The sequence below is a fragment of the Thunnus maccoyii genome, chromosome 2 (assembly GCF_910596095.1).
Source record: "Thunnus maccoyii chromosome 2, fThuMac1.1, whole genome shotgun sequence".
Lineage (NCBI taxonomy): Eukaryota > Metazoa > Chordata > Actinopteri > Scombriformes > Scombridae > Thunnus > Thunnus maccoyii.
Window position 1 is genome coordinate 34206770 of NC_056534.1, and position 72089 is coordinate 34278858.

At 38.8% G+C, this 72089-nt stretch overlaps 2 protein-coding genes across 2 annotated transcripts in view; one reads left to right on the forward strand and one right to left on the reverse strand.

The window, feature by feature from the left end:
* Positions 1 to 3071, reverse strand: part of LOC121905241 (homeodomain-interacting protein kinase 4-like) — a 4634-nt gene extending 1563 nt beyond the window's left edge. The window contains exons 1-6 of the mRNA XM_042423356.1: positions 3038 to 3071; positions 1473 to 1646; positions 1109 to 1291; positions 718 to 896; positions 409 to 532; positions 108 to 215 (exon numbers count right to left, since the gene is read on the reverse strand). Of these exons, the coding sequence (XP_042279290.1) occupies positions 108 to 215; positions 409 to 532; positions 718 to 896; positions 1109 to 1291; positions 1473 to 1637 (759 nt within the window). The 5' untranslated portion in view covers positions 1638 to 1646; positions 3038 to 3071. The remainder of the gene's footprint in view (positions 1 to 107; positions 216 to 408; positions 533 to 717; positions 897 to 1108; positions 1292 to 1472; positions 1647 to 3037) is intronic.
* A 21487-nt stretch (positions 3072 to 24558) lies between these two features.
* cxcl12b (chemokine (C-X-C motif) ligand 12b (stromal cell-derived factor 1)) lies at positions 24559 to 37389 on the forward strand. The gene is made up of 4 exons (XM_042435168.1): positions 24559 to 24705; positions 27145 to 27262; positions 32490 to 32573; positions 34279 to 37389. Exons 1-4 carry the CDS (start codon positions 24639 to 24641, stop codon positions 34316 to 34318), a joined length of 309 nt encoding a protein of 102 aa, XP_042291102.1. The 5' UTR covers positions 24559 to 24638; the 3' UTR covers positions 34319 to 37389.
* The last annotated feature ends 34700 nt before the right edge of the window (positions 37390 to 72089 follow it).

Below are 72089 nucleotides of genomic sequence, written 5' to 3' on the forward strand. Positions count from 1 at the left end.
GTATTTCTCAATAAATTCAACTGATGAACTGAAGGAAAATATTGGAAGGTATTATTTTTATATGTTAAGGATAAAATATTTGAAAAGCCAAATAAGGGGTTTTGTACCGTGAGCCTCCATCCTTGGGAATCCGACTGGAAGTATTCCCTTGACTTCCTCCCTTCCTTGATAATGCGATCTGACGGCGGACCCAGGATGTCAATGATGTACCGTAGCTGGAAACAAAACACAATATCACATCAACTTTCTTTTTTTTTGAGACTCTGGTACAGTTGAAATAATAATGATAAACTAGCTGGTTTATAAGGATGCAAACTGACGATGGCTCCTTAAGAAAGATTACAGCACTACTTCATCTGTTAGCAATGAAAAGTAAAAAGTCCAGTCCAGTTATAGTAAATTAGTTACCGTCTCATGGTCACTCCTTCCTGGAAACAGCGTCGAGCCTACAACCATTTCTGCCATCACACAGCCGAGCGACCACATGTCAATGGCCTCAGAAAATGGCATACCTAACATAATCTCTGGAGCTCTGAATGTGGAATAAAAGCATCGAAAAAAATTAGGAACATTGTCATATTTTAACGATTAAAGCACAATGTAGCACATAATGTAATAATAGCATTAATACAAAGTTATCACAGCAGATAATCACCCAACAGCTCATACAGGTATGGACAGGTAACACACACATGCACATACAGAGCTAGACCTCACCTGTAGAAACTGCCATGGTCGATCATGCTCCTCTTGGCTTTGTGGCTGGGAATAGCCATGTCAAAACCAATCAGCTTCACCCGGATTGGTCTGACACGATCCACCAGCATGATGTTATTGATGTGAACATCGGTGTGGATCAATCCGATGTTCTTTAGGGCATCAAATGCTACGGCCATCTGCAAAATAATAAATGACAAGATGTGAGCCTATTATTTCAAAAGGTTTTTACAACATAAAATTCTGAACCCAAAATTATTTATTTATTATTTAATTATTAAGTGCTTTCAATCCTAAAAATGGAGACAAATCCAATAAAAAACAACATAACTACAATGGAGGATTGACCACAGACTGAGTGTTCACTTGTGTTGTCCAGCTAATGGCGTACCTGTTGGATGATTCTTCTGACGTCTTGGAGACGCATGGCCGTCTTTGTTTCTGCGAGGAACCCCCCCAGGGTGATGTCTAAGTGCTCGAAGACAAGACATCGGTCCCCCGAAAATCCATCGTAGAACTTGACAATATTGCATTTGTCAAGCTTTTTTTCCATTAAGATTTTTAGGGTGCATGCCTGCAGATACAAAACGAGTTTGGCATTGTTAGTCGAACTCATACAAAAATGTAAATGACACATCGATCTTGAAGCAATTAAACAACTGCAGCTCATTAATAATGCTGTTACCAGAGTTTTATTAAGACTAAATATCTTCTCTGGCAAAATCTGTAAAAATCAAAATCAACTAGAGTCCTACCTCATTGTCCAGAGCCCACCACTTTTCTTTGATGGCAACGATCTCTTCAGTTCCTCTGTGGACACATTTGAACACGTGTCCAAAGCTGCCCTCTCCGACTATTTTCAAGATTTTGTACTTCTTGAAGTGGGTTTCGCTGTAATTCGATGAACTTGGTGTCTCCATGGCAAAAAGCTGAAATTGATATGGAGGGAAAGTAAAAGAACAGATTAATTTAATTCCCTGTAAAGAAATCATTTTGTAAATTAATGAATTACATGTGTGTTTGAGGTCTCATCAGCTACGCACCAGTTGCTTTGTTGTGTCTGAATAACTTATTTTGATACAATTTTTGTATTTTTTTTTTTTGTATAACATAGACAATATTTATGATAATGTCTATCTGGTGGATCCTCACATTACTTAATCCTTTTTTACAGAGCAACTTTGGGTCAAATTCTAGTTTGATCATTTTCTAGTTTTATCATTCTATTTCAGTTGTGCTTAAATTGTTTGTATTCCTAATTAGCTATGCATTTAATCAAATTACCACAAACCAAGTTGGGGCAAGGTGGTTATCCTGTATGGTAGCACTAGTTGACATTTGGGGGTCTGGCCAAAACATAATTATCAGTGATCCCTAACCTACCAGGGACTTGACAATATCAAGTAAATGTGACAAATTATGAGACATTTTAAATGTTATATCTGAACTTCGTCTGGAATAACATAATAAGAAAAAGCAGGTGATTACTTTTAGAGACTTCATATTGCACATTAACCCCCCCTCCACTTCTGGCTGTAAGTCATAACTGGATCTCAAACAAATTGCTACATTAAAAAGAATGAAGAAGTGACTTACTCGTAATCCTGTTTGACTTTATGGTTCTCTTCCTTGGATTTAATGATAATGTAGTTTACTCAGAGAGCACGATTCCTTGTATGTACTTCCCTGTATGTACTTGGCAATACAACTGGTTCTGAATAAATGATTCCACATACAGATTCCACCTAGATGCTCTTGTGTGACATCAGATCTAGAACTCCTTTATGTCATAAGAATATGTGATGTATCATAGGATTCTGACTGATGACATCATTATATATCACTGGTGGCTGGTGACTCAAAAAATTGGGGAGGACAGGAGGAAAATCAACATGCAATCTTACAACAAATCGCATCAGACTACATCACTGTCCCCCACCCGATGAATTTGGAGGGGTGGGGGGCAATTTTATATGCCAATAAAACAATTTGCTTTCAAAAACAAAAAATCCCTGAGTAGTGAAAAGGCTGCTTCTTTAAATACATTTAGCATTTACATATTATTTCTAAACAAAAATGTGCTCATTTTAGCTGTGGAGTGGTTCAGAATGTGTCATTTTACCAATTCCAAATGAATGAGTGAGCCCAGACATCTCAATGTAACTTCAACAAGCAAACTACCCACAACACATTATATGATCTCTGCTGCATTCTTGTTAAGGAGATAAAAAACACAAAAAAGCCACACAGAGACATTTAACCATCAGAGATGAAATTAGCGACCAAAGAAAAAGACAGAGAGAAGTTGTGTTTGACTCACGTTATCTGATGTCTTCTTCTTTCTATCATGGAGATGAAGTATTAATGTCATAACGTCCATTTATGGCTGTTGGTCATCTTGTTTGTTAGCTAACAGAACTTTATGGCTGCTGGTTAACCAGTCTGATATCATTAGCAACAATGACAAACAAGCTAACTCTCCTGTTTGTTTCTCCGGTTGCTTCGCTCTCCAGCCTCCCCAGCGGCGTCCTGCTGCTGTTACGCTGCACAGTCCAAATCATTTCTCCCGTTAGCTTAACATCAGTCCTTAATAATCCTTCCATGGATGTATTAAGACTCCTTCAGGCTGTTACAACAAGCTAACTGTTGTATTGGCTAACACAACGAGCTATCTACTGCTGCTACTCTGCCTTACAGTGGAGAGAATTGAAGATGAAATCTGGAAACTATCATTGGACCAACTCGATGTCAATAATGTATTCTGGTTGTTGATTGGTAAGGGAGGACAGCCTCCCTTGGAGCGTCATTTTACGTGTCTTGGCCAATCATAGATTAGCATGAAAAAAAATGAAGTACATTACATTGATGTAAGAGATCCCTTCCTGAGGAGGACAGCAGACACCCGTCCTCCTCTGCCCCCCACTCTCCCCCACTGCTCCCCACCACCATTTCGCACACACTGCTCTTTCTCCTCCTGCCCTGTAGGTGTCGCTGTTGAAGCATTTTAACCAGAATGTCCATAATGGATTTTTTCCAAAGAAGAGAGAAAAAATATTTTATATATAATACAGAGATTTGGTAATGGTTTATCTCAACCAAATATTCTTTTTTATATTTTGATCTTCCTCTTGCCTCTCAAAAAATAGAGGAGGAGTAACCTCCTCTGCCTCTATGGACCAGCCTCCACTGTTATATATTAATTAATTTGCATCCATAGTACCCCACAATCAAAACATACAACACTACAACAACAAACAGTACAAAGCAAAAAAAAAAAACCCCAAAAAACAAAACAAAAACAAACAAAAAAACCACACAGAACACAATATACAAAATACAAAACTACACACAACAGCACATCACATACACCCACAATATCAATTAAAAATTAATAATGTACACTAAACTCAGTGTTCACACAGCTGATTCGTCTTTAGTAGATTTTTCAATTTAGCCTTGAATGTATTGATAGAACTACAGGTCTTCATATCATCAGGTAGGACGTTCCACTGAGTTGTGGCTTTCACAGAGAAAGCTGACTGCCCAAATGCAGTGTGACAAAATGGTACAATCTTGTATAGAGGATATTCTGGAGGATCTAACAGAACTTGACACTGAGCGAGTGTACACAAAGTCACATAGTGAAGGATGGGCCAAACCACTTAAAATTTTATAAACTAAGCACAAATTTGAGAAATTGCTCAGTGAATTGTATTTCTCCAGTACCCTACAGTGATGGAAATGCATTGGCTCTTTGTCCAGAGTTTTTAGAGTTTGTTTGTCTGTAGCCTATAAGGATTCAAGAGGTCTTATGGCTGTTTCTCCAGCCTGCCCCCAACATGTGATGCAATAAGACATATGGGAAAGAATCATAGCATGCATAAATATCTTGGCTGCGTCCATAGAGAGACAGTTTCTCATATGTCTAAAATTTGCTAAGTTGTACTTTATGGTTTTAACTGTTTTTTTTTAACATGTTTCTTAAAGTTCAAATTTGGATCTAGTGTCACACCAAGATATTTAAAATCAGTAACTATGTCAATTTTTTCACCTTTGTTGAAAATATCAGCATTGGGAGGTTGTAACATAGTTTTAGAGAAAACATACATTTTGTCTTGTTTACATTTAGACTCAGACATGATTGATCAAGCCAATGTGTGATTCTTTCCAATGCAATTGTTGGCTACATAATGTGCACAGTGACACATTTATATAAAAACAAAATACACTGAAGCATTTCTGATTTATACTCCCACAGAAGTGATAAAAGAACAGTGAGGTTGGGCTGAGGCTGCAGTGCGTCAGTGCAGAAACAATGCTATGATCCTTGTACAGTGACCACATATGGCTAAGATGCCCAACTGATTATGTAAATGAAGTCATTTTCAATTGCTGATCACAACACCGCAAATCTCACACCACCAGATACAGCTGGTTTAGAGGAAAACACATTTTGGGGTGGATGTGGCTCAGGAGGTAGAGGGTGTTCTCTACTAATCAGAAGATTTGTCCACATGTTGAAGTGTCCTTGGACAAGATACTGAACCCCAAATGCTGCCAATGATTGTGCCAGCACCTTGCATGGTAGCTTGCAGCCACCGGTGTGTGAGTGTGCGTGTGAATATGAGTGTGGATGGGTGAATGAGCAGCAGAAACATTGTAAAGTGCTTTGGATAAAATATATTTGCAGCCATTTATGTTTTCATGTTTAGTGTGTATCTGTGGATCTGATCTAGTGTGGATCTGAGTCATCATCTTTCAATCCATCTATGTTTCCATGTGACTGGTAATGAATTACGGCAGCATATTGCTTGCATCGTAACAATAAAATAAATAAATAAATGAATAAATAAATGAATAAATTATTAAGAATAAATACGTAATTATGTCACCAAATGTGACTAGTTGAGTTTAAAGTTACACTGAGAATGAAAACGCTCTCAGTGAAATTCTTAAAGAAATGTATGTGTGCGTGCGTGTGTGTGTGTGTGTGTGTGTGTGTGTGTGTGGAGAGAGGGTCTCACTTAAACAGCAGTATTCATTCTTTGATGGTTGGAGGGACGTGTTCACAAAATAGAATCCTGTATTTGTTGCAGACAGAAACATCTTAAAGCAGACTTGCAACCTGAAATGAATTTAACCTTTCTGGGGCAGCATCACCTGCAGATGTGGTTCTTTTGAAATGACTTGGGGTATGTTTTCTGTGCAAGAGAGCAAGAAGCACAGCAGACACCTTTGTAGTACAGATAATTGCAGAGCCTGGCTTGCACCACCACCGTATAGTTATGATACTGGTTGCTGCATGATTTATCTGAGAAGGAAAAATAAAAACAAGATAGAGAAACTGAGGAAATGAGATGTTTTATGAAGAGCTGCAGACAACCAGCACAAAGAGCCAAACAGCTCATTAGTTAAATTTGTATGTACCTTTATTCTAACACTACACTAACTAGGCGGCAGTTGTGCTTTTTAACTTAATCACAGATTTCCTCTTGAGGATTGCCAAAGCCATGGAAACTTTTTTACCAATAAGCAGATCCAAGTTCAGTGCTGGCCACTATTTTAGGCACATTTTATCATCTGAGGAAAAGATCTGCACTCTGGGGCTTAACAGTCAAAAATCTAATGGAAACTTGGTACGAGGATCTGTTTATATAAGATGCTAAGCACAGGAACAAAGACGGGGCAAGGGAATGGTCCTTATGTCCTTTTGAACACTATTACGGAAATGATTCAGAGAGTTGGAAATACCTCTCCTATGAGCTGCTTGTGTTTTTCTGTTAATCTGCTGATATGTTGTTTGTCTTTTACAGGCAAACAGGGCTTGATTTATAGAAAGTACAGTTTCATTAAGGTTAAATTTTTCTTCCAAAAGTGGCACTGCATATCTTTTATTAGCATGCCAGCTACTAAATCCTAAATCTTCTAATAGATATACAGAATCTGCTGCAAAACCCTGTCACTCATAAAAAGAACACACACATTTTTGTGGAGTAAGGGCTGCAGACAATCAATAAAACGTGTGTGCGTGTGTGTGTGTGTGTGTGGACATTCAAGTCCACACAAGAAGTTTTATGCCTTGAGTCTCATAAATATGATGATACACAGTATTCCCCTGTAGGGAGTTCAGTGACACACACACACAACCAGATCTATTTGAGGCTTGTGTGTGTGTGCCCCAAATAGATCTGGTTGTGTGTGTGTGTGTGTGTGTGTGTGTGTGTGTGTGTGTGGCCATTTCATATTTAATATTATATTTATAAAAAACATTATGTAATCTAAACTGTTAGTAGGTTTCAGGCTATTAAGCCCTCTTCAAGGTCAAACAAGGACAAACATTTTATATAAATGACATAGAATTACAAAACATCATGATATGATTTAGATAATTAAACCTGGTTAAACAATGTTAAACCTGAGGGCTGCTATTCTTCAACCTCTAACAATTGCAACAAAGTACAAAGAATTTGGATGAATGAAATGGCCTCACAACAATTATCTTATTCCAGTCCCAACTGTTTATTTTACACACAGCTTCTAGTGGTAACTATTCTCAGTAGCACTAGCTGATGTAGTTGTAATGTTATACAAGAATGAATAATCACTTCAAAAGCAGATTATTTTAACCTACATTATCTTAAATCAAGGACTATTTTGCCCCTCAAGACTTAAAAGGGCCATTTTAGTACTAGACCTTACTGTGAAACCACCCCTTAGAGTAAACTTGCGCCTCTCATTTACCCTGTATGAGGAAATGAGAGAATAATCATAATAATGAAAGCATTATGTCATAATTATGAGAGTAATGCATCCTTGTATTTAAAAATAATTACACCCAAAGTCTGACTAAAACTTAAACTAAAGCAAAGTAGAACATGAACATGTGATTGTCTGTGAGGAAAAGCTCCGCTCTGTTTGTCTGTGTGTGTGTGTGTGTGTGTGTGGCATACAGTGGGAGTAGCTCTGGGAATTCATGCATGCTGCATAAACAGTGTAGTATTAAGTTTCATTTGCACAGCTTTTACTGCCTGTCGCTGGATAGAAAGATACAGAGAGAGATACTGAGATATACTGATACTGACTCCTGAGCAGACTAAGAGGCACACAAACACATGTGAAAGCAGACATATTTAAAATACACAAACTTCAAACACACACACACACCTGACCACCTCTTTAGGCATCTTTAATCTCAGCCGTCCTCCTGAGCTTTTCTTCTGTTCATTGTTTTTCTTTTCTTACTCATTTTCCATTGAGGGCACCTCTCCACCATCTGCTCTTCTATTCAGCAGGGTCGTCTGCCCCGGGACTGGCACTGAAGGACAGAGTGTGTGTGTGTGTGTGTGTGTCAGTGGACAATGACCCATCTGGACAACCCCCCCACACACACTTCAAACACAACTCACTGAGACCTTACACCGCGACCAGGCCATCGGCATCTTTCAAGACGGATGTTAGGTGCACAGAGGGGTGAGAGGGCGGGTTGGAATTTATGTGTGTGTGTTTGAGACTATGTTAAGTGTATATGTGTCTCTATATGAGCCTTGTCTGCTCACATCAGTAAATCTAGCCATCATTTTTCTATACACAAGAGGATCAGGTCCTTAAAAGCGCAGCACAGATGAGCAACTGATCAATATAAACGGTCCAAGACTAAGACTGTTAACATCTGTTCATCTCCCCAAAGTAATTCTAGCCTTTACTCTTATTGATTTCTAGAAGAAATCAATGAGAGCTAAACTTTCTAACAGTGGGGGTTGGTACAGATTAACATTGGAGATGATGATGCCAAGGCAGCTTTCCAATCATCAGTGATCTGCCACGGCCAGCATGCCAATCTAACATCATCACCCCAGTCAAGACCATAGGTTACACCTTACATCAGCTCAGGTCCTACTCACAATCATGTGGCACATGCATGCACATACATTCAGGTTATTATTCTATTATTCATGTATTCTTTAATGAGAGTGCATGGGACACCTTTAAAGCCCCTAATAGCCTGTTATCATAGTCTTTAAGTGTTGAGGCTGCAGTCTCCATCGATAATAAGTCTAAGAAGTCCTTCAGTCACATATGTTTATTATAGCAGTCTGGCTTACAGATTTTCCAGTTTATAAATATTGTCCTCTTTACAAAGGGAAGGGCTTGGGCAGCAATACGTCATGTGGTTCTTGCGTGTATATTTTCCACTCTATTTCCCAATATGCATACAACAGGACATAGAGGAATATGAACATTCATTATCACCTGTAAAACATCAATTACCTCAGTCCAGAATCTCTCTACCATTGGACAGGAAGTGCTTGAGTGTACCAATCCTACCACATCCGTGTCAGCACTATTCAGAAGCATTTGGGTCCATTTTTCTGACTTATGTGTTGTAATGTAAGCCCTGTGTTTGACCTTCATTTGGATAATTTTATATTTCACACAGTTGGACATAGATTTCTCATTCCCATTGTAATTTGGTGGGTATAGGAAGGAATAACTTATATATAGCTGAGACAGTTCATCACCCAGTAGCAGCATCCCTCAGTTTGCCATCAAGGACACTTTTAGATCCCAGTATGATTCCCTTGCATGTTCATTTTTTTAAAGACAGATCTCAGCTGTAAGTGTTGTAGAAATGCAGACTCATTCAGACTGCATTTTCAGCTCATGGAATGGTATAATATCTCCATCTTTTATAATCTGTCCAATCTGAGTGATATTTTGGTGTTGCCAAGTGCTCTTTACCAGTATTATACCACCTGCAGTTAACAGTGGATTATTCCATACTGGAAAAAGATGGTAGAGACACACTATAAATAAACAATCATTCGTGTATTGCCATTGCAATTTCACAAGAAAAATCAATATGCATATCATCTATTTTAGCATTATATTTGGGGTGGTACAATAATGACGTCATAGAGATTAATTCATTGCATTCAAATACAACCCTTTCCTCAAGCCACCTCCAACTACCTACCGCATATTGGTTCTTATCTCTGCATGCCCATAACAGTTGGAATCTTGCATTGTATGCTAAATAGTCAAGATGAACATCAGGAACACCCAGACCACCCTTGTTTCTGGGCATGGCAAACTTTTTACATTTTATTCTAGGCTTCTTGTTCTGCCATAGGAAACTTGAAAATAATTTGTCAGTTTCCTTAAACCATTGCTGGGGAAACTTAAATGGTATGGCTGATATAAGAAAGGAGAGTCTGGGCAGGAAGTTCATCTTCATCACCTCTGCTCTGTCCCACAGCGATATAGGCAGGACCGCCCATCTCCTTATATCCTCTCTAATTACTTTTAAAATGCTGGGGCCATTTGAATTGTACATCTGATATTTATTGCGAGGTACGTCATACCTTGAGGTTTCCAGACAAAGGGTGCAGAGCCTGCTTTCATCCTGCTTTGAAATCAGAGGAATTATAGCAGATCGCATAGTCATTGGGATTGATTGTGTAGAGATAATATCATTGTGGTGAGAAGTGGAGCCAATATGTCCTTGAAGCTTTTATAAAACACTGTGTGTAACCATCATCACCTGGTGTTTTCCTAGTTGATAGAACTTTAATTGCACACTTCCAAGAACACACGAAAAAGGTTAGATTTATTTGTTTGTTTCTGTTCACATACCATGGTCCAATTACAATCATATATCACCAGGATAGAATGTTTATTTTCCATTTGTTTTAGTTGGAGTGCTAGCATTTTTCCAGCCTTGTCTCCAGATTTGAAATCTTTCTTGAGCAAATATGTCTCCTCATGTAAGATTGCTTGGAGGTCGGATCTTATCAGTAATCGTGATTTCCCGAGTCTAAGGTTTTTTTTGCATCGAGCGTGTGTTGTGTTCCTAAAATCTTAAGTTCAGTCATTAGATTTCTTTTTTTGTCTAGTATTTTCTTCTTTTTGAAGTGGAATAGCTTATTATCCACCCTCTACACGTGGCTTATAAAGCTTCCCATACTATTTGGACAGATGGGCATGAGTTTTGATTATTGGCAATAAATTCAGACATTTTCTTTCTTGTTTTGGAGATAAATTCCTCATCTTTCAAAAGAGTTATTGAATCTCCATTGATTAGACTTATGTTGATTGACTAGAGGAGAGAAAATAACTGACAGAGATGCATGGTCAGATATAATAATACTATGAATCTGAGAATCTAACACATTCTCCATTAAAGCTTTTGATATGAGTAGATAGTCTATTTGTGAAGATGAATTATGAACCTTGAAATAAAAGGTATATTTGCGGGTGTGGGGATTAGATAGGCGCCAAATATCAGTCAACGCCGGTGAACGGTGTACAGTCAGGTCACTGACCATATTAAAGTCTCCTCCCATCGGGATGGGATCTCCAGCAAACTTTTATAAAAGTACATTCAGGGATGATAAAAATACAACTTGTCCAGAGTTGGGTGCATAAATGTAAACAAGGGTGTATTTTTTTATTTTTGTAAAAACCTGAAACTATTATATGTCTCCCAACATTGTCAGCTATTTGTTCTATTAATCTGAAAGAAATTCTCTTTACATTCAGGATGCTGACACCGCTAGCTGCTCCACTGCCTGAGGATGAGAACGCTTGTCCAACATATCTCTGCTTTAATTAAGGCATTTCAGCCTCTTTAAGGTTGCAGCATTGCCACATCACATGCTTATGATTTCAAATGTGAGATGATCTTATAGCGTTTGACTTCACTCAAAACCCCATTTATGTTCCTAGATATCAGGTTTATTGTGTTAGGACCTATATGTATTCAAACCAAATATATTTGTTAGTGTAGAGATGCCACAAGGCAAATACACACTGAACAAAAAAGAGGCTGATACCATATCTGTGTCTTGTCTGTGAGCAAACATGAATGGGGTGCAGTTATACACAGTATTCAGGGAGGTGGGTCATTCAGCTCTGAGCTTGTAGAGGCGCTGTGAGTGGTTCAATCAATCTGGTGCTTCTGGTGCTTAAACATTATTAAACCAAACCAGCCCACCGAGAAGAAACAAACAAACAATTGAACAGAACAATGACAATAATATATTAATTGCACCATTTTATTCACATACTGAAACTGCCGTCACATGACTGTTCCTTTTCATTAAACTTAAATTGTCTGGAAGTGTTCGGAGGCCTATTGCTAACAAAAATCAATAACTCACATCAGTCTGCCAGTGTGCTTCTGGAGTGCTTAGAAGTTTGTACTTCACTGGTAAGTCTTGGTGGATGTAAAATTTCTCTCTCTCTTCTTACTTGCCACTCTTAAGATGCTTTGCTGGTCGTCCCATCACAGCAGTTGAATGAGATAGGGTCGCAGTGGCTCTGGGGGGGTTGGGGCAGGTACGGAGGCTGCAATGTTGTCTCTCCACCTCTGGTATCGGGTCAATGGGACATACAGGACATACTGTAGAATCTCCACCATCACTTGTCTCCAGCAGGCCTTTCTCCAAGCCCATCAGCACTAAATTATTTCTTTTACTGTGGGATCCCTAAAGCATCATCTTGGTTTTCAAGTAATCCACGTCTTTGGTAAATTCTTTAGTAAGTTTCTATCAGTGCTGCTCTGGTCCTCCAGTTCCCCTATTTGTGTCTGAGCATTGCTCATCCTATTCAAGACCGACCAGGTGTCTTTTTCTGTCCTTTCATAGATTCATTAAGTTCGTCAAATCTAGACTCAAATGGGTTTTTAATACTACTGATCTGGGTCAAAAGCTGTTGCTGTGTCTTTTTTCATCTTGTCTCCTGATGGGCTGTTTCACCAGACATCTATGCAACAATATACCTTGCTAGCATATTTAAAAGCAGTTTATGGTGTTTATAGTGTTTGTTTATTACATTAGAAGCAGTATTTTAGAGCATTTAAACTCTGTAGTTGCGAGAGGCACTAATATGCCATTCCTCTCTTGTCATGTGATCCATCCAGAATCAGAATTTGTTAACATTTAACTCTAAGAAATGGAAAATGCAACTTTATATAAAGACTAAGCAGCCACATCATACTATTCAAAAACATTTTAATAAACAAAAAAAAACCCAAATTGACTGTATTTTATTTGAACACAAATGCTATACAAATATTTTGCTCTCAAATAATTCAAGGAGTTTCTTTTACATTGTAGACTTAGATTTTAGACTCTTTTTCAAAGCTTCTTAAGGATAAAGTGCATATTTCTGTTGAAAGTACAAAGAGATTAATAACACACTATCATGCTTTTATCTGCCTTATTAGCGTGGGAATTTTGACTGGTATGTCAGCTTAAAGATATGAAATGTTAAACCTTCAAAGGATGATAAATTGGCTCACTGAATAAATACTGATCTCTTAGTGAGCTGACGACATATTTGACAAAGTGACAAACTGCTAAACTCATGCCATGCATTATCATATGACAGCTGTTTATTTGATTTAGAGATACGCATGCAAATACTTTAGTGTATGTGTCCTCTGGGGAAGACGTAACATCATATCTATGTTGTCCACAAGACCGGCCGCTGTTACGCACCTTCCCCGGGGAATTAGAGGATTGTTTTTATTCAGCAAAGGGATCAAGAAGAAACCTTTGACCAACCTGTGCCACTGTTTCAGAGGAGAGTCATGTCATGTGGACTTTGATCTGTCATGCCACATTTAGTGTTAGGATTTATAACTTTCTTCCATCTGGGAACCATCTTACAGAGACTTCAGCGGGACGGGTAAAGCTCGCTTCTTTTTGTCCCTCCGTCTGGAGAGAAGAAGGAGGAGGAGGAGATGGAGGAGGAGAGGGAAAGTTCTGTCATGTTTTGACAGACGGGCCATAAATTGGTGATACTGAAAGGAGAGGACTCATAATACCAGTTAATGGGTCTCTAGTAAAAAGCTGAGAGGCCCAAAATGGTTTGAGTAGTGGCCGATTTTCAGCCTCAAAATTAAACTCGACTCGATGCCGAACATGAAAATGTTTATGATGTGATTGAGATTAACTGTAAGATTAAAAGGGGGATGTTTACACCGAAGCATATTACTTTCAAGAGTCAAAAGTCTTTATATTTATTACTGAAACCTTGTTTTAAGGTTCAAGACCTCTTAGCTATAATGGAACCAGTTTCATCACATTATTCTTTATTTCTTCTGTCTAAATATACACGGCCTCCGTTCAAAACATTTGTTGATTTATGGATTGGGTAATTCAGTGACATTGTATTGTATTATGTCTGTATTACATACAGTTAATCACAAAAGAGCCCATTATTAAACAGCACATCACATGAGAAGCGCTGCTTGCTTGAAATATGAAGAAACCTGCAAAATTCAGACAGAAATTCAGCAACATGTTTGTTTATTCCTCACTCCTCAAGAACTGGACATTTTGTGCGGTCTAATTTCACTCTCATGCAGCTCGCACATGTACCTATCCAAGCATTCAAAATTGTTTTCAGTTGATCAAGTATTACAGATGTTGTAGCGGAGAAAATGTGAAGTTTCACGTAACCTTTCCCTCGAACATCTTTTGTCCAGTGACTAGCTTTACAGCCACTACTTACACTAGCTTTCTCAAGGAATCAGTGTGCATGGGGTACTAGTCAAAGCAATAGTTGTTATTCAAAGAATGTCAAAAGTGTTTTCTTGCCATTCCAAAACTAAGAAGAGACGAGAGCAAAAGTGCAAGAAATGGATTAGACAGTGTTTGTCATGTTTGTTCAGTCTTTCTTCCCAGAGGGATTTCATCTCTTTTCTCATTCTTTACTCTAAATGGAAACTTCTCAAATACATCCACACATGTTCGAACCCAAATACTATCCGAAATATGCAAGTGGAATATGTAAACAACCCCTGGAACAACATTAGCATCAAAGGCTACGAAATAGATGGCCATTTGTGTTCATGTGCGAACAATCTGACATCATCGCTGGGAGGAAGTAGAGATAACTTTGCAAACGAAGTATTCAAAGTAGGCTGAAGTCCTGGGTTTTGACTTTCAGGGAGCATTTTTACATACGTTCTCCTCAAGTTTCTGAACTTTTGACCGTGTTTAACATAGACATCTGATATCATAACAGTTTAAAATATAATAGAAAATCAGAAAAACCATGATATGTCCCCTTTAAAGTAAATGTCCCCGTAGCAAGCATTTATTTTTAAAATACAAGACACACTTAAAATTTTAAAGTAAATTCAAGAAAAAATGGCTCTGTATTTCCAGAGAGATGTCGTGTCTTTACATCAAGGCACTGACCATTTCTAGAAAATATTTTACAGTTATATTTGGCAGGAAAAGGTTCTGCTCTTTGAGTTAAATAAAAAAAAATATTATCTTGAATGTTTTTATTTGAGATAATACCTTTTTTAATAGAAGTAGAAGTCCAGGATACTGATCATTATTGGGTCTCTGTGTATTACAGCCTTGCTCAGGCAGGAATCAAGAAAGACACACAAAGTACAAGACTTTTGATGATTCAGAGTATATTTTGGAAATAAAGTGTGTGATGGTGGTTTGATAATAATTGTGTGTGTGTGTGGACATATATACACATCTTCATACGTGAGCTAGTGTGTATGTTTTTTTTTTTTGAGGCATGTGTCATTCATGCTTCTGTACGTGTGTGTCTGCATGCGTGCGGATATGCAGTCTGGTTGGTCTGACTGTGTGCACTTTAATCTTCCTCTCTCTAGAATATGTTGCCAGGACGGCTGCTGAGTTCCTCTAGATCCTATCAGCTGCTAGGTTTTCTCTGATGACGGGGAGAACAGGCTCTAAATGCTCTGAAAACAAGCCTGCTGTGGTCTGTAGATGGATAGAATAAATGACTGGTAACATTAGAAGAGGCAAAGAAGGAAAAAATGTTAAAAGAGATGGAGGGGTAGAGAGAGTGAAGACAAGGAAAATAACCTAATTGGGGGAAGCGGAAAAACCGAGAAGTGAAACAGCTTGTGATGAAATGGGAAACAATGAGAAGAGTCCATTCAGGATGTTCAAAATGTCTTATATGATAATCTGCCTGGCATTCATGTAAGCTACAGATGTTTGACACAAATATATTCATAGTGGATCTTGAGGTGGTGCATGTGATATACAAATAAGTGAGGATGCCTTCATAAATAATGTCATGAATAGTTTTTACATATCAGTTAACTTCATACAAAGTGCAGTAAACAGAGGAAACCCAAATCTAATCAATATATGCCTTTAAATAAGCAGCAGTTCTCCTTGGTACACCTGCAAACAGTTTTTCGAGGTACTTTGCAGGCAGGTTGTTAGAAGCATCTTGGAGAACTTGCAGTTCTTCTTCTGTGGATTTCGGCGTATCAGTTGCTTCTGTCTCTTCATGTAATCCCAGACTGACTCGATAATGTTCAGATCAGGGCTCTGTGGGGGCCATATAATCTGTTATATGGATCAGATGCATCACATTGCTAAATTCAGGCCCTCTAATAAGTGTGCTGGTGGTCACTTTAGAAATGATTGTTCTGTTAATAAGATTGGAAGATTTATAGTAGGTTTTGATGATGGCTTTGTGGGTGTTGATTGACAGATCGCTTACCTGCTGCTCTCCACGGCTCCGGGACTCGCACTGAGTTGTTGAAATATTTCAGTAAGTTTAATGTTACTTGATTATGAGATCTGCCTTGTCAGCACAGTTTAGCTAAAGTAGCTAACATTAGGCCGAGTAAGCTAGTATTTGCTTCAGCCTTGAGGTAGCTGGGAGTGTTTCCAGAGCATGAAATGCAACACTCAGCACTCCTTATCTGGTAGATCCTGGCTCTAAACGGAAAAATGGCCGCCAAGCATAAACAGCAAAACTGGGCTTAAAACTGGAAATTATTTTCGCTGTAAAGTAATTGGTAAAGTAATGTGCAATGAGTGAGTGATTGATTACATGCAAACAGAATAAACGGTCCAGTCTCCTATACGGGGGGAAATATGTTAATGGTCGACTACTCTGCCATAAATGAGTACATCTAGTGCTGTTGTTCAGTGCTAAGTATAAGTAACATGATGTTTATATAACATGGTGAAAATTGGGATCGGGAGATTGATGATTGAAATTCATCTTTAACAAAAGAGTCAGAGATCGCTTTTGTTCATTTTCAGCCATGACGACGGCCTTACTAAAACTTCGTAACCAATCAGTGTAACATAGCACCGTAACCATATCAACGTTGTGTTTGGTGAGCGGGTTGGAATTAAACACTCCTACAGAAACAGGCTCTCTGTGTTTAACACAGGAATATGTTGGCTGTTGAAACACAAACACTCTGTCAACTATTGTAGCTTTAACAGTTTGCAAAGAGAAAGTGCTTTCTGCCTCCCACCTGCAGGAGTGTGAGTTCTGGCCAGATTGGGAGCAAAGAGGAGGACTCACACTGATACTGGCCGTCCAATCTGCAGAGATCATGACCTCAGCCCCGTCCCAGTGCACTGAGGATCTCATCCCTGCCTGGCCTCAGCTCTGGCCTCATTCCATAGCAGTGCTGTGCTTGTTTGTGTGTTGATCAAGAAGTGCTGAGAAGCCAGTGAAATTACGTCTATGTGTGTGGTGTTTAAAGAAAAGTAATGTGTGAGTGCGCCAAGGCCAACAGATTTGTTCCTGATGTGCCAGACATACATCCCATTAAGCCTTCAGAGCCCTTAAGTAATTTACATCACAAAGACAGCATCCAATCTCATTTGACTGTACAAGTTTTACAAGTGAATTGCTTCAGAACAGAAAAAAAACTGCAATTTGAGCAGAGTGAACTCTACGAAAGGCTGCTGTTCACAGCGTTGCTAGATCTGGAAGATGTGTGCAAGCCAATTCAACTTTAATTTGCTAAAGCTGAAAATCTCAGCAGAGGAATATGTTCTTTAAAACTCTGCCATGTAACCTGGTGTTTTCAATTTGTCTTGGCCTCCGTCAGCTTTGGCTTTTGAAAAACTCAGAAAAATTTAACTCGTCAATTCGAAACGGAGCCCTCAATCACTCGTCGCCATGGGACTGTTGGAAAAGGAGGGGCAAACAGCGGCTGCCATTAGTGTGTCTTTTCTATCAAGAATCTCAGAGGTGAAGTCATGCAAACTGTCACATCCAGATGAAGTCTGCATGTGCTGTCGGTGACACAAAATGAGAACACCCAAAACTTTGTATGGGTTATCATGAACACTCATTCATGTGCACACCAAAGAGGGAAACTAGGCTATTTTTTGAATGGCATTTGTAGGTCTGAAGATATACATTCGCATTGCAAACCGGTGACTAATTCTTTCATCTTCAATTATATAAGGCCCCCTATCCTTCTCTTGCATTCCTGTTAACTGGAACTGTTTCACAATTTTCTGGTTCTAATCCGATGGCAACTCTTCAATTGTTGAGTTTTGACTCTGCTGATTGTTTTGTTTCTGTTGATGCAGTCTTTGTCTAGGGTCAATATTTTCTCATACTGCTGGCCAAACATTTTCTATGAGTTCATGCTTTTTCCTCATCTGTTTCCTGAGCAGAAACCTCAGTCCTGCATCACAAATAATAACCTTTATTGTACTAAGTGAACATGATTAAGAAATATGAATGCGCCTGATTCCAAAATTGACTAGGGCATTTGATATTTCGCCCATATTGAAGGATTTGCGGATATTTGATTAACTTTTTGGGGGTATTGCTCCAATCCCTTATTAATTTCCCATCCTGTCTATAAAGAACAGACTTACACATAACAGACATACATACTCATTCACAGAAACAGACTCGTGTGGTTTGACCACACGCCTTCGGTCACTGAGCGTTCATGGTACATCCCATCCAATTAGAGTTTGAGTTGTGATGACTATCCCTTTATATGGCCTCCTGCTCTCAGCATTTGCCTGAGAAAAGGAGCTGAGAGCTGCCTAGCTTTAAAACACACACAGTCTCACACACTTGAATGTGCCACCAAAGGGCACCAGCACTCCAGAACGCCCTCTCTTTTCTCAGCATCCCATAATATATACAGTAAACACATGTTCTGCCCCATACAGGAGCTGAAGCCATGGCAACTGGGTCAGATACAAACCATGCTCTTGACAAATATATGAAAGACGAGACAGATTCAATGTGCTTGTCAAGCAGGAAACGAGGAGCGAGGAGGAGGAGAGCACAGGAGGGGCGGCCATTTTTTGCCTTTGTTTGGAAAAGCATCTATTGAGTGGCATTTGGTGTCATGCCAGATTCTCTCCTCCACAGATGGGCACAAAGTAAACTGGATTACTCATTGAGAGGCCTTTCTCCCATAACTGACAACCAAGGAGAGCTGAAATCTTCAAACACATTCAGGACATTTCTACCTAAAGACCAGACCTGTATTCAAATGCAAATGCCTTTATCGTGGCTCTCTGCTGGCATCCATAGCTTTCTGACTGTATGTGCTGTACATGTGAATGGGAAATACCGGATTAAAATGGTCAAGAGGCGGACTCAATGAGGAGCTCTCTTCATGTTTTGTTAAGTGAAGACCTCTTTGGTCTTTAACAGTTGTTTCTTTCAGGCTGCTACTAAACTAATGCCCTCTGTGTGCTCATATAATATGGTGATATCAATTGTATTCTACTCTATACTAACACTATTTAAATCATTTCATAGTGTCGGATGCAACATTTTTTGTCATGATGGCGTTTCTTCAAGGGGATATATTGTGCTTTTTGATTTTCTGTTCTTTTTGTACTGTTATAATGTTGGATGTTTTTGTTTAACATGGTTAAAGGTCCAAAACTTGAGGTGAAAGTATGTAAAATTGTTCCCTGCTAGTTAAACGCCCAGGCTTCAGTCTGCTCTGAACACTTTGTTTGCAGTGTTACCACTTCTTCCTCCTCGTGATGACATCAGATCATTTGTGGCCATCTGCTGGTAGCCTTTGTTGCTAAGGTTGTTCCATGTGTTGTTTCGAACATGTAATTTTTTAAAGGACTCTTGCACTCAATAGTTGTCAACAAAAATAATCGTACTTTCTTGTAGCTTCTAGTAGAGATTTGTCCACAGTGTCCTCTACTGAGCTGCAGCATTTCTGCTCCCTTGATAATCAACCAGATGATCTGCTGATTCTGGACTCTGGAGAGAATTATTGATTTATTGATGCTTAATGAACCTAAGTGTTTAATGAAAACGTTTTGTCTTCTACACAGCAGGATGCCCCATGTGGCTAAATCAAGGCATGTGTGTTATTGTGTGTGTGAGTGTGTGTGTGTTCCCCCTGAGCTGCTGAGACTCAGGGTAAAACGTGCTAACTGATAACAGGGACCCCCCCCAAAACAAATCACATATACACACCCATCCCCCTCTCTAACCCCCCCCTCTCCCCAACACACACACACACACCTTAAACCCCTAAACCTCCTGTTTATCCTGTTTACAGAACCCGGCTTCAAATTACACACAAACCCACACACACAGAAAAATTTTTTCACTCAATGAGAAATCTACATCCAGTCCGCTTATTACACTGTAAATCTTTCATATACTGTGAACTAGCTCAGCCACTTTATTACACTAACTAGACATATTGGGCGTAGTTTTTACTCAACACTTTCCCTTTTTATGATCTAGCAGCCGATACGTTTGGCACTCTTGAGAATCTTTCCACATGTTGATGAATGTGTGTTTACATGGCACATTTTGAGCCTCTTATACAGACCCGGCTGTAATTGTGAACTACTGTTTATCTAAGCCCAGTGGAGGGAAACCTTTCATCTGCCCTGCCACCATAAAATAAAACTCAGCACCAGACTCAAACTGCTGGACAAACACAATAAACTTTAGACCACAAAGCAATCTCCACACATAGATCCCAATAGGAAAGTCGGGATCCACTGTTGCATGGGAGATTATTCAAAAGATTAGTCCGTGTTTATTTGGGTTCATTTTTACATCTAAGTGCATGGTGGACATTAATAATGAGTTTGTGTGGGTTTTGTTTAAGTGCTATGACACACCTGCCGATGACAGATGATTATTGAAGTGGACAAAGTGCATTTATTTTATAACTCTTAAGCTCATATGGCAGATATTAATTATTCTATAGGATTTTCAGAAAGATTTTAACTTGTGTGTTCATTTTCTCTTTGTCTCAAGACTTTTTTAATATGCAAATACACAGACAGGAAAACAGAAAGAAAAAACAACATTCAGATGTTTTTCAGTTCTCATTAAAAACCCTGATTGTTCCTATTAAACCAAATCCTTATAGGTCCTGTTGTGATCAAAGTTCTGTTTTACAAGAGGCAATTGCATTTACAGTGAAATGAAAAACATTTATTATACCTTATAATCTTTATTTAGCTGATTACTTAACTCACATAGGATTGTGTTGCATGAGTAGATCCGATGCAGACCATCCAACCAGACCAAATACCCGTCTGCTCTCCATCATATCCGTCATCATGGCAACCATTTGTGCAAGCTTGTCTATCAGGACGGGTGCAGAACAAAGAGCTGGCAGCTCTGTTCCCTGTAACCCTATATAGGGACATGAAACACTGACCTCTGACCCCACGTGTGATACAAGTGGCAGTGTTGTCCCACAGGTTGGCGGTAAACGTGCCAAACGCATTCCCAGGCCTCCCCTCGCAGCTCCTGTGGCGTGTTAGCGCTGAAGCGGTTAAAACACTTGTGACATTTGTTTTTTTGTCTTGGTAAATACAACCCTTAGCGCTGTGATGATAAGATTGACAAGGTTTTAAGGTAGTTTGGGGGATTTGGGGTTTATCTGAGCTTACTTGTAAATGAAACATAATACAGACTTGTTTTGCCAGACGTCCCATCATAGAAACATTACATCCATGGAGAAAATCCAAACATTGCTCAAGGCGTGGAGCGCAAGGCTGAGCTTTAGCATGAAATCAGACCTATAAGACTTATAAACCAACATCTGTTTCCCAGCCCTGTCTTAAATGACAAGTAATGTGGTCCTTCTAAAGACGCATTCTCTACATAAATGATAATATTACCGTAATCTTCAGTTCACCCAATTTATGGGGAAAGAAAACACATACTCCAACTTAACTCTGGCCTTACCTAGCCATAGTTTTGTTTTTCTTTGTGGCGGGTTTTGATATTTCTGTTTTCCAGGTTTGTTTGTGGCATTCACAATATTGGAATATTACAAAAATCAGCAGCAGCATCTCTTTTTCAGAAACAATATGCCCAGTTTCTCTAGATAATCCAGAGGAAACACTGTCATCACTGTTAATAGGAGCTATTTCTTTGGTAGAAAGTAGTTCCAATGAAAACTGTTGACTTGTGGTCTGTAGATCATCTGAAGCAACTGGAATTATTTTTTCTGGAAAGACGTGTTGCTGTTGAATAGTTTAAAGTCATTTATCAATGCTGTGACATTTAATTCACCTCCATTGTATTGTGGTGAAGGCATAGAGGCTCAATTCTGAGATTAAATACAACTAACGAGAAGTTAGAAAATATGCTTTTCGTTATAATTTGTGTGATCAAAACAGCACAACCACACAAACAAAAACTGCTTGTGTTGCTTCTCGGCTTATTTACTTGGGTCATAAAACAATGAAAACTAATTGTTTGTGTGAAAAAAGTAAGTCAAACCCACCCAAGTGATTTGATATTTGTCTCTTGTTAGCTAAGTTTGATCTCCCCGCTGTTAATGGCAGTTATATTGGATAACTCTCTGGCTAACAGTAAACACCCTCTCAGGTTTACAGCTTACAGCAGGGCTCAGACCTGTGAATACTCTCTCAGCACGCCCCCGTGGCATGAGCCTGTAAACTGCAGGGGAGGGGTTCCAGTGTATGAATTGACAGCCAGTCTTTAGCAGTGTATGGGTTTATTACTGCTGCTGCTGGTGGTGGTGGAGGGGTTTGAATCCTCTCCAACAGCTCTGACAGAGAAGGCGTCAAGTTCTGGCATGAAAACCAGTTTCAATTTACCAGCTGCTCAGTTCAATGCAGCAGAACAGGGTGAAAGGAAACAAAACCACGCATAATTGCATGCACGTTCGCACACACACACACACACACACACATGTAGAGACATGTACACACATGCGAAAACTATACTAACTGCACAGCCACATCAACACACACACATCTGTGTCCCGTTACATTGTTGCTCACTGATTAAGACCTTTTCTTCCAGATGAAGTGTTTCAGAAACACATGAGGACTAATATCTGTCGAAAGGCTTTTATTTACCCTCCCACCTGTTCCAGCGTCCTCTCTGTTAGGACTGCATGTCTGTCTCACTTAGAGGAGATATCAAATAAAGGCAGATATTCACACACAATAAAATCATTAGTGGATAAATATGACAACACAGGTAGTGTTGCACACCTTATCAGCTACTCAATGGACAAAAGTCGAATCAGAACTCATTAGCTTGATTTATTACTCAAAACGCAATAAAAATATTCATCAGAATTTATTTTGTTAGATTATTTTCTTATGGATCGATAGAAAAATAATCTGTTAAGAGCAAGATTAAAACATTACAGACACATTACATGTATGTAAGAAGGGGAGAAAAGCACAAGCTACATTTTCTACGGAGACTCGACTTTAACAGAAAATTGATGGTTTTACCTGCAGTTCTTCCATAGGACCAGTCCTACTTTATCTATGTGAATCGAAATGTGCAAAGCAGGAACCACTTTATCGCTTGTCAAGGTGGCAAGAACAATCACAGATGAGCAGCTGTCCTCCTTGTCAGAGACTTTTAGTCATCAATGCATGAGGACATCAAACCCACACCATCTTATTATTTGAAGGAATTTGACATCCTCCCCTCCCCTGAAACAAATTCAACAAATGTACTGCAAACTGTTTTTCTTCTTCATCCTTTTGAATTTTGTTTTAAAATAAACCATTTGAAGCTTGAGGTTTACATTTCCATCTATGATTTCGGCAAATGCAGACCGTGCTTCCAAACCTCAACTTCTTCTTTTATCGTCTTTGGCCGACAGAAAAGTCCTGCAGAGTCACAGATGTGAGTTGTTTTACATTACATTACGTTACATTATATTACATTAGTATTGTTGTTCAATTGTTCTCGTGCTATTCAACAGAGCTTCCCCCTCCAAGCCTTTAAGTGTACAACTGTGACATTTAAAGAGTCCTTTATTAGCTTCGTCACAGAGCAGACAGTGAAAAACTGGTGGTAAGTCCAGAGGAGCTCAATAAAGACATGAACCAGGCGTCAGGGATGGGAGCAGGGCCAGATGACAGGGAGTCAACCGAGCAAACTGGGAAAAGGAAAGAGTCAGAAAGAGAGAGAGAGAGAGAGCACAGTCTGCGTCCTAGTAAACAATAACACAACACTCAGCTGAAATATACAACAATATTAGCCCAACAGCAGGGAGCTCTGGGTCTGAAAATAGTCTGTGAGTGATTGGTGGGAAGTGGTGGAAGCTGTATGTACTGTGTGTGTGCTTGCATGTGTGTGTGTGTGTGTGTGTGTGTGTGTGTGTGTGCGTGTGTGTGTGTGTGTGTGTGTGTGTGGCAGATGGCAAGAAGACAATAGAACTGGACGACAAAGAAGGAGAAATAGAGATTAAATAGACAAAAGGGAGCAAATTTGAGAGAGAAAAGGCTGAAAAATGGAGATAAATCAGTGAAAAGGGAAAGAGAGAGAATTCTCCTCAGACTTTCTCCTTGATTCCCAGCCAACACATTAACAATCGAGGAAGTCTCTACTGACTCGCCGCTGCTCCCTCCTTCTCCTCCCCTCCCTCCCTCCCTCCCCTCCTCTCACCTCCTCTCCTCTCTCCTCTCTCCTCTCATGCTGGGACCCCCCTCCCTCCTGAGAAAGTTAGGACTCCCTCCCTCCCTCCCTCCCTCCCTCTCTTCCTCACTCACTCTCTCTCTCTTCCATCTGAAGATTTAACACAGCGCAGAGCGGAGCTGGCGGTCACAGTTGTGCCCTGGACTGTAGCAGAGAGAGAGAGAGAGAGCAGCCCTCCTGCAGCCTGATTGCTCACCACCATGGATGTCAAACTTCTGGCACTGATGGCTCTGCTGGCCGTGGCCACACGCATACCAACCTCTGACGGTGAGTTCAGGAGTTTAAACTTTTTTAGTTGAGATAGTTTGTTGGTTTGATCATCTTTGAGGGTTTTGACAGGAGATGCTTTAAATGTAGGGAAGGGATTTTTATTGCTTTGATGGTCTGGATGCTGAGGATTCTGACGTTCGGCTTGTTTGTAATCTTGATTATGTTGGACCTTTTTTTTAAATTTCAGGATTCAGACTGTAATAGAAAGCAGCTGAATGTCTCAAATCCTTTTGGTTTCATGTTTTAACTTCTTTTTTGTTATCTGAAAGTGGAGTTTTGGTGTTGCTGACTGTTCTTTTTCAAGTTTTATTTATCTAAACTTTGATGGTTTGATGGTGGATGAGTTTGATTTGTTGCAGAGAGGAAAGGTACCTGACTCCAGCACTTCTATACCCTGCTTTGATTTTGTTTTGTTCAGACATGGAGAAATTATTAGCAAAAAGTAAACTTTTATTACAAAATGATTCATAAATTACTACTACTATGAAATAACAACTTTGCATCATTATTGAAACTTTGTAACATTGAAAGGATATTCTTTATAAAAGAAATCAGGCAAAAATTGTTGCGAGTAATGATTTTATTCAGTAAAATCCTTCATTCATCAGATGCAGTTTCCACAGTGACCCCACACTAGCCTCCCCGTATGTTACTTGGTAGGAGACACGCCAGGGTGTCGAGTCGCCTGCCTGCGTTATGCTAAACTTGTTGTTTCGACCCAAGTGAGACCCCTGATTGCATATTAAAGAGTTAGATCTAAATGTGTGTATTTGCCTTTTCTCTGTGCTTTCTTTTAATTAGTTTCTAATTAGGGATAAACAATGCGGTGGTGATAGCAGTGGATGCTCGCTTCTGGCCCTTGTGCTGCTTGCTGCATAATGATCCCTTTAGTTTGCATGAGAAAAGACCCTGAATGGGTGTGAATCATTAGGGTGATATTACTTGGATTTAGCCATTTGTGGCAGGACATTTGGTGTTACATTATAAACATGCATATAAATAGGAACGTGTTGAACCCCAGAATAAAGGTCTGTTAGTTACACTCGATGAACTTGATTTTGTTAATTGGTGTTTATCTGGGCAAGGAAATGGTTGATAGAAAAGAATGAGTTGTTGCAAAATATCTTCAAAATCAACATCTGCTCCCGACTCTTGATGATTTCTTGAAACACACTGCAGCCTCAACCCATTGTAAGTAATATATAAAGTGAGGCACTAAACCATTAAGACTATTTGGATGGATTCTTAATTCATTTTCAGTTTTATAAGCACAGTGGTTCCTTTCATCTTCTTTTCTGACATTTTTACAACCATAATTTCTTTGGAAAATCTACAAGCTGTATTTTTAAAAAAGGCAATAAGTATAATCAGTTTGTAATTTTGTGTGTTTAGAGTTATTAGCGTGCATCTGTGGTGCACTGGGACCCCACAAACCTCCACGGAGGCACAGGGGTGATTTGTAATCATTTTAAGAATGTACTTGATGTGATTTCCATAGAGGCTCTGGATGCTGTCTGAGTACTCCCTCATAAAAGAAGGGGAATATTGGAAATTGAATGTTGAGGACCCTTCTCCATTAGAGTGGTCAGGGTGAATGCTTTGGGAGTGAAAAGCTAAAATTCTGCATGTGTGTGTGTGTCTGTGTGTGTGTGTGTGTGTGTGTGTGTGTGTGAGTACAAGAGAGAAAGGCTAATCTCTTTTTAATGAACATGTTGTTCAGGGCAATAGCAGGTAAACTCATACGTTCCCATGCCTTGTAAAGACTTGTTACAGTAGATTAAACATGCTTTTAATTTGTCCACTGAGGGAAGTGATGCATATAATCACTACTGAGATGTCTGACTGTATTTGAATTAGGACTTTAATTGATGGTGATCTAAATATTTAAACCCTCATATGAACCACAATGATCCTTCTCAGTGAGAAATAAAACATTTTTACCATTTAGCAGCGACTGAACAGCATAACCATTAAATTAACTTATTTCCTTATTTTTTAGTTACAGTAAGTGATAATATATTTGTATTCAACAGGCTTTAATATATATATATAATGAGTTCTATATAGTATTTAACATGCTTAAATATGATCAAAACCTTTACACTGAGATCAGTTTTCTTCATCAGGTTAACAGTATTGTATTGTGAAGTCTGATTTCTGCTACATTTTGTCTGCTCACACATTATTTAAAGTGTGAAGATCTATATACTTTGTCTATTTTAAGCTTGGGTTAAAACCATAAAGTGAATCAAAATTGAAATGTGCCTTGTTCAATATATTTGTTTAGCAGAAACTATGCTGAGAACCTTGAGCAGCATCATCATGTCAATGCCTGAGCTGAACAGCTGAAATTACACTTTATGTCCACAATTTACATATTTCACATATTCTTTTACTTATGCCTGTTACACTCACACTGATCTTGTGTGTTTGCAGCCAAGCCCATCAGTCTGGTGGAGCGCTGCTGGTGTCGTTCCACCCTCAACACGGTTCCTCAGCGGTCCATCAAAGAGCTCAAGTTTCTCCACACACCCAACTGCCCCTTCCAAGTCATGTAAGTCAATGAGTCCAAAATTATGGTCGCAATTAACTTGAAGAAATGTGTTTTGCTGATGTCAATGTCGGATGATTATTTGAATGATGACTCACTTATATATGCATATAGATTTCCTCACATAGATTCATTTGCAGTGCTTCAGGAAGCAAACAGTGAAGTAAACAATTGTCATGAGTTTCACATCAGAGCTGCTTTTCAAAGTGAAGTCAAGCTTCTGGTATTTTGCAGTCAGTTTGGCCAATTTCCTAGCTATGCAAAAATATAATGCCGCAAAGACCATGGCCAATCTCCATAAACAAAAGGTTCATCCAGCTGGTCAGACTCACTAACAAATGAAATCTTTGTTTTAACTGGATGCTCACGCATAAGTATGAAATAGTGTGCTGGCTGGTCTGTGGCTGATCCTCATTGGGTGAAGTGCTCTGCTGGACATGAAGCCTCTTCGATTACGTGGCTGAATGCAGCAGCACTTGAAAACATCCTGAAGCCTTGTGTGTTGAAATCAGTTGTTGAGTTTTATTTAAACTACCAGAAGTAGCGGTAATGTAATATGATGACTGCAACGTGACGAGTGGGATCTATCTGATCCCATCATACGGTATTTGATATCTTTACCGTACGAGTGAGTGTGCTCTCTCACCCTGGACGTCTGTATGGTGACATGCAGAGAAAAAGTGAATGTGGGTGCAGGGAACCTTTATGAACATAATGAGTGGTGATGTACTAAATGATGACAATAACAGGAACACTGCAAGAACACTAAAGGAGTATTCACAGGAATAATTATCCACATGTATCCAATGGCAACTAAAATATTTCATATATTAGAACATTTATTTAGTAAAACACACTCACACATATGCACACATACATTGTATAATAAAGGATTTAAGGACAGAGATTGTCAATAATCAGCAGTTTTATCTGTCAATCAAACAACACCATAAAAATGCAGAGAAAATAGCAGTTATGCAAAAATCATATATTCAAATCCACTAAAATAATGTCCTAAAAAAAGACATATTTGCATCGTTAGCTGATTTGTAGTCTACCTGAGCCGCCCTTTTTTGAGCCTCTTTCTGTTAAAACGTAGATTATTGTGCTGATATCTTTTTCTGATCTAATCTATTATCGAATCTATTTAATTAATCGAATCGTCTTTATTAAACTGTTATTAATAGCGCCACAATTTTGATATCTGTCACGAGACATATTCTTGTCTATATGTTATAGGCCTAGTCCTTGATTTTTTTCCCTTTCATGTTTACTCATTCCCCTCACTTTCCCTCCTATTTGGCATAAAATATAAAATATCAACGCATGAATGAAAGCGATTGAGAGTAGATGTGTGAAGTATAGTGTGAATATCCCTCTATTCTTTCCTGAATGAGCGGCCTGAGTTTAAAACAACACGATATACTCAGAAAGAGGAAAGCGGTGACGGCCAGAGCTCAAGGGGGCCATTTATGTTTTACAAAGGAAGCAATAATTAAGGGTCAAAGTGATTACCTTTGTGTTTCTGCTGACCCCCCGTGTCCCTTATCCATTCTTTTTTTTTTTTAATTTCCCGCCTCATGCGCAGTAAATTGAGTATAATGTCACTGGTCTGGAACACATTAACTAAAAAGCCTCATTCATTTGTTTGCTATAGAAAACGGGATAGCAGAAGCCTCACAGCCAAAAGGCTAAAAGGCTGTGGGGCTTCTGCCAAGAAGGAGCGGGGGCTGGTGACTGTTGGAAGGGGTGACTGAATGGCAAAAGGTCAGAGAGGACACGCAGCGCTCCGGCCAGGCCACAAACTCCCCCTAACCTCCTTCCAGAAAACTGCCAGAGGAGTCAAGAAGTCATTTAGACGAGGAGGCCGCAGAGCCACAGGAGGGAAATGCACAGCGCTGCTCTGATATCTCTATTGAGGCAGATGAAAGGGAGCCAGTAACACTATACCGCCTTTGCCCCCCAATCCCCAACCCCCCAGTGTCCCACTGTGTGCCCCCATCCCACCCCCCCACCCGTCCCAGCATGCTGTTGGTATTAACTTGCTGTGAAGTAATTACTACCTGCTGGTTGTGGAACTCCGGCCCTCAAATTCCAGCCAAGTCAATTAGGGTTTAGGCTCTCAGTTGGTCGGCCAGACAAGCAGACAGATAAACAGGATGAAGGGAGACACATCAAAACAGCAGAGAGCTCCCGAGCGGATGAGCTGACCACCCCTAATAAAATAAAAGAGGAGGGGAAGAAGGCGACATCCCAAGAGGAAAAGCAAACACAGATCCAGTTACTTAGCTGTTTGGCCTGCTGACTCACATGTTAGTTTGAGGGATTTGAGGCTGATGCTTGGATTGATGCTCCTGAGCTACTCTTTTAAGTTCAGAGGCCATTTGCTCATTTGCTCGTGTGTGTGCGTATCTAAATGAGGTGAGGAATTGGGGAGGTGGCATATTAAAGGTTCAGAAAGCAGTTTGAGGTGGAGAGGAATGTGTTTAAATTTGCAGAGTTGTGTGATGGAGAGATGGAGGGAGGAGAAAGAGGAGCAGTGAGGCGCTACACCTCTAAGTTGTTAACTCTCATACATGACCTTTTGCCGCCGAGGTGTGAGATCCACATGTTTGGAGGGGGGGGGGGGGGGGGGGATGGCCCAGCGCCAAGAGGGTCTTAAGAAGGTTTAGCCCCCTCTGTTCAAGCTATATGTATCTATAGAAAAATAGCAAAGACAATAAACTTATTGGCCGAGATACCTTTGGCATCGTTTATTTCAGAATAATGGATAGCGTTGCTGTTGTTTCAGAACCACGGACAGTGCTGTTTATTGTGTGTAAGAGGTGCGAGTGCCACATGAAATGATAAAAAAAAAAAAATTTTAAAAGCTGCTGCTGATTTTGACAGAGAATCATTCATTTATTCAAAAAATATCCTTATGTGAGTGCTCTGATTGTGTATGTATTCTTTGATTTTGAAAAAGTAGCCTTATGTTGTTGTTATTTAGCCTTTCTGAGGCTATTGCATGTTTAAATCAATCTTTTTTTTTTTTTAATGAAAAAAACTGCCCCCTTGCAATTTTTAACGGCCTCCTCAGTCACTTCATCCTGCCGCCAGGCCTGTGCAAGATCCCGCTGGATGCTCCCCCCCCCCCACTCGCCCCACCGCATCTGAAACTTGACCAGCTGTGTCAGTACAAATCCTCTCCTAAATATTTGGCGCAGACACCACTCGCACTCTCCGTAAACCGCAACACAGTTCATCATTAACTGGAATCATTCTGACGTCCCAGCAGCTCCTGCTTCAGTCTTACAGAGCGTATAATACCCATCCTCACCAACAAACACAATCAATCGACTGCTGAGGCATAAAATCTCAATTTTCTCCAAGCATGGAGGAGAATTCATATTTTCACATGTTAAAATAAATAACACTCAACACACAAAATGGTAGTGTTTGTTTAGTTTTGAAAAAAGGAGAAAAAAAGGACAATTTCAAAATTCACACTCAGCAGGGGCAACAAAAAATAACATTTTCTTTCATGAATTTAACCTTTCTTTAACCAGGAATGTCTCACTGAGTTTAAATAAAACATTTTCAAGGGTAATAAAACTGAAATAACACTGAATTAAAGACAAAGAATATAAAAAACAGACAGACAGATTACACAAAATATGCCACAAATCAGAATTAAATAGAAATGCAATCATTAATAAAATTTCTAATGCACACATGTAAAAGATTTAATCCCAGAAACAACCTAAATATCCCATTAAAACAACCTACTGAGATAATAGTGATAGTGATTTAAACAGGCTTTCTTTTATAAATACATATTACAGATAAACTCTCTTACTCATAAAAACTTTAGCTGTTTTCCAGTGTCCTAAAAGAATTGTTACACCTTTTGATGTGTAAAATGAGTTTTATCCCATAATAATTAACCTAATTTAAGACAACATCAATGTTCACTCTTTAAAATGCCTTCCCCGGATACAAAGTCAACATCGAACTGTGAGTTGAGCTGTTTTGTGTGCAGCGTTTAGACAGCTTTACAAGGTACAGTAGAGTGTGATCCGTGTTGTGTGCCTTCCTTCCAGCTGTGCCTGAGTGGAAACAGAGAGCTGTGATTTTTCACCGCTGACTGGAGGGTGACAGCCTGTTATGTGCAGTAATCCTCTGTTTTTTTCAGCTTGGATGTGTTATAGGATGTGCTGAAGTTTTTAGAGCTTAGCTGAGGTGTTTCTGAGCTCAGCCTTCATAAACACTATCAAATATTATCCTGACATATTGTGGTCGTTTCAGCTGTGCCGTGCCATAAATGTAGGAGATATTTTTATTTTATGTTATAATTATAATAATTTTGGTGTCTTTTTATCTGAGATAATGCAGGTTAGTTAATGTTAAATTAAGCAGCCACAGTGAGATCTTTAACTCTTGGCATTAGGGTGACAGTTTGTTAGAAGCAGTAATCCTCTGGTTTTAACTGAGATGTGTTTTAAGATGTTCCGGAGGTTTTGGAGATTAACTTACTATTATTGAAATGTGCTTTCAAAAAAAAAAAGAGAAAAAAAAGGATGTTATTGTGATTTATTAGCTACAGATAAAATTAAAGACATATACAGTAGGTACATCATTCTTAATACAGCATTTTGAGAGCTCCTCCCAACGTAATCTTTATAGTGCTTTAGGGAATTATAAATGTTGCTTATGGCGTCTTTAAGTTTAAAGGAGCATACCAGTGGTTTTGCATGTCTATGTTTACCAATAGAACCAACTAAGGAACTTAAATGAGCATCTTTAAGGATCAGTGTTAATTAAAATGCCAGTTGAGGTTACTGAGAGGTCATGTTACAGTTTGGTTGACCACACAGCTAATAAAGTAGATAGCATCTCTAACTGTACACCACCACCGGATGCTCGGCTACAAAGGAAGCCCAGAGGTGAAAATGCTCTCTAGTGCATATCCTTGAACCTGATTTATTACATGTGAGTTTGGATTAGACTCAAATACTCTTTTTTGTATCCCTGCTCCTCTTGCCCCTGCTATTATTTATAGGTGAAAATAAAAAGCATTAATACAAAGTGGGGAGTGTAAAAAAAAAAAAAAAAGCCTGTGTTGCAAAATGGGATTATCCTGTTTTGACAGTACAACTCATCCTGTGATTACAAAGTCGAGACATTTTAGAAAAATTACAGAGAATGTGGCGTCTAATCCGTCAAATTCTGCTTTTTTTTTCTCCAACAGTGCCAAACTGAAGAGCAACAGGGAAGTTTGCATCAACCCAGAGACCAAGTGGCTGCAGCAGTACTTAAAGAACGCCATTAACAAGTAAGAAAAAAACTCTCCCTCTCTCTGAGCAGACACAAGCATTGCTGACAAGGACAGAAATGAAATACAGCATTCTTCTCAGCTGAGTTTAGAGCTTGCAAAGAAGAAATAAACCACGGTTAAATGTGGCCATTTCTCAGCGTCTTGCTGACAATTACTCTCTGATATCGTTGACTTGGTTGATGTAAGAAGCTGAGTTATCATCTGTGAAATTATTAGCATCAAGTAAGAATGGTGATAAATCTGCCACTGGTATCTCTGCTTCCTTCTTTCTCACAACCATATGTCTGAGACTTCAGCCGAGACTGCAAGAGAACCAAACGCATCATTGAGTTCATCATTTTTTACCCTCTCAGCTCACTCACAATAATTAATGCACCTAAACACAAACTGTGTTTTTAACATGACTTTTTTAAAGGCATTTTGCACATAATTATCATCACTAGTTGCACATAATGCACAGAGTTGTCGTGGTTTAAGAGCAGCACTGTGAGAGAAAAACGTTCATGATAAAAAAAACTGCAGCAGCTCCCTCAGTTTTTAATGAGCTATGCAGTTAAAATGTGCCCATTCCCCATTTAAAAAAAAATGTTCCCAGTATATCTGGCCGTGATTATCGCCAGGCTGCATGTCTGCTTCTTAAAACACCATAAACACTTAAAGTGCACAATGTGAATACAAACAATAAAGCAATTTATGAGGATTTACAAGATATTGTTAATTGCCTCAGTATGAATACATCATTTTAAGAAAATGCTGCAGTTCTGGTGTTGGAGTTATCACAGTTCATTAAAGCCAATTGTTGCCTCCTGAAACCTCAACCTCTAATATTCAGAATACTGGAAGTGTCTCAACACCTACTGTATATGAGAATCAAGTATTCAGCAGAACATTTCCAGTGTTTCGGTTGAGAAGCAACCTTATTTTGAAGCTTTTCCACCAGGCATTTTGAGTGTAAAAATGTGTGAATGCATGAAAACGATTACAACTGTAGTTACAAGGTTCAACATGGGAACATTAAGTGTGTTAATATAAATGTGCTTGCACTTTATAGATGCTCATGATAGGAGTCATGAATTGAGTGAGAATAACTTTTAAAACTACACTTGTTCACACAAACTCCTGTTAGAACGAAGAGAAATTGGCCAACAAAATAGTAAATGTTGTGACCCTACAAATGTACCCTGTATGTTGCTTGCAAGAATGTGTATGTGTATACGTCATCACAGAGGAAATCACAACCTAAATTATTTTCATTTTAAACCTTTGTTTATAATTTTTTTTAGCATGGCCCTTCTTTGTCCTTTTTTCATGTTCAGTTACAGTTGCACATAAATTACATTTATCTAATGATGTTCACCTTTACTCTTCCTAAAGGCTTCCCAATATATTTTCAACAGTATGCATCATAAAAATCTTTTAATTAAGCTCATTCAAAATCCTTGTTGTACTGACAAACAAAACAAATTTAATTTGAGTCCAGATAACAAGGTTTCCAAAAATCCAAAAAGTTAGTGGAAATACTGGAAATATAAGGATTCAAGTGGTTAACTAAATGTTCAGTTGTTAGCCAGACTAACTATCATCGACTGACATTTGTGGGTTAAATTTAGCTCTTCAAACTGCAAGACATCCATCCATGTTTGTTTATAATCCATCATTAAACTGGATTAATGAAATCTTCCCCCTATCAATCTCTCTCCAGGGTGAAGAAATCCAGAAGACGCAACAACAAGAAGAACTAAAATCAGGGGATGTACGTCGTCAGGCATCCTCAGGTTGAACCTGTATACCTCCCTACCACTGCTCTGGATGTATGTAAACACGCTGTATGTACCCGTCCACCTTTCTGGACCGCTTGTGGAACCAGCACTTCACCGCCAATCTGTGCCATCCCCAGCACCGCCGCCGGGCCCTCTGGACGGCCACGCAGTCAACCCTCCACGTTAGCACCAAGTGCAATTACACCTCGCCCCTGGGAATGATGGGACACATGTTGATGTCAAATATAAGAGTGTGAGTGCTGGGTGATTGACACAAGAGAGAGAAAGTGTATTTGAATGTGCTTCACATGAACTAACTGTGTGTCTGTTTAAAGTATTTTCTTACTTCACGCAGCTATAAAGGGACCATTTGAGCTTTCTGTCTCACACACAAGGCTTTGTGGGTAGTGCCACCTTCACTTCATGTCAGATTAACTATAAATATGAGCTGCTGACTAAGAAATATATTCTCATTAGTCTCCTGGGAGGAATTATGACTGGGACTTTGTTGGAAAGTCCTTTTGATATATAGGCCAGACATTGTCATTTATATAGGCCAAGTAAAATGTATCAGTTATTCTCATTCAGATGAGAATAACTGATACTGATACAAAAGATGTAAGTTTTCCAGACTCAAATGTAAAAGCCTCTTCTGATAGGAAGTGAACGTGGCATTACTCCAGGACGGAGGCGTCATGGGACAATTCTTGCATTGTCTTGAAGCTGACTGCACCATCAGGAACTAAACAGAAGCTCACACAAACTACTAAGAAACAAGCACTGATCTTATGGTGCTATATATTCAGTATAATGGGTTTATATTAATGGATTTCACTGTTTATTTTATGCAAGATCTAAGAAGGGTTGTTGTGACTCAGTGTCTTGAATTCTGTTTTTGCCAGTCAGAAAACAAGAGAATCATCAGTTTGCAAAACGATGCTGTTGTTGGATATAAAAAAACAAAATATAAAGCTGATGTTAAGTTAAGGCCATACTGTACTGAAAATGGAATGAAACACTTATCAATGCAGCTTTTTATTGACTGAACATATCAGTAAATAGAGACCAAATATTTATTCAGTAAGACACTCAACTTAAAGAAACCTGTGAACTTCAAAAAACATAACTTTGTAACATAATTCCTTGGATCGTTTGACTTGTTGGAAGTAGTTTTTTACAGCTTATCAAAGGGACTGGGTAAATATATATCAAAATAACAGAGCAATTAAACTGCAGTATTTTCATACCAACACCTGTCCTTGGTAGGAATGAAAAGCTAATAAATTGTGACAGAAAACAGCTGACTGACAAACGTCACAAAGGGAATGTTCAGTTCATGGTGGCAAAAAGAAAGTTTCATGATCCTTTTTTTATATATATATATATATATATATACAGTATATATATATATTTGAGCCACTTTATTATCAAATGTGTATTTTAAATGTAATTGTTTTATTTTTATATTGTGTATAATCTTACTAAATGCTTTTTTAATGCAACATAAAGTAGGTGGTAGCTACTAAATGAAGGCTATTCCATAAAGTGCAAGAAACAGTATTAAATTTTCATTTTTAAGGTTTCATGCAATATTTTACACATGTAATTTGTAATGATTTGTTTGCAAATGTGATGCAACACAGTATGCAATACATCCCTCCTCCAAAGATCAGTTTTTGTTTTTTTTTATAATTTTGCTAAAAAAAACAAAAAACAAAACAAATGAAATACTGTCCTCCTGTTTTCTTGTTCTCTCCATTGTATTTCCTTATCAGTCAATCTGTGAAGTACCATGCATGAACTGAATAAAATCTGCCCAACACATAGTGATTGAAAACAACATCTGTTGTCATTGAGTCGTTACAAGAGTCAGGAACCGTTCAGCTCAGCTCACAAGTCGTCCCTGTCAAACACATGATTTGCTTTTTTTAAAGTTTTACTGAGGTTGATGTATGATGTGTCAATAAAGCAACTGAGCCAAAACAGAACAAAACCTTTGAGTTCAGATTCAAGCGACCAACATGTGCTTTCAATTTGAACACTCCCAGCACCCCACGGGCTTTCTTTTCAATTTCACTCAACCGCCGCCAATGCCGCTAAATTAGGGCCTTTTTTCCCCTTAAAATTGTTATGGAAGTCCTGGTGGTCATTGTTAGGTTCTTTGTTTTGTTTTGTTTTACATGGTCTGTTTGCCGACTGCCTGGTTAATGGTGATAATCCTATCAATTCACAGCTGTAGTGCAATAATCCTGTAAGTGTAATTCATTTCCCATTAATGTAATACAAGTTAATGGCCATTAATTTTATATGATTATACTAATTTGTTTAAACACATTACTAAATATACTGAAAGTGTTCTGATATCTAATGATAAACTTCTAATTTTATCCATTATGAGAGTTCATTCAAAGCACCATCCACTCCTAAATTTGCTTATGAATTAATTGTTTATTAATTTGTTACTTCTGAGAGTTCAACCTTCTTGTTGTATCATGTGATAATTATGGCAATTACAGTAAAACATTATTACCATTTCCCATTAAATAAATTAATGGGATATGTATTTACTACACTGTTAAGAGCGTTTTTTTCATTAATGATTTATGTTAATATTTAGTTTTCTTAAACAGAATTAAAGTGCATTTATATTTAACCCTTGCAGCGCCACTCTATTGTTCCTGTAGAGAACATTTAGCATGATCAACTTGTGTCTGCCAAACACCTTTATCATCAGGCGTACATGCCACTGGACCTTTTACAGACAATGTTCGGAAAGTATGTTCCCGACTAAATATTCACAACAATTTGACATGTCAAAACACATTCAGGTTCATCACATTTACCAGCTACTAGTGTGTCGATAAATTAGTCAAAGTTGGGTGCATGTGTTCTACTTTGGACCCCGAGACAATGTGAAATAATTTTATGTCTTTTGAGGCAGCTTTTGACACATTTCCTTCGTATACCTGATATGGATTACTTTCACTGAATGTAAACCAAGAGGCAATATTTTACCTATGATACTCAAACTTTTTACAATAAAGTCCTATGAAATAAAATCACTTGTACATGTCTTTATTTATTATTATTGTTTATTTTAGAGGGGGAGATTTTTTATATCATAAATTATCTGTCAAACATGGAGTTTGTTTTTATTTATTTAAAGCTACATATGGTGATTTTTGACCAGAAAAATTCCAACACAAATTTACAGAAACAAAAACCAAACCAGTTTATCAAGTTGTTACCGCTAACCTATTAGCAAGCAAACGCCTAATTACATACTTATTTGAATTCATGTTTCTGCCCAATCAACTCAATTCCAACATTCACTCTCCTTTCAGCTTTGATTTGTTCCACAAACTCCTGAGGAAAATACCCAGGTCTTAGCCTGTTGGATGATATTCCACTTTCTTCACGAGTCACTTGTTTATTTTGGCTCTTGTTCATTTAGTGCTGGGTGGGTAGCGTACACAGTTAGTTAGTCTAAAAACAGATGGATACAGTTTTATGTGGGTGGTTGGTGAAAGCCACAAGACTCAACCGCACAGTCTATGTGGATGTTTGAAAAAAAAAAGTTAAAAAAAGGTACAAGATTCATAGCTGCTGAGTCAGGCAGTGGTTTTGACACTGTGAGAGGCCCTTTGACGTTACAAGGTTTAATGTTAACATCAAAATATCTGTTGATGCAGTTTTGCCTGGCAGAAGTCTCTAGACAGGTTGAGAAATTTCTCTCTTTCAAGAACTGTCATGAGGAGTTACTTACTCACTTTGATGGTAATAAAAACTGTCTGTGCCACACCTCTGACAGGTGGGATAAGTTCTACTACAGACCATGCAACCTCACTGTCCACAGGGTGAAATAAAACCAGACTTGCTTCTGGAGGTTCACCAAAATAAACCAGCTGAAACAAAAAGCATCACCAGGCCAAAACCTCACACAAACAGTTGTGCATTGCATTGGAACAACCACTTTGAGGCTCAATGAAAAATTCAACGAGGCTATCACTTAACATTTTCCACCTTAGAATTGAAACCTATTCAGAAAACCTCTTTCCAGTGTACGGGTAAAGAGGAAAGGCACATGTAATGCCCATTAACATCCCTGTCTGATATTTTAACACCTGAGGTTTCCAAAGTATTCATTTGTGCTGGTTCATTACTTGTGCTCAGCACCAGGGAGTCCATTTGGCTTTACAAAGCTGTCAACTCTAATAAAGTGGAACCATGTAGAGCGGATTAATTTCATGGTACAGCTCTCTCCTCTGACCTGTGTGTAGATACATACGAGGAACATGAGACATGGTTTGGATGTGGACCAAGAGGTTTAGAGGGTCAGAGTTGGATGTTTGGGCCTTTTGGGCACATTCAAAAATGATTATGGGATTTCTACACTGTGCTTACTCAGCTGAGACCCGTTCATGATGGAGGTGGCAGACACATGTACAGAATGTTTATTAATATGTGTTTTAACTGACACAATGCTGCTCTCATCCAGCTCAGCTGAGGAATTTGTAGTCTTTTACAACAGGAAAGAAAAACCAACCAAACACAGAGAGGCCTTGGGTCAGTGTGTGAAATGTTCTTAATAAAGTTAGATAAAACATAACAAGCCAGTTGTGTGTAATAAAATGTGTCCAGTGGGCCAATTAGAACTCCAATCAGGCATACACTGTCCAACTGAGTCTAGTAAAAGCACAGATTGATGAAGACACATATCAACAGAAAAAGCAAACCAGTAAATTTTGACCTAAATGGCACAGGACAACTGGACCTCACACACAGTTCAAGGAGACTGTGAAGGATATGAGATGGAGTGCACGGCACTCTGCACACTTATTACATAGTAGGTCATACACCCCCCTTGGAAGTTTTTAAGTTTTATTGTTTTACAACATTGAATCAAATTATATTTAATGTGAGACAGAAAAAGAGCCTTGAATGTGTCTATAAAGTGATCTAAATTAACTGCAAATACAAAATCTTCAGGATGAAAGTCATCACTGGTGCAGCTAATTGGTTTAAGAAGTCACGTAATTAGTTAAATAGAGATCACCGGTGTGTTGTCAAGGATGATCAAAAACATGTGTTTCTACTGTAATCATACAGTAGAAACACATGTTTTTGGAAGGCCCAACTTTTTCTGAGTAAATAATAACCTACACCATGAAGATTAAATCTATCACTATAGATCTCACCTTGACATTAAATGATCTTTCTCTGTTGATCAGTGTCAAAAAGGCCCTATTAAATCTACTTTGATTCAATGTTGTAAGACATTAAAACATAAATATTTTTTATAGGCACTGCGTAGCAGATGCATTGGTCTGAATGGTGAAGCAGAAACTCTTTAGGCTGCATTATCATCCAAGTTTTATAAAAGTCTTAAAGTTATCTTTAAAAAAAAGTTCAATGACTTTTATTGACTTAGACTTTTTAAGTCTAAAATATTTTCTATATATGATTGTAGCCATATAATGGTATTTATTGTATGTATTTATTAGTGTAGATTCTGTCTTACTTTCTCTTTGAGGATCAATAAAGTATCATATAAGGCTAATCATTCATTGTACCTTTGACATATCAGAACACAGTGCCATGATGAGGACAATAGACTTTTTAACATATGTAAATGAAATAAATAAGGAGTATGGATAAGTGGATTTAGAACAAAAAAAAAAGTATGCTCTAGCAAAAGGGGGAATCTGTAAATAAAGCATACTATTCTGTGTCTATTTGGGGATCTGTCTATTTGCTGCAAATTAATTCACCTCATTAGATTGGTTGTGTATCAGATCTGACTACATAAAGGAGTCTTCTGATAAACATATACAGGTGGTCTAGTTTGGCTGCCGGTGTAACATTTTAACACCAGAACACTGTGGCATCGCATTTAGTCAAAAACTGAACTTGTGTTAATCACTTAATAATCAATTAAACGGAAAAGCCTATGATTGACAAAATAGAAAATACAATTAAAAGATAGTTTATAGGGAGGCAGAAAAATGCCGCATTTCCTCAAATAAAAGATGGTAGTGAATTAAAAGTTGGGTCCAATAACAGCCGGTGGCATGGATGACAAATACAAATGAAGACCAGGCCAGGGAAAACCCAAGGGTGGATAAACTCCTGGAGCGTGTCATATAATGTGCATGCCAGTTAAGCATAAAAAGTAGTTACCTAGATGTAACTCCAGTGCTCCAGCCAACTGTCAAGAGAGGGGAGGGGGACGGAGGATTTAAATACGGGGATAACGGCGCATATTTTAATAATAATGACAGCAGTAACACTCGTGAGCATGGGTAACCAGGGTAACCAGGGTAACTTGGCTAAGCCAGTGAGCATACATCCATGAGCGTGTCTCTACAGCTAAGTGGTGCACTGCCAAAATGTTCCGGGTGAAACTCAAGCACTAAAATTATTGTTCCGCACATCAGAGTAAGTGGATTACCGGTAATACAGTAACAAAAATTTAACAGAGCAATCAGAAGCAGACCAAACAAGACTTCATGCTAAAATATGAGCAAACATACTCATCAAACAGAGGGAATTAGAATTAAAGGCCTCTCTTTACTATAAGCCTGCTTCCAATAAAGGACTGGTACCCTCTGCAGTTGAGCAGAGGGTGCCAACCACTATCAAGCCCTGGCCACTGTTTGAGAAAATACAGTATTACATTATAGATCCACATTCAAGGAATGTAAAAATGCAAGTGGGTGTGGTGACTTTAAACTTGAAACTCTACTGTTTGCTTATTCTGCTTTGGCACCTGCAGTGAATATGATGGTCATCTAATCACTGGAACTGTAAAGAGATATTTCCTGTGAATCTCCTCTCAGCTTGAATCAAGCAGTAATCACATGGAAACAGAACTGCTTTGCTCAGCACACAGCAGCCTTCAAATCAAATCACCTGAGACAGAAGACATAACCAGGTTGGACAACAAACTGCGCGGGTGATTTGGTCCTGGAGGTTGTGGGTAATCCGGTGTGATTTGAGGCTCTTGACTGTACATCTTTGAACAACTTAATACGCAGCCGGCTGAATGGAAGTTAATAGGAAACATGTTGGCTGCAAAACCACATGGGACAGTCTTGTATGTGTGTGTGCGTGTGTGTGCGCGTGTGTGTCGGTGGGATAGGTTAAGAATCTGAGAGCAATTCTTTCAGTTTCCTGAAGAAACTCACAGTATGAAAACAAAGCCAGAGGAAGAAGATACTAACATGATGTTTCCTGCTCAGGACATGTGGACATGAACCTGATGTGGAAAGAGAAAGTCAACATGAACACACACACACATGCACACACACAGACATGGCTTAGGAGGCAGAGTGTGTCACCAATTAGTTGGAGAGTTGGTGGTTCAATTCCTTGCGCACACTAATCACACGCTAATCCCTATTTGCTTCCCATGTCAACTCACCACATGTTCAGTGCAGTCCATTTACAAAACTTGAGAAAAACTAATATACAAAGCTGTGAGAACTGAACAGCCTCAAACACATGCAGGAATATGTTGTCAGCCATTTGGTATGGATGTAAAATTTATGCTTAGAAGGAAAATTGGAATAAGCAGTCACACACAAAAGCAAGCACATGCATATAAAGTTGTGACTTTCAAAATATAAATATAATATCTAATTTACAAGAGACAATTTTCAATTTTAATCCTAATTTTAAATAAAAATGTTGGTGTTCAGCTGTGGTCAAACTTAAATTTGGCACAATGTGTTCACACACATCAGCGCAGGCTGTTGTAGTTATGTTTTTTCCTGTTGATGTCACTTTTTTTGCTTATGAAAATACACAGAAACATATGTGACTGTAGCAGACAGCACAACTGGCTAACCTCACCTACGAGGTAATTAAATAGGTATTTATGTAGTGCTTTTATAGAAAAGCGCTTTATGAGTTTGGCCTGGTTATCAAGTGCTTGCCCAAAGAACAGGAATAGCTGAGGATAACACCAACAACCCTGAGATAAAGGGACAACCTGCTCTTCCTCCTGAGCCTCAGCTGCTGCAGCGTTGATCACTCAGTGATCTCTTCATTCACAGGCGCTCGAGCCCCTCAACGCCCTGACTGTGTGGTGACCCCTCCACACACATGCAAGCCATAGTAACCCCCCTTAGATAAGCACCTCCAGGCCCAAACACATGAACTATCAACAATCACCATCAACAAACACAGGGTCAAAAAGACAAACAAGGTTTGAGGTGCGTACAGCGATCACTCTTTTTTTGGGGGGGAGTGAAAGGCATTGTGGGGGAGAGAAATAAGGATGAAAGAGTTCACAGTTCCTGCCGCTACAGAAACCACATATCCCACAAGACATTTCTTCTCTATCAAACCGACAGGCATTATCGTAAACAGCTCCAGGGGGTTTTGGAATGTCCTCAGATCCATCATGGCCAAGTGTTCAATGTTTCCCTAACCTCACAGTGGAGAAAAGGGTCACGGTCATCGCTATTGGAAACAGGTTGATCACTGTTTCCATATAGGCAAATCCCATATGTTTGAATGAAAGACAAGCAAGAGCAGAGAGGGGGAAGAAGGAGAGAAAAAGATAAATATCAGCAATGAGTCCCAATTGTTCCATAGCTGATAATAGGATGTAATGCATCTTAGTTTATTAGCATATTCTGAAAAAAGTCTGAGCAAGAATGAGGCTGAGGAAGAGGAGAAACAAACGGATGTCATTATTCACGGCTCATTCTGGAAGACATCACGTACAAAAGGCACACAATGATCCCCGTTTAATGAGTCATTCCACTGTGCAGCAGGACGAAGCAGACTGTGTCTTTGTTGCCTGGTTATCAGACGCCTCTGTTGGCATGTAACAGACAAGCATCATTAACTTAGTGGAGAGTTGACTTCTCAACTATTTCCTTTTGTAAGGAAGTCATGTCCTGCAGGCAATTATCACTGAACCACTCTGATTCCACTGCAAAAAGGTATCATCTGCGAGGGTTTAATAGAGCTGTTGATGAATACAAAAGAATGATTCAAATTTCAAGCATGGTCAATTTTGGAACAAACATCTCCATTAAGCAAACAAGCAGACCCACATTTTCCTCACAAGACAACAAATAACAAAGTAGAACTTGTATCTATTATGTAACAAATAACAAGTAACAAATACTACATATTACCAGTGGAACATCACTCAGTACATTTCCACAAAAGTACAAATTTGATGTATTTGTACTTGACTTGAGCATTTACATTTCATGCTACTTTATATTTTTACTTTTACCTTTCAGAGGGAAATATTGTACTTTTTACTCAACTACAGTCATTTGATATCTGCAGTTACTATTTAATTCACAGATCAGGATTTTACGTACAAAACATATGACATGCTTCAAAAATACGATGCACTATTACAGTTTAAACTACCCAGCAGTGACTAAAATAGCTCAGATTAGTTCCACCATGACCAACTACTAAATGCTAACTAGAAATTAATGTATCAGTAATAATAATCCAAAAACAGGCCTTTAATATATCATAGTGTAACACTCACAGGAGCCATTTTCTGCATTATGAGTACATCTACATTTGATACTTCTATTCAATTCAAGTTTACTGTCATTATACTTGCGTACAACAAAATATAGTCTTGTCATTCCAAGATAGTACAACCAACAAAAAATGTAGTTTTTTTATTTTGCTAATGTTATTTACATACTTTCACTTTAGTGACTTGTTCAATGCAGGGCTTTAACTTTAAATTAAGTATTTTTATATCATATGAAATATGACTTACAATAAAAAATATGATCACCATAAATGCTGAACAGAGAAATTCCTTAATCTGCATTTCAAACATGTTTTTCTTGTTTTTGTTTATATTTATACATGACATGAGAACTTTTACCAGTTTTAGGGATTAAAGCCTGACTGATATTAGATCAAACCTCTTGAGACATTTTTTATAGTGTAATCATTTCAGAGCCAGGCCTTTGAAAGAGACATTTCTCTGCACTCTGATGAACCACAGAGAGCAGAGTTCAAGCAAATCCGCCAACGTTTCACAACATCATAATTTGCTCTCCTGATCCTGCTTTCTCTCAGCTTCCTAATTGTTTACCATTACTCTGCGTGTATCATTGTATTCACTGTCTGATGTGTCATGTGTTTGAATTTTTTAACACATCTGTAACACTTTCTGGTGACAGAGGAGACGGTGTGAATTTTCTCCTTGGTGCTTTAGGAAGCTCTCCATCACTGGAGTTTCTGTGGGAGAGCAGACAAAACAAATCCTTTTTACCAAAGAATTCAATCTTTCAGCAGGTTTGAGGAATGATGAGTTGTTTTTAAGAATTTAATTGCAGTGGTATTTTGAAACATTTGGCTTTCCCCTTTATATATTATTCTGCATTCAAAACAGTATTTGCACAAGAAACTGCATCGGAAACATGTAATGTTTTCGTTTTTACAGGTACAACAAAATCATCAGATATTGCTTTGTGTAATTTAGAAACATTTTGTAATCAGAAAGCTTTTAGTGGTTTGGTCTCAAGTGAGATCTGGTTTAAAGCCAATGTAAATGAATGATAATGTTACCAAATGTGTCAGTTCCTGTAAAACCAGCAATCTGAGCAAGGTAACGACAAGCTTTTCCCATCTGCACAGTTTGTAAGGCTTTGGCCCAGAGTAGAGAACAAACAAGCTCCCAACATTTTCTTTTTCAGTAGGGTTACTTGAGTAAGCCATCAGATTATATTGGACTGGACTTTCCTGGCTGACCCTTGAGAGGTTAAGTTTTTCTCATACCCAGTATGAAGTCCAGATCATGAACTTTCTCTACTTGGGAAAAGGGCAAAGTGAAATCCTCATATGTGTTTCATAAGTCTGTGTCTCCTATGGCCTCATTTCATAGGTGTGATGTTAAATACGGTGTATGGACACATGGGCGGGACACAAACACCAAAGAAAGTGACCAAACACATATAACTAAACTTCTAGTCTCATTTGGACATTGCAGACATGGGAGACACTGTACAGAAATTCTCATGGCTCGGACAGGAGACAGGGTCACTCAGTGTGTTAGCCAAGAATTCAGACAAATCTTCAACCACTTATTCCTATGTGAACTTGAACCATAATTATGTAAATATAAATGAATAAATCTTACATGGATTCCTTTGGCATTACAGCTGTCTTCTGACTTGTTCCAAGAGAGGTAGCAGTAGCATCAAGTTAAGAGATCCAGGCTTATTAACTGTAAGGTCACCAGTTCAAATCCCCAGATGGGCTGAGAAATGTGGATGGGAAACATACTGACACTTTTCCATTTCCTCAACAACAATACTCTTAACCCCCATCTATTACAACAGAGCTGGTCAGTAGCCAAAATGTGTGTTGTACAGGGCAGCTTCCAGGTGTGCATGTGCTGAAATGAATGACCTGCAGGGATCACAAGAACATTTCTGTGATTTCATTTCTGTTCCAGCTCTATATTTTTATTTCTAGACTCCACTAGAGTAGTTTTGCATGATTCACAGTTCAAAAAGCTCCTTCTTTATCTTGTACTAGCCCGTTATGCAGACCCTCAGTTCAGCCTCTGTCTGAACAGGCCGTTTTAGCTCCTGTCCCTTTAAGGCCCGCCTCCCAATGCATCCACTCTGTTCTGATTGGCCATTTTCAGGAAGTGTGTCGAGGGGCTGCCGTATCAGGGTCATGTTGCTGTTGCTGTTGCATGTTGCTTTTAAATTACTAAATAATTGGAGACTTTTATTGCGAGGAATTTACAGGAAATGAAACGTGTTCCTCACCGAATTAGCAGAGCTTCGTTAGCGGCGCTAAAAACCAGTCGAAACAAAATATAAAACAAAAAACATATGGAGATATTTGGAGCTCTTTGTTCAGCAGATCAGTTAGAAATAATGCAGGGAGAGGCAGTACAAACAGAAACAGCCACAGTGATGATGATGTTTGATGAAGAGCTGCAGATAAACAGCACACCTCCAACAAGTAAACTACTCATTATACTTTGCTGTGCTGTGTAATGGAAAAACACTCACAGTGTGCCAGCTTTACTCAAGTCATGGCTCAGCATGATTACGCCCAAAACAATGGAAAAACATCATAATGTTAGTGGACCGGAGCACTGAACAGATGAACATATGTAGAAATCCATCAGGAACCGACGTCGGCTTGGGCTGAAAGTGTCACTTCTACGTACGTTTACCTCATTATTTTGACACTTTGGCCAGTTTAATATGAACATTCACCATTGTAACATTATATATGATTGAAAAGAAAAGCATAAAAGGTCCCCTTTAAGAAGCCCTGCAAAATGAATCTTTATGTGCTGTTGCATCTTCTATGATGTATTTAACAAAATAATTATTAATCATAGTGCCATTACAAAACGCTAAGGAGAACCACACACTCTACATTTTACATTTTAAAGCTTTTATTTGGGTTTATTGCCCAATGCTGTCACTTATTTGAGCCAAAATTCCAAATTTGAGCAAAGGAGAACAAGGGCAACTAGTGAAGTGGGATTAATATGCAGCAACAACGCATGCAGCCAAGAGTGACAGGCTGAGACATCTGTCAATCAAAAAACACACCTCCAAACATACCCTTAATTAAGTCTGTTTTTTGATAAAACTATATCTCTTAAAACTCATACTATGGCACTCATTGGAGATAACATAAGCTGTTGAAAGCCAAAAGAAGGCAACACAAACTTTTTTTGACAAGAGGTGGAAATCATGAATCACTTTGTTAATTCAAATCATTTCATTTGGTCCAGATTTGTAGTCACTGACTCTGTAGTTTGTTCACTTTTTTTGCATCACCATTCAAATGCACTTCAGAACATAGTTACCCAGATATGATGGCACTTCAGCGGTCCGCTCCTGTTCCCAGATCTGGACCACAAGCAAGCCGTATATCACCCAAGAACAAACCAGATAAACCAGACTGACCCACATCCAGAATATACATACCTGAGAGCACCGCATCTTTACCAAAAAAGGTCCACATGTGATTTGGGATATTTGGGCCATATTTGCTATTTTACATGTGGGCCGTTTCATGTTCACATCTGTTTTGTCCAGGCCAGAAGGCGGCCAGCGGTGCCGCATCATTGCCTGAAGTGGCCCACTTCAGTATGGTATCTGGGTGATGAAGTATCACCATTCGTATGGCCTGATGTACAGCGTTAATTTTGACTGTCTTCAGTTCAGTAGTGCAGCAAACCCAGCAACATGACACTTCAAGATCAAACTATCTCAACTCATTGTCTGTGGATTTCATCTCACACCATATAAAAGACTAGTGTCAATACACTTGGCAATTGGTTCTCCATCTACAGGGTTAAATCTCTATCTAAATATTCTCTGGTTGTCTTTTGACTTTACAGCAACAATGCAGAGGCACCTCCTTACATGGCAGCCAACAAATGTTAGCTAAAAATAAGAAAAGGGCATTTCCCTCTTTTGGCTTCACCCCATGTCAAAGAGAAGAGACATTTTCTCATGACTGATGGCTTGACAGTTTTATATTATAGACATTAAACTGACAACAAGTGAAATACATGGACCACTGGCCTAGTTAGCCAGCCTTGATTGATAACATGGAAATACCTCCCATGAGAAAAATTTGTTCACCAACGGACCCATTCAAAATACATAGCCACCCACATACAGTATGTACATGAACATACAGTTGTAAACACACAGCAGCCTCATTTTACAGTGTAATTTTGGGGTGCAGAGTTTATCAATTTGCAGGTAGTGGACAAATAAGCCAAAGTGCTCACTACGGGAGGGAAAGTACAATAAAACGCTACAATGAACAGGAACTGAGCCGTGACTCCCTTCTGCAGCGAGATAGGTCACATGATTTGACAGCCAGAGAGGGATGTCACATAGGTCGAAGGTTGTGGAACTACCTTGGGTGGCATAGTTTAGCTTTCCCCTGCAGAATCCTCCCTTAGGGAGCCATGAGGAGACTTATAATAGATGTGAATACGGCAAACACATGCTGAGCTCCGAGTACCCCGCTGTGACTTACGTCTAAGCACTATTCCCCTGTTAAACATCACACTGCACTGGGAAAGAGCTGATGAGAGATTTTGATGATGAGTGTATACATTTTATGGCAGGCACATATAGTCATGGGAGACTTGCAGGACATCTCCATGTTAATGTTAGGTTTAGTAGAGCTTTATTTTACATTTTATATCAATTTCCTAGAAATCTTTTGTTTAATTTTCAGGTATGTAATGGTTAAATTTTAGGACATTTTACAGAAAGGGTGGTGCAATTTAGTACAAATTATAAGAAAAAATTAAAGAAGTGTTAAGTTGGTTTATATTTGGGTTCATATGTAATTGTTAATTAGCAAAAATCCTGAATAAATTAGATTCTTAACAGCCACTTTGATATTTTCTTAATGATATTGTCCTTGCTCCTAAGTGTCTGTAATACTGGATGGAGTTAAGTCACTGAGTCCATTTAACTCTTCAATTATTTATACAGTGCTTTCAACAATACATGCTTACAACAAAGTACTTTTTAGAGAACACAGGACATAAACAAAACAATTATCATACAATCTCTCAGATATTGAATAGACATGAGGGGAGGGAGTCTGCAGGCGGGGTGAGGTTGGTCTAAAGGGGATTTCAGGAGGCCACAGGAGGCCACTAAACCAAAATAAAGCCTGTTGCTTTCCCCAACCCGTCAGTGCTTGCTCTGTCTTCATTAGATTGCCTGATAGCCACTTAGCTTATAAACAGCTGGTATATCCATAACTCGAAGCAAGGGCCGTCACTGGGGCTAGACAGAGACAGTATTAGACATGGCCCACTGTCGCCATATATAAAGCACTTTGATAAATTTTAGGGAGGACCAGATTAGGTTGGGAACAGCAAATAGAGATGTAAATCTGAATGAAAAATTAGAATTCAGGGTCTCGACTGCCTTAGCTACTAAAACAGTGCATTCTTTGTTGGAGAAATAAGGTCTTTTGAAGTTGAGATATGCATCAGAGTCGTGTGTAAGTTTGCATGGTGAGCAAAGATAGGATCTGGAAGTGTGTGAGTCCAATAAGTAATCTGTCCTCTTACTAAAATGGGACTCGCTGTGGAGTATTGTCCTCAGCTGATTATAATCATAAATCTTTTACTTCTACTGAAACATTCGAGATATATAATATTGTTCATACTGTTTAAATGATTCCATCTGTTTGTGTTGCTGTGCTTGTCACAAGCATCAATTATCAAGTTGCCAGTGGTTGAGTATTACATCTGGGAAGCATCAGTTGCAAATCCAGAGGTATTGTATTGGTCAAAGAGCCGGTGCAGTGAGATGACCATCAAGGGATGAATAGATGTCCAAGTTGTCCTAATCTTCAGATTTACTTGGGGGAGCATATCAGCAGAACTTTTAATAAAATGTACATAACCTTTAATCGACAGGGTAAAGCTGTTGTATCAAGAGTTGTTAAACATCAATATGTACCTCAAATGTGACACCTCAGGTACATTAACTATATATGTATATAAAAAAAATCAGAACATGTTTGAGCCAGTTGAGCCTCTTTCTATATTGGCAATGTTATTATGTTGTTTTCCATGTTTGTATTCCATAAATCTTTGTTTGTCCTAGAAAACACTGCACTGATTCCTGTTTTGTGTCATAAAGCAATATACACAAAGCAAGAATTATTGTCATGATTTTTCAGGAAATATGTATTGGCACACAATTTAAAATGCAGGAAAACTGTTGCCAATCTTATTCAATGATGTCCTCCAAACATTTTCAAGATTATTGAGAAACCTAACCTTTATTAGATAGGAGAGTACAGAGGCACACAGGTAACGAGGGGTGAGAGAGGGGTGTGACATACAACACAGGTCCCTGGCTGGGACGTTGCAGTAATAGTGGTGTTATGCATTATCATTTGGCTAAAAGGAGCTTCTTCAAACATGTTTGAAAACAGATAAAAATACTCTGATATGTTTTTCAACTGCCCAGTTAAATATTCCTAACATTACATCTACTCCTTCTCCCTCTTTGAGCAATATCTGTCTCTCAAAATCTATTAATATGTAAATAATGTTAATTTCTAAAGTTTAACTGCTGGATGCGAGATGTTGTTCTACTTCACTGAAATGTTCATTCCCATTCTTCTGTACACTGGAGGCTTCAACTTTGCACATCACACTTGTGTTTGTTGTATTTTGACCACGTTTGGCCTCCAAACTAGCTGTGATGTCACAAAATCATGCTCATATGTTAAAACTCAGATCTAAGGTGAGCACAGAGACACTTTCTTCCTTCAGCAGATGAATGTGAAAACAGCCCTCTAGGTCAAACTCTGCACATACATCATTCTGCACAGTGAAGCTCAAATATCAAAGTGAAGAAATAATAATTCAAATGTCTTAATAAGTACCAGCAGTGATCAGTTACTGGTGTTAAAATGCTACCACTATTAAAATACCACTGAACAACTTTTTCTAGCAGCAGCTTGTTTTCACCAGCGCTGCTTCCCAGGCCAATTACACAGTGATTCATGTGTTCTGGTATCTCAATTCAAAGCAAGGGGTCTTCAGACACTGGGGAGGTTAGATGTGTCTGTGTATACATGTATGCATGCGTGTGTGTGTTAAGCATATTACTGCCAACATGACAGGGCGTTTAGCCATATGTTGGGCGTCTGCCCAGGCCTCAGTGTCTCCCTTGATGGGTCTGTCAACAGAGCATGACTATTCACGCCACATGTTTATCTGTTGGCTATGGAGGGAGTGATCCCCTCCGAAGAGTGAACCCAGTGTTAAAACGTCATTAGTCTTGATTAGCTATCTCTGTAAATATTCATTTTAAAATGAGTAAAACCAAATGCTGCCATCTGCTCTGGCAACTGTTGACCACAAAAGTGAATCAAAACCTTAAATACAGAGCAAACTACTCGCAGGCTGTCTATACAAGAGACACACTGTAGTATGAATGGAGGGCCAGTGGGGGAAATTTTCTCAGGCTAGAGAAATAAAGGCATCATTGGCTGGTTAGCATCATTGTGGTTCAGATATAAACAAGAGGAAATGGTTTGGAAATTCTAACAAATCACCAAAGAGACAAAAAGTAGAGAGGATGAGTAAAAGATTGGTTGGTTGGATGTTAGAGACCACTTTTAGTTGGGGGTCCGAGCAGTTTCCTGCCTTGCATAATGGTAAACTCCATCCTGGGAATACTTCTACCAATAAGTTATACATACAAAGTTAATTTTAGATGCACTTTAAACAAAGGACAAATCAAAGATAGAGGTCAAATACCAAGCAGAGATTAAAATGAAGAGAAACAATAAAGGTACAGCAAAGTACACAAGAACACATGAGATAAGTTGGTGTGCTTTTGGACCATTTTTACCCACGGTCGTGCCATGCTGCTGTGCCAAAGTAAGTATGCACTCCTGACACAGGCCTTTCAAATAAATAGTTCAGCAAGCCAATTCAAACCTCTTAACATGTTAACAAGACAAGATCAATTATTTTATTACATCAAGTACAACATGATAAATGTTTAAATAGATTCCTTTGCTTTCTGGTTGTTATTACATGTATATGTATGCTATGTCAAATATAAGTACTAGTAAGAGAGTTTGGGGATAATTGCTGAATAAACTTAAGCTTTGACATAATGAGTTTTCTCAGACAGATTCCAAGTAGTGAGTGGTTTGGAGAGCAGCAAATTAAATGTGCCCTCACTTTAAGTGTTGTGAAACCCAAAGCCAACATTTCTCTCATTTTAAAATCAAAATGTGTCTAATAACATTGATATTCACATTAAACTTTACCGTATACCTACACGTGGGAAACCTTGAGTGTTGAATCTGGGGCAGCGAAACTGTGCACTTAAATTGACTCTCAAATATCATGAGCACTACTTTAACTTTGCTCTTCATGATCTCAAAACACTAAGGTTCACAAAAGCAGCCTTCTAATACAGCATCCTTTGTTCCTGCTTCTCCTGGGAGTGCTGCACCCTGCTAGTTAATGCAAAACCACTTTATTCAAACAAAGGGCTCATATCCACTGACGGCAGATACATCATGTCAATCCACCCCGGACACTGACGGAAAGATCTAAAAACTAAAGAGGGTCAAATTAAATTAAAATGCATTTGCTGAGGATTGTTCAGGGGAACTGGGGTGGTTATGTTGACGGTATGTAACACATGCTCTGCAGAAATGTATATTTGTCTTCATGTATAATGAGAGACCATGTAAGTAATTCATCATGGTGCATTCCTGTTAGCTGTATTTGTGATTGTTTTTGATTGAACTGACTGATGTAAGGTCACCTGAGGATTGGTGCTGGAGGGTGTAAAGCCTCAGGGAAAAGTTCTGTTCACTGTCAGCCACAGTGAAGACAGCAAAGCGCTCAAAGGCCAAAAAATGGCCTGTGGTGGTACCCAACGTTAGTATACTGGTCAGCCAGTAAGATAAATAATAGGAAGTTTAAGTCTGGAGCACAGCTTTGATTTTGAACTTCTTTATATTACTTTTAACACTATATGCAGCTCACGCCATATTGAGGTGTTCAGTACATGTGCAGCACATGTGTGAATCTGAATTGAACTGACTATTCTGAATCATCATTATTACTGAACAATCAGTTTCTTTTAGCAGTGGAGCTCCCCACTGGTGACTAAGAGCGCTGTGGTCAGTTCAGCCATGATACACAGTCTTTTATTCTTTGTTAAAAGGTTATTAAAAGTCCACTAAAGCCACACAAAAGATATAATGTGATAACCGTTGAAAATAGTTTGATGCTGAGCTGTTAACCTTATAAACAGTACTTGTATAAGGCTAGTTTTATACTGAATGGAACAAAACAGCTTGAGTCAGAAACCAACTGAACTAAAGACAGAATCAAAGAGTGACTGTCATGGCGGTATAAACAGTGATGTTTTCACTTACTGATTAACATGATGAAGTGTGTTTGAATGCTATCACTTAGCTTGGAAAAAGTGACTAGGAAAATTTGAACTGATTCGAATGAAATTTGTATTTTCCACCACTGACGTCATAGAGAATCTGTGCTAGCATGGCTAATTTAAAATGGTTGTTGTTGTTGACCAAAAAAAATATCTTAACTCAAAGTCAACTTAATTTTTTCCAGAACTTCCAACTCTGTCTCATAGTCTTCATCCGCAGATGGCGATCGCTCAGTTGACCTAAGTATGGAAGTTTGGTCACATGATAACAAGTCGTCATAGGTCAGGGGAGAGGGTGATGTTTGGCATCAGATCTTAATCTTTCCGTGACCATCCACTTTAAAGAGATGATGCTGATTCTTTTTTTTGGCAAACAACCAAGGTCAAGAGTGAACTTTCATGGTCAATGGTTTATGTAGCTTACAAGAAAGTCTCCTCAATGAGTCAGCGTTAAAAAACTTGGCAAAAATTGACTTAAAATGACCAAGATCTTAAGAAATTAAATGCATTTTTTGAAGTAGAATGTAGACCTTTTCACTGCAGCAGAATCAATTATTTCTTGTTACTATAAAAACTGCTCACCTACTTAGAGAATGATGTTTGGAATCCATTACAAAGTGCAACAGAATCCACTATAATCCAATATTATTATTTATCTTTCCATCAAACACTAATTTTGATTATATATTCACTAGGTTTTCACCCTAGTGTATAACGATGGCTGTTGATTTTACCAATGAGGATTATCACAATGTGTGTATAGTCGATGAGGAATCACATTAAATGTCCTCTGAAGACCCAAGTCCCCCTTCAAAAAGATGACATATTAGTGCTCATGACTGCTGTGTGATCAACAGGGGATTGCTAATGTCATAGTAAAAACAAACCTCTTTATCATGACTGGAATCTATCACTAACACTTTGCCTCTGTTTGGACAAACTCACAGCCCGTGAACGTTGAAACTACGTAAGGCCTATGGAGTGTTTCCTTTCCTCATCAGGACCAGATGGCATCAGCCATTAGTTAAGAACTTGATCTCAGCTGGAAAATGTTGGATTTCATGGTCAAAGCCTTTGCCTTATGAGACTTAGCTACCTACAGTTGATGTCAATACAATACAGATGCTCTTTAACCCATGTCTAATAGTCACATATTGGGAAATAGTAAAGATATGCATGCCCTACAGTGCTTATTATAGTCTTATTAATGACCTTTGGAATAATTTTCACAGAAGCTACCTGACCCATAAAAAGAAGGTGGTATTAGGCGAGATGAAATGAGCCTAATGTGTGTTGAGGGTGCAAAAGAAAATATAAAGCATGCCTTGGTGGAGATGGAGGACAAAATAAGAGCCTTTCAGATGTTGATCAGCATAACATATGAGGCTAGTAGGGAGTTGTGTGGGTCTACGTAGCTTGGAGTCCAGGCGTCTGCTGCCAGCTGAGCAAATAACACCATAGGAGGAAAGCAGAGGGTCAGAACATAGAGTGAAGGTAGATAAAAGACATTTATATTGATTGTTTGCATTAGTAGAGATGGAAAGGTGGATGGAACACTGGGTGGGCATTATTCCTACTGTGTAGTGATCATACACACTACATGGCCAAAAGTATGTGGATGCCCAAACATTACAGCCATATGTGGATGTTAATCATCTCATTCCAAAACCATTAATAAGCTTCAACTCTTCTGGGAAGGCTTTCCACAATATTTTGGAAACTGGCCACAGGAATTATGCTCCCATTCAGCCACAAACGCATTAGTGAGGTCAGCCACTGATGTTTGGTGATAAGGCCTGGCCTCCGGTCTGCGTTACGGTTCATCCCAAAGGTGTTGAATGGGGTTGAGGTCACAGCAAACTAGGAAAACATTTTTTTATGGACTTGGCTTTGTATACAAAGGCATCGTCATGCTAAAACAGGAAAGGGTCTTCCTCGAACTGTCATAAAGTTGTTTCATAAAATCCTAGAGTGTCCAAATACCTTTGGCCATATGTGTAAAGAGATTGATTTAAGGCAGAAATGAGCAAATCCATTTTCAACCTGGCATAGTTTTGTTTATGATCTTTGCAACATATTCCTACAGTATACCACATAGTTGATCAATATCAATAGTCTAGATGGAATATTTCTGTTTTCATTAAATAGGACATTATTCACTCAAGACATATGTTGTATTTATTATATGTACAGTATGTAAATCTTTAAAATCTTGCAATCTTGCAGCTCTTTTATTGTTGCAGTATACAAGTAAAATCAATATGCAGTAAATAGATTGATGTTCCATAGTTCCAGGAAGACTAGCTGTGCTTTAGGGCACAGCTAACGGGGGTCTTAACATGAAGCAGGGTCATGATAAAAAAGAATAAGTATGGTCAATGTACCCTCCTTGGATGAGCAATCATGATAGACCTTTAACACTCAATTAACACAGTTATCCCGGTGATTTTTTAAAAAACAATAACTCATGACCCATCATATTACCCCATTGAATTTATTTTTGGAAGATGAGGAGAGCATGTACAGTAATAGTGAGCATGGTGGATATGCCAGTACAAATATCATGGTAATTTGACATGTAAATTACCCCAATTTACGTTCTCTGTGAGGTGAGAAGACTGTATAAACATACTATTCTGAATCCTACAGAGCTGCCAAGACACAGTGGCAAAGTATATCTGTATTTATAGAAAAATCACTGCTGGAATTTAACCAGATACTGTAGTGTACAATTCAACAGCACACATGTAGTATAAGATGATGATGAAACTGGAAAGATATGCAGCTGACATTTCATGGATGGTGATGCACAGGAGATGGCCAAGGTCATGTCATGGAGCTTGAGAAGAGAAGAGAAGAGAAGAGAAGAGAAGAGAAGAGAAGAGAAGAGAAGAGAAGAGAAGAGAAGAGAAGAGAAGAGAAGAGAAGAGAAGAGAAGAGAAGAGGAGAGGAGAGAAGAGAAGTACACAATAGGAATGAAAACAATCACAGTCAGGTAGAGTTGCTTTGAGTTCAGCAGAGCAGAGTTAGAAAGAGTAGAGTACAGTAGAATAAAGTTATATTTTCACCCCCATCTACTCTCAATGTGCAGACAGAGAGTCTGTTTACCTGTACAGTGTTTACAAGAAAACCTGGAATCCCCCTGCTGAACAATAAAACGTGGACGTGTGCATGTGCGAGTGAGCTGTGTTTGTTTGTGTGTTTGTGTATGTGCATGAGTGTGTGCCTACAAGTAAGTAACAGCGCCTGTTCTCTGACTGCATCTCTAATTCATTTAGGTGTGACCGGCTCCGTTTGGAGTCGTGCCTCCTGCTCTCTCCCGGCTCCCCTCCCTGTGCTGGGCAGCGAGGTCGAGAGAGGGAGCAGCCCTGACCTCCGGCGCTCGTTGCGGAAACAATGGCGACGCACCTCGGGTGACAGCGGGAGACAGGAACAGGCACAAACACAGGAACCGTCCATTCTGCCACTGAGACGGATCTGCAGAGCCCTGAGAATCTGGAGGAGGAACTGTCTCTCTCTCTCTCCCTTACTCTATTGCTCTCTCTCCCTTTCTTGATATGCCCTAATAAGACAAAAAAGTGACACACTTGCTGATTGTATGCTGTTATTAGCCAGTGGTCCCTGAGGGAGAGGCTCCGAGCGCCACAGAGTCGTAGAGGATGGGATAGAGATATTTTAGGATACAATGATGGTCTCTATCAGCTCACATACCTTCCATAATGCCAATAATCTAGGAGCAAAATAAATTCAAAAATAAGGACAGGTTTGTTTGTCAGAGGTCTTTACAGTAAACATGAGACAGAAAAACACAAAAAAAAAAGGTAGATCGAGTCTATGTGCCCTACACATACAGTATATGCTTGCACGTGTGTACATGAATGTAGATGGAAATACCAGACAATACCCTGTCAGTCCACAGAAGAAATAATAAATGATAGACTCCAGTTGATAGTGAAAGCAGGGTGTAATCTGTGCTGAACAAATGAGCCTTGAGTTTGCACTGAAATACCAAGATTGTATCTGATTCCTTGAAAATATAGCAGATTGTACAAATCAACTCGACCTGGACAAAAACTTTGAGCACTGAAAAGTGAACAAGGGAAACACATCATGATAATTGTGATGAATTTAAAGCCTGAGCTTTACTTTATTACACCATCCAGCAGTTGTAACTTATTTATCACATGTGCAGCTTTATGAAGAGGTATAAATGTCATACATTAATCATTGCTGTATATTTTCTGTATTACTGCAATATTCTTCTTCCCAAAGGTCACAGGTATTTAAGGGAGATGATATTGGAAAAAAGAATTTGTTCTCAGCTCATTTGTCAACAGCTTTAGTTGTTCGCTTTGGGAACAGTTAAAAAAGTGTCTGCAGTTTTAGTCGCTGTCTCAAAAGTAATGAGGTATTCATTTACACATGAAGCATTTCCACTCGGTCCTTTCAGCAATCTGTTGCACTGTCTCATTACTATGGGTTCTGGGAAAGCCAATATGCTTTTGATGGATTATCCTCTGGCAGAGATTTCTCTCTATAGATGTAAGATAACTAACAGTAAGTAGAGTGTAATGTAAAGTGTGCACTGATAACTGACCTTGCTGCAATGAACTCTGGATAAAACAGGAGCTGACAAAAACAAATGACACATAGCTTTCTCTTTCTGTTGGAGGTTTATCAAAGCTTTTTTGTTGAAAATGTATTTATCATGCTGATGAGAGAGTTGAAACTGAATCAAAACAGCAAAGTTGCAGGCGGTCAAATCAAAACAGTGACTGGAAAGACACTAAAACACTCCGTAAAGCAAAGAGTAGAGTTCGGTGAGTACTGGTGACTCTTTTCACATTACAAATTTGATTGATTATTACACACAGAAATATTGATAAGTGCAGCTTTAAATAACATCCACACCAGATGGAGATCATTTTTAGTTGCAGGTGCAGAGAACTGGCTTAAGACCAACATTTTAACCAATAACTTTACATTGTCATAATGAAGACATGGTTACATTCAGGTATAGTTAAGGTTAAGGTCAGACAATGAGGAGTCATGAACAAGGTTGAGCAAAAATGTAAGTTTTCATGCACACACTACAATGATTAAAGATAAATACTGTGCTTCATTTTGGTGACAAACCTGCCACTTTGTTTTTTTATTATTTATATTTGGAATAAAATGAAGGGACAGGGCGGATCACTGGGTGGCAAAAACAATATGCTTAAAAAAAAAAGAAAATGCAGCCAGGCATAATGTCAGCTAAAAATGTATGCTGCCATATACTGCACATATTGTTTCTGTGCTAGAGTTTATAGCCTATAAGTGACTTATCTTCACAGTCTATTTTCACTGTATGGGCCATAGCATCTCATAAACTGTAGTTTACACAATGGGTCCACTGATAATGGTATGATTGAGCTATAAACCTGCCAAATGTTGATATACATCAAAACACTGACTTCCTGTCTTGCTCATTGTGCAGGTAAGTACTTAAAGCCTCAAGGGGCAGCACTACAATAACTGACCAGATTACATCACTCCACACCGAGAGGGCACCTAGCACCCCACACCACGCTCACATCCGACTGCTACACCCCTCCCTCCGTCCAGTAATGTGGCATTGTTCAGTATTGATGAGATTGACCTTGAGGAAATCCCCCACAGTTCTACAGTGGAGACTGTCAGTCTGATGAGTGCTGCCAAGGTAAACACAACTAATTAGCCAGTCAATCATGTCCATATGCATCTGACACCTGTATAATGAGGAACCAGGTTTCAGCATTTGGGAATGTAATAATGGGATTGGGAATGGCACTGAAAGCCTTGCTGACATAATGTCGGGAGCAGAGAAGTCGTCCTCCCTCCATCCTGTATTAGTCTCTGTGGCTGAGTCTGAGCCGCTCGTCTCTTTTCAGCAGGAACCCCCCACTGGGTGAGGAATCGCTTTCAAAGTATTCAAATGTGTAGTGTGGCCTCTATAGGTCGGGTGTGAGAACCTGTCCTGCATGCTGGCCTCGATGTGTTTTTTTAGTGGGGGAAATTATACAACAAACATTCAGTCCAATGAGGGGAAGTACCGCCCAGCATCTCAAATGGGTACAAACGTTGTACATTTTAACCCATGAGCTTTACTGGGTTCCCTGTATGTTGCCTACAGGTCCCAAATCATATGCATTTTGAGCACTTAATTGGTCCTTATAAGGATAAATGGAGTGTGTATTTAATCCAGTGTCATCTGGGAATACTGAATCCAAAAAGGCTGTGCACACGTTATCTCTTTTTCCTTAAAAGAAATCAATTTTTCAATGTTCCCTCAGTGCTTTCTAAATATTCAGACACAAAAATAGAACATTTTCTGTTGTGGATTCCCTGGTGAAAGAATGCTGCTCTGTTGGGGGGAAAAAAAGAAAACTTGGTACCAGTTCAAAGGAGAGAATATTTGGGCTACGTGAATCAAACTAGGAGACATTTCACCCCTGAACACAATGGATGTTGTGATGCAGATTATCCATTGTCTATTGTCAGATTCCCCTGGCCTCACCCTGTGTTACCCCACAACATATCCCCTCTACTATTACTGGAAAAAACATAGGGTGAACCAGTGAATCCCTAACTCTTTTTGTTTTTAAACACATCCCACTACCGAGCGCTTTGTCTTGTCTTGGCCTGGGTTGCCAGGGTGGTGGGACTCAACGCTATGTAAAAACAATTGATGAAACAGAAGATGGCATGAAGCGTGTCCAAGAACATGGCTTCCCAAACTAGTGGGGCTGTACGGAGCACGTCTCCCTCTAGTCCTCCTTTTTCCTTTCCTTCAAAAGAAAAGAATCCTTTCTTTCTTGTTTCTCATTAGCTCATGAAAGAAACTTGGATGGATGTGGAAAAAAATCCACATCCATCCAAGAATTTGATATGATGCATTGTAAGCATTTTTCTTTGCAGAGAAGCACAGTTTAAGATATTTAACAGAATGTGCTGGATCTGTTTTCCTGTGAATATTATGAATACTCTTTTTATCTCTGCCAGGCATAAGCCTGGAGGGGATCATGTATTTGGTTGTGTGTGTGCATGTGTCCATGTGTATCTGTCCACAGCTAATCTCACATACTACTGGACCCATTGGCCTTATATTTTTGTGCACGTTTATGACTGTTTAAGGACTTCTCGTGGTTGCGATGATTCAAAATATTTGGAAAACCTATTGTATAACACCATTGACTGCTGACGCCTCACTCCTCTTAAGCGGCCAGTTGGGGCTGCAAGTGATCAACAACTGCTTCAGTTTGGAATCTTGTTTCCACTAGAAACAACCAATCATGTCTTGTTGTCACGTTAAATCAATCAGTGCCAAATTTCAGTACCTTGAGAGCAGGTTATGTTGTGAATTCAAATAAATATTGATAAGATTCCTTATGAACCCATCATAAAGCTTAGACTTTTGTCTTTTTACAGTCCTCGCCATTTTATGATATGTGTTATGACATAGCAAAAGGCCTTTCTTGCAATTGGCTAGGCTAAAAACAAGGCTTATCTAGTCTGATGCAGGCCATATTTTGGCTTTTATCGTGGCTCAAAAACTGACATCCATAGAAAAGTTTGGTCTCATCTTGAACTGGAGCATGTGCAGATTAATTCCATACCCGATATGTTGTGATTTACTAAAGTTAGGCACAATACGAGATGAATAAATCCCCACTTTGGTTATCTTCGCCGCCATCTTGACTGCACACACCTGGCGGAGATCTGCACTCTACTGAGTGCACTCTTCTAGTTCAGTATGTGTTAGACTTTAGTTTCATTTAACTTGTCTGTTATTTCTCTGATAATATTTCCAAAGTATTTATGATTTTGTGGGACGTATGGGCAGTTTGCTATTTAAAAATATAAAGCCTATGTTTTTGTACAGTTTAACTGTATGGTCTACAGTGTTGCCGCTTTTACAGACTTTGCTTATGTCTCATTAGTTCAATAGAAACCTTGAGGCTACCTTGCAAGTAAGTGCGTGTTTAAATTTTTTAGTTACTTATCCCTCAATCCAACTTTCATAGGAACATACATTGTGTTTTACATGGTCCAATTTGTGCAAATTGAATCTGGGCAATTTGTATAGTGGTGAGTACAACACACAGAACTGTAAGACTGCTGTACTTATCAAATAACCCAGACAAAGAGCTGGGTGTATTTTATATAAGCATGGATCAGTTGAATTTCCTGTCTTTTGTGGCTTTGGACCAAATGTAACTGTTTTCATATACAGCATAGGATTTCCCATCAATAATATATAAGGTTTCTAATCAGACTTAAGGTTTGTCCCAGCCCCATGTGTTTTAGATTTCCTTGGAGACACAGTGGATCACAGATATAAAGGGGATCAGTGAAGTTGGGGGTTGGAAATAGCAAATATCCTTCATTGCAGAGTTAAGGAGAGCATCCTCCTCATAAGCAGAACTTTCTGAGTTACAAAAAAACAACTTCACTGATAGCAAAACAAACATTTTCTATTATTATTAAATGGCTAAAAGACACTATATATAACATTCAATTTTGCTTTAATTGTTTTTCATATAAAATATGCATGTTCAGCATGAAAACAGATCATTAAATGACATGGGTTACATTCAAAAGCAACATAAAATTGTAGTCCCTCGCTGTTCAAAATAGCACACCCTTTAGCACACCCTTTTTCATAAGAATTGTCAATGCACTGTAACAATCAAGTTCTTCTGCTTCATGGCTATGAGTCAGCCTGCAGAGCTCAGTCTTTAGTGTAACTCCCCAGTTTAGTGAAGTTCAATTGAAACACACAATACAGTATGGCTATTTATTTCCCTTGTCTCACACGTTCTCTCCATCCTGCCCTCCAATCCACCTGCACATTCTAACGAGGTGATTGCAGCACTCAAATACCAAACTGTGATCGCATCGCATGCCTGCCTCATGTATACGCTTTCCTCTCTTTGTTAACCCACTGCCTCACACACACAGAGGCCTGGGCTGTTTCCTGCCAGCAAATGCAACAAGGTATGTTTCTAATTATAAACCTGATCCAAGGCTAAGCCCACTCTCTGCAGGCCACCACAGCTACCAGGATTTATAGTACGAAGGTCCAGGCTCCCACCCCTGAAACCCACCAGAGACGCAAAGCTGTTCACCTTCTGAGGTTATAAATCAGACAAGTATGGCTGGTAGCTGCGGGTGTATTGCAAACCGATAGTGTTATGTCCTGCAGGAGGTGAGAAAACAAATCTGCTCCTTGCCCTCTTGTTAGATAAATGTGTCACTTTAACACCTTTAGTCCTGTTGGCTTCTCAAATTTGCCTGAACGTCATTATCTTCAGTAATCCATCTCACATTTTGTAAATAAAAAGTTAAATCTCCAGCCTTTGTATGGCATCCAACGTCCTGCTTAGAATGAGAATGAAAAAATGTATGAATGGGAATCAATCAGCAGGTGCAGAGTCCAGAAATGTCCCTCAGTAGCTTCATGATATGTGGGATCCATGCTTATGAGCTGTATGTCTGCTGACATACAGTTGGACTTCTTGTTATAAGGATATGTTGTATTTTATGTGGCAGAAATAGCTAAGATCAATCAAATAATTTACTGCCTCTTTGAGGAGTTGCACATGAGCCCTATCAGCATGCAAACAACACATTTCTCCAAGCAACACTTGTCCATGCCTTTAAAGGGTCACTGCAGCACTTATTAACAATGGAAAATTTGCTGTGTTCGTCATTTTCAGCACATAACTCTGTCTAATTAGGGAGCACATTTATTAAAGTAATACATCCACATTTATTATTCACCTCCTTGCTGAAAGTGTGATAAAAAAGACACCTCCCTTGCTAAGTATGAAGCTAGCAAGCATAAAGACTAGAAGCAGGGGGAAACAGCTAGCTTGACCCTCTCCTCACTCATATAAAGTTAAATAATTAATATGTTGTATCTGTTTGTTTAATCTGTACAAAAAATAATGCAAATAATTAAAAAATAACGTAGTTTGACAAAGAGCTGAGTTTGGAGTCATTGGTAGGCGTATATTTGATCTTTTGGCAAAGACTGTTTCCAGTCTTGATGTTTCACTAAGCTAATGGACCTCTGGCTCCAACTCTTCACTTAACACAGACATCAGGGTGCTATCAACCTTCTTGTCTAACTCTTGGCAAGAATGTGAATAAAAGTACTTTCCAAACTAACCAACTAAACTGACAAACTAATCCTTCAATGTCCATTCACTGAGAAAAAATGTACTAATCCACAGTTGTGATGCAAGACGGATGTAAAGCAGAGATGTAGATAAAATAAGTCATTAAGTCTGTTATTCATACCATTTGTTTTACGGCATATTGTTCATTCATGTTAGTCAATGAGGATATGAGCCATATATTCTGACCAAGGAAAAGTATCAATGAAAAAAGGTGACGCCTGCACACTTACTCCAAGCCACACAATTTAATCTGGACAATATTTTGATCCTATTCGGATCTTCATCAGGTCAGAATGTTTGCAGGTATTATCTTTTTGCATTGATAATGCTTTCTAATAGCCTTTCACCTACGTGATGCAGGTATAATTACTCTCCTTCAAGGCCAAGTATCCCAAGTACTTCAGTACAATTTTTTTATACTTTGTATAATTTTCACTGAAAGAAGCAAATAAAAAAAGTCAACCACTGTTGCTGCTTTTGCCACAAATAAAGACTCTGCCGATCTAAAATTTTACCTGAGCTAAATGAATCCAACTCTGGATTATTTTAGCCTGAGCCCTCTGATTAATGAAAACAAGAGGAAATCCTTTGCAGACAGGAAGGTTTCCCTTTTGTGTAATAAAGATCCAAAATATTGTGCCAAAACAATCTGGAATGTGGTAAACAATATAAGGGAACAAACTACCTGCATGATAGATTTGTGATTACCAGGATCTGGCATAGCTGCACACTTCATCATACCAACGTCATGTAAACCCTAAGGGAGCAATGGCCTTAGTTTAGCATTTGTAGGGAGTGATATAAACATGATGGTATCCAGGTTGTACTGTGACAAATGCTTTCTTGGGAAAACACAAACGGTAAGGCATACTTAGAGTATTACACAGAATTTGCGTGTGCCTTCCTATATATTGTTAATGATTAATGAGTCAGAGAGCAGCAGCCAAATTGTTCATAATCACAGGAAATTGCATTCAATATAAAAGCAAAATCACTTGTGCAGCAATGGAGTTGAGGTCAATGCAATATTGTTGATCATAGGAAGCTCGTCTCGGTTATTAACAATGACAAAAACAAACAGAGGTGGGTCTGTAGTTGAACGTTGTGGAGCAGGACAGCAACAAGTAGAAGTGGGGTTTTCCTGCAGTGGAGCAGAGCTCTCCAGGGCCCTTCAAGACATGAAAGAAATCCACAGAGCTGCCAGAATCCCATTCAATACACAGAGGTTTTGCAGAGGAAAAAAAACTCCACCACCAAGACCTTTGTTCCTTTGTTATTGTTCTCAAGTGTTCTTCTGGGAGCCCATAGGTGAACTGAGGGTGTTCTTTATCTAGGGTGTGATTGCAACCACACAATAACAACCAGTTCAGTCTCAATCTGCTGGATGTTTTAGTAGATGTATAGATTAACAGAACACAACACTGTAAACACAGGGCCATGGGAGGACATAAAATATGACAGTGACATGTAAACCATACAGTTCCCGTGCATTATCAGTCGGTGACAGAGCAGGATATGTATTCATGTCTTTGCATCCGTGGCATCATGCAGAGGAAGGAATGAATGACAAAAATGACTCAGCGTCACAAACAATGATGAGGGATGGCAGTTATAGATAACAGTAGTTGCTGCAGATTTTAGTCAAGTTATATATTATTCCAGCACATAATACTTATATATTAGTTAAAGGGAGCAAGGCAACAGTTACTGGCTGGAAAATAATCACCAGTCCAGCTTATGAAGTAAGCCAACAGACTACTGCTCCATCTGCATTGCTGACATGGATTACTGACTTCTGTGCTAAATGAAATTGTCTGTGTAGGCATTTGATGCACATTATAAGTACATTACATGGAGTTTAGTGCCATCTAGTGGACATACTACAATATGCAGTTCTGTGATACCAGAAATTGAATAAATTTGACTACAAGCAGACCTGTGAATGTAGGTATGGCCAGGAGTCATAGGTTTGCATTTTGAGAATTACTACAGCAGTCAACTCTGCTGACAACCACAACTTCAACCAGAAAGGAGGAACTAAGTGAAATAAGATGAATAAGAAAGATAATGTTCTTAAGTATGGAGGAAAATCTTTGGCACTGGAAGTCTTCTATTGTTTGACTTATTGTAGGAAGCATTTAACAGCCAGAAGGCACAAGTGTTCATGCCTGACCCCTTTTCCTCGCTCTTCCTTCCTCTCTGATCCATTCCTCTTCCATCAAGTCCAACTGACCTGAGGGGACCAAGGAGTCCCATGGCAGAGCAGAGAACTGCCAGTTTGTCAAAGATTTCCTCAGAGGCTGCATCAAAAGGCAGCTGTTTAAGGTTGGCTTCCAAAGCATCTTGCATTTTTGTCCAACTTCTAATGATGTTGGCAAAAATGACTGTTAGCAGGGTAGGGAACTAGTAATTCTTATCTAAAATCATCAAATGCACAACACATGCAAACACAGCCTATGCAAACATTTTTAAACTACAACACATCTCTAGCATAGCATGATTTTTTTTTTTTTTTTTTTTTTTTTTTTACATTAGAGTAGCTGTGACATAACTGTATAATTAACAGTGTTTTTAATAAGGTGATCCTGATGTTTATTGCTTATTTCTGTTATTTTGATATGTTTGAAAATGTAATAAAATAATGTCACTTTGTTTTTTAATGGGGCACCCACTGTGGGAGCCACAGCCTGAAAGTGATGGCAACCATAATTTGGAAGTACCATTTAAACCTTTTGGCTGGTGAAAGAGTGAAAGTGATAAGCAACACTTGATTGGAAATGGTATTGCCAAAGAAATGTGCAGATTGTTAGTTGTAAAACCACATTTCACCAAGCACTATTATTTGATGTGTAACAATTCCAAATTCATAACTTATAATTACATACATCGAAAGCCAGAAAAGTTATTTTAGATAATGTAGTTCGATTTAATCTGTGTGTCTGGTATTGCAGCTCTGTACTTCGTCTACTCGGAAGAACAAAGATCGTCCTCAGGTCGCTCCAATCTATTTCCCTGAGCTGCACCCTGGACCAGGACCCTGAATAACTACTTGGAGCCTCAAACATGGCGGACCCTTTCTAGATCATCAAACACTACACTAGTTACACCAGTTGAACTGAAATCCAGACATGAACTGGTGTGACTTTTAATGTTACTTCACCCAACATGAATATTCACTTTCCTTTAAATTTAAAAAGATGCATCCTTTAATTGCAATCCAGTCTTACATTTCATTTTAGTTTTTGTCTTGTGGTGCCAGTTCATTAGAGGAACATAGCTGGCTTACCTTAACAGTTCCCCTGTCACAGAAACTTGAATTTGTAGCAGCAGACGTCCATAATCACATTTAACATAACAGCAAGTTTTGTGATGCTAGATACAAGACAGTTTTTCTCTCTGTTTTGTCGCAGAATACCCACCAGACATCATTCTGTGGCCTTCTTTGGGGTTTTCTGCAGGCCTGGAGGGGGAGTCAGAGGAACAAAGGTTATAGCTGCTGGTGGTTTCACCTGCTTTATTTGGTACAGTTATCATCGACAATTTAATCATGCTTCACTGTAATGTCAATGCTGTATATATAAAATGCATTATTATTATTACTATTAATATTACAATTACTGGAAGCTCATAATGTAAACATCTGTAAATGCATAAAGATTTAAAAGGCACCAGATGTTTTTACAACACTTGCTAGAATTGTGGGAATATGGAAATATAATGTATGGACGGATTCCAGTTTTATTGATTTTTGTCAAATAAATGAGAAAATAAATAGTTTTTCTCCCCGATATTTCTGACATTTTTTTTGTTGACTTATACTTGACTATACATGAAATACATAGACTAATAAGTATAGGAGGTTTGCTTGTGTATACAGTTGTGAGGACATAATCTGGTCACACAGTCACTTTGTCAGCTGCCCAAATAACATTGAAAAAGGTTTTACTCACTGTAATCATTTTTCCTGTTCATACCAGCCATTAGAAGATCCCCTCCAATGCAATACGTCAGTCCTCCTTTTGAGCAAAAGGTGTTAAAAAGTTTATCTGAAGATAATATGAAGCTTCAGCTGTCTGTGTTAATCAAATAGAATGGATATCTTCCATAGTTGCAGACATCAGTAAAAATATCCCTCTTTGTGTCTTGATGGACCGTGTTTCCCTTTTGAACTGTGGTGGAAGGGTCATTAACAGAAATAAGGAATCTGTCAGTTTATTTATATTCTCAAACTTTGCAAAGCTCCCTCCAGAGCTATACAGAAGACATTATATAGCTGTTTTCACAAACTGAGTCGTACGCCTTGTGTCAATTTGATCTCAATCAGTGTAGATTCACTACATATTTTCATCTTGATTATCTCTGTCCTGGTCTTATTAGTCTTTGGTGCTGTCAATAACTTAATTTGAATTTGTCAATCAGTGTGTCACAGGTAGCATGTATAACATTGAAAAAATGTGTTTCAGGAAAGGTTTTCAAATATTTTTTCATACCAATATTACCAGTTAAAAACCCTATTTAAATATATGGAGTAAGTTCATACTGGGTCTGACCCTTTTGGTAGTACGGCACTTTACATTGCTGAATAGTGGAGCTCTGTTGAGGTGTGCATGTGTAACAGATTAATGTAGACATAGTTTAAGAATTTCATTAAATCATTTCTGTTAATTATTTTTTGTTCTATTGGGTCTGTATCTCCTATCTGTGTGTCATTTGGGGTTTGAGTGTATGTGTTTAGCATAGCTACGTAGGTGTGAGTCAAAACTTTTTCCAACTTAGTGAGAAGTAGGCTGTAAATGCGTCAACTGAAACTCCTTGACAAACTTTTTTTTAATGCTTTAGACATGATACTAATATGTTCCAATGGTTGCATCTTGTTCTATGCCTGCGAAAATCATATTTGAGATCGCTAACCACAATATTTGAGATCACTAACCACAGTTTTTAATTAAATTACATTTGGAGAAACTGGGCTACCATTAGAGTGCTGAGTTTGTTGCCAAGCCAGCTTAACTACTCTGCTGTATTTGCAGTCTTTCTTTGTTAAAGGGAAACACTGCCAATTTTCAACCAGCACTGTATCATTACAATGTGGATAGTATATACAAATGAACAATGTTTAACTTCCTTCCATGTATGCAAAATGCGTCATCTGGCGGACATGGGAGATCTGCCTTAAACTACAAACTACATCTCCTCATTTTCAGTAGTGGTGCCTTCAAGGACGGTAAAATGTGGGTCTCCCTAAACACTCATGTCTACCATGTTTCTAGCGACAGGGAAAAGCAGACACTAAAATATAATACTAATAAATACTTTAAAATATCAGTATATTAGGAAGAAAACCATTTTCATGATACAAGGCTGCTTATAATAATACTGCGCTGCTGAATCAGCCACAACAGAGTCTGAAAGAGGAAGTGACACCCCGGACTGGAGCGACGTTAATGTTACAGCCACAGCTAAGCTAAACTCAGCTGCTACGTTTCTCTGTGATTCAACCAGAAGAGCTGAACCCAACACAAAAAAACAACTAGCTTTACAATATAATGTCGGAGCAGAGATGTGCCATTATTACAATTTATGAGACTGAATATAGTGCTGTGTAATCAGACAAAACAGAGTGGGGAAGAGGAAGTGCCCACTGGACTGAAATTGACTTCAGCTGGTCAGTTTCTCTCTGATCCTAACACTAACACAAACAAACAACTAGCTTTACAATGTAATGTCAGTGCAGAGATGTGGCGCTACAATGAAAACTATGAGGCTGAATACTGTGGAATCAGACAAAACAGACTATGGAGGAGGAAGAAACCATGGGAGCTGTACCAGCATCACCTGAGAGAGAGGCGCTATAGCCGCAAACGGCGGCTGCATCATCGACTGGTGACCAATGAGGATTGTCAGGTAGAATGGAAACAGAAAACTCTGCTCTTAATTAAATGAACAGACCTGAGGATGGAGTAAGTGCAGAAGTGGAGCAGTTGTTTTGGAGCAAGAAGAAATACTGTTTAGGACGGTAATTTCTGGTAACTGGCAACATTACTGCCTCGTTACTACTTCGGACCAGCAGTGGAGCATGGGTTGGATGTCAGTTTCACAATGTGTTGTCATTCTGTGGAGACTGGAATCCCCACCTGCCATATTCCTTTCAATGAGAGTACTAAATATCAACGTTGTACATTTTCTGTTGTACAAACATGTATCCATGCATGGAATGGATGACAAAAATCATGTGATTGTTTTAGCTATCTCTAGTTACATCTTTCCTTATCACAACACACCACAACTCACAAGCTGGACAACATTAAAGGACCAGTTTGTAAGATTTAGTGGCATCTAGTGGTGAGGTTGCAGATTGCAACCAAATGAATACCCCTCCCCCTAACCCTTCCCGTCCAAGTGTGTAGGTGTACCTATGGTGGTCATCTCCGGTAACAGCAACATTACTGCTACGTCACTACTTCAGACCAGCAATGGAGCGTAGGTTGGATGTCAGTTTCACAATGTGTTGTCATGTGTCACATGTGTCCGTCACAAGTCTGTTTAAATGTAATCTCTCTTCTCAGCACAAAACATAATAAGCACATGCAAATAATTACTTCTGTCAAACAGTCAAACAGTATTTGCTTCATAATGGCTATAGTATTAATTTTGATTACTGGTGAAACAAAGCAAATGAACATCATGTTATAGTCATACGATACGATCAATACAAATGATGCCTTGTTGCTCTGATTAAAGAAAAGGCAGCATTATGTTACGCAAAATGTTGTTGTATTAAATATAATGACAATAAAGTTTCTTATGTCTTCTTTTCACTGACCTCCACATTGCACATGCTGCTTTTGGCCTCTAACAGGAAATTAAGTTTTTCTTTTCTTTTTTCCCCCACACACTTCACATTGAAGTGTGAAAGCACCAACACAGCTTGTCAAGTGGTGGGAGTCAAAACTGCCCCACCACTTGACAATAACATAACTACATAATATTCTCTTTAGTGGATTCCAAAAGTTTAAGCTTAGCATCGTGACATTCACATTGTAATATATTTGAGTTAATGTGGTCCAATTTTAAACATCCAACTCCTTAATCCCTTTATGGGTTATGTACCAGTTCAGTGGTACATACAGTTGGGGAAGAAATAACTGGATTCAAGAAGGTTCTGTACAGTATGCTTTCAGGAAGTGACTTTTTTGGCTTCATGTGCCACTGAGCAACTTTCATAGGAATGAACGAGGCCCTGCCTCTAACTCTATCCACATCCATGATGTAGCTTCATCACCAGCAGCCCTAAACAGCTGTGAACGACACACTCCCTCTCCCGGAGTGAACACAGCCCACAACAGCACAACAGCACACTCTGCAGACCTCCACACAATGTCTGGCTCTCCCTTTTCTTTTAGTCCCAGCATCCCACAGGCTGTGCAATCAGTCACACCCGATTTTCATTAGTTCATCACTTGTCGGTCCAATGGTTTTAAGTTCAACAATTCACCTTACCATTCACATCACAATGCTTTCTGCCCTGAAATGGTCTAGCCAACATCTGTCAGATGTCAATGATCATCAAAAGTATAGCTTCTTGTATATAATCTAACAACTTGAATTCTTAACTCTTTTAATTCCATCTGATGCATTTTTCTCCAGTTTCCATCGAGGCACTGCAGCAGGCTAATGCTAATGCTAACTCCAGAATGTAGCCTAAACAGCAGCAGCTGCCGACAATCCTCGTCGGAACTCTTTATCTACATGAGTGTTATAGAACATATACACCAACATAAATGCAAACTTACCCAACAGCATAATTTAGGTGTATGGAGTCTAAGTAGGGTATAACTGTGTTTGTTTACTGTCTAATAAAGAACATATTTCTGGTGGCTAATTAGCGATAGCCTACAGCAATTCGGCTAAGCTAATTAGCCAGCTAGTTAGCCGAACTGACGGGGACATTAGCATGACAAAAAAATAACTTACCTCAAGTTGCTTCTTCAAATTAGACGTGGAGTCTTTGATGTGGAAAGCAGCTTGGTTGATAGCAAGCAGAACTTGAACTGCACCGTATATTGCAAGTAATCTATTTTAGACAGTAACTGGTTACCACTAATTTAAACTGTAACTGTAACTGTAACGGAATACGGTTCCTCATATTTTGTATTTTAAATACATGACACTGTTACTTGTATTCCATTACTCCCCAACCCTGGTAAAAGAACAGCTAAATTTTCTTTAAAAGGATACAGCTTGCTAAAATCAAAACCCACCATCTTAAGAACATGCAACACACAAACACACACTAATCAATTCAAGCATGTAAAAATCACTGGAAATTCTTCAAAACTGACAAATATTAACAGTGACAGTTTATATACTTTGAACATGTTGCTCACAAATGGTTCTGCACTGAAAACTTCAAGTCAGAAAAAAAGTTTTCTGAAAAGACATTAGCTAAATGCTTAATGTGCAGATCAATCACATAAGCCTAACCAAATCTTGCTTGGCTCAGTAAACTCATTGTCAAGCGAGCACCAGTGAGCATCAGAAACACAAAAGACATCACCATTCTGTATCTACTTATTTCTGAAA

Bases quoted from the DNA above. Each gene is read 5' to 3' on its own strand.
- cxcl12b (XM_042435168.1), top strand. From the start codon at position 24,639: ATGGATGTCAAACTTCTGGCACTGATGGCTCTGCTGGCCGTGGCCACA. The intron at 24,706-27,144 runs GTGAGTTCAGGA...GTGTGTTTGCAG, and splicing joins ACGCATACCAACCTCTGACG to CCAAGCCCATCAGTCTGGTG. The intron at 27,263-32,489 runs GTAAGTCAATGA...TTTCTCCAACAG, and splicing joins AACTGCCCCTTCCAAGTCAT to TGCCAAACTGAAGAGCAACA.